We start from the raw sequence: 72,089 nt of genomic DNA, 5'->3' as shown, positions 1-72,089 counted from the left end.
CAACCCTACCACTAAATTAAGTTAAAAGTTTTTCTCAATCTCTACAATTGACTATTACTTTGGGTGGTTTATAAATGCAAACGATTGCCAATTTGATTGGTTCTATGAAAACTGCAAACGTTTCAATACCTTTATTTAATAAGTTTTTCGTTACATTAATTTAAGTAAAACAACGGTTATTGGATGGCTACACCACCGTATCCATCAGGTCTATCGTTTCTGATGACGTTGTAACCTGTTAAACCAAAATTTATATTTTTAGAAAGCCATGTTTCATTAAACAAAATGATATCAACAAAATTGTGCTCGAGATAATTAAGTAAACTAGGTTTATGTTTATTTATAGATTGACAGTTCCACTGAAGTATGTTAAATGTCCTGTCGTTCCCCATCGCTTTCAATATCTGTTAGGTTGATCAACATTTTTTCAATTTCTTCCTTTGAATTTTTGGTAAGTTAGGTAAAAATATTTTAGGGTTAATTTTCTTGATAATATTTTCTATCAAGGCTGGAATTTCATTGATTATTTTACATTGTATTTTTTTATAAGCCATAAACTCGTCCCTGTAGGGGTTAGGGATTATAAGTTGGGATGAGGTGTTTGAAGATGAAAATTTTGGGAAAGTTGGTGGGTTTTTGACCGCAGTAGGAGAGATAGTTTTACGCTTGTTTCGTGTTTTTTTTTAAGTAGGTACATAGGATTGATTTTGATTTGTATCTTCAAGGATGTTAGGGGTTAGGGCAAGGAAATTTTGTATAGTGTTGAGGATATCGAATCTATTACTTGTAGTTACCTTGGCGTATGACGGATTGTTAGCTATGGTTTCTGCCAGTAGTGTTTTCTAAAGCCATGATTGATTTCATTTTGTATTGGTGTTTAAATACAGGACACTGTTTAGAGAGTGAGTTACGTTCAGTGGAGTTGCAATGTATACGGAATAGGGAGTCAGTTCGTGTTTCAATATTATCATGAGTTTGACTACATTTTTTACAGCGATTTGATGTTGATTTGCATTGCCGAGCAGTATGACCGAACCGAAAGCAATTAAAACACTGAACAACTGGTTATATATTGTTTAACATTAAACCGAACCAAGTCTAAATTAACAGTCTTAGGAATGCTATTTCCTTCAAATGTCAAAATTACTATCTGGCGAGAAACAAGAATTGTTTCATTATCCGAATCAATTATTTTCCGTTTTAACCTTTTTACTTCGATATTTTTATCTGAAACAATATTTTCTAAAATGTGCTTTTCATCCAAAAACGTATCGACTTCCCTAATAATTCCCTTCTTTTAAATAAAAAATGATATACGCTACAAGTTTATTACCCTTAATAAGCTTATGTTCAATTAGAAAATTTGCGCAAGTATAGGTTTTAAAAATTACTTTTAACTTATTTCTGCCAACAGGTGATTTAATGTCTAGTACATCGTGTTTAAAATATTGGTTTTTAAATAAATAATGACCGACACGTACTGGTAATAAGCGGTACAAGTTTTTGTCTGTAGATTCTACGAAGACATAATAATACCCTGAATCATTTATTTTATATCTGTTATTTAAATTAATGTTCTTTTTGTCTTCCATATCCATTAATAATGTATTATTCTGGGGTGGCTCAACACCACCCCCGATTCACTCATAATAATAATTAATTAGAGCCTACCTTTTTTGTAGATCAGTTTGTTTATTTTCTCAAATTAAATACCTATTAATTTGATAATTTTTCGACTGTTCTAACAACCATTCAAATTTCGCCATTTTGTGTCATGTGGAACAATTTCACCCAATCATGTCAACATTAGACTGATAATTGCATTCAGTGCAATTTTCAATCCCTATGACAACACGATCGAGTTTGACAACTTCATCCAAATAGATTTCAAAATGTCACGTTTCGGCAATGAGAATGTTCAAAGTATAAATGCGCTAATCAAAGAAAAAATTCCCAGAAATACAACCTACAGTCACAAATATATTTGGGGAATATTCATGGAATTTTGCTGCGGACAAGAATATGAGTTGAATGAACATGAATGAAGATTATAAATATTATGCGTGGTAATAGATCTTCTATAGTAGAGAACAGCAACGAATCTAATGTTAACTTAAATTTTAATAATAATTGTACTTTCACTAACTGTTCTTTTAATAAATAAATGTTCCGTTATGTTGAGTTATGATTTTTTTTTTTCGAAAAATTATCCGCCGAATATTCCTCGGACATTGATGAATGCCTCATAATTTCATGACAAGCTCGTTGCTTGGTAACAGCACTCAGCCTTCGGCTTCGTGCTGTTACCAAGGAACGAGCTTTCGATTGTCATGAAATTATCTCGTCTGTTATCAATGTCCTAGGGATATTACTACTGAAAATTAACCAGCTCGTGCAATTAATGAACAACGGGAACAGCTGAATAGCTGAAACAATTTTCCTTATAACAACACCCTAATTTCAAGACAAACTGGTATTAGTGCTAGAATTGTACGAAATACTTAAAAAAAATAAAATAATTGTTCTACAATTATTTAACAACATTTCAGCATTTATTTTAATTCAGCAACATTTAACAATTTATGTGACTAGATTATTTAAACAATTTATCAATATCAAAATTGTTAAATATACAACATACAAGAAAACATACAACTATTTTCAAAAGTAAAAGACAATACTTTAACTCTTTATAAGACCAAAGTTATCTAGAAATTGCCTTGTTCGGATTGACAGTTGATATGTCGCTCAAACTTCACAATGGCTCAAACACAGAATAACATAATTACAAAAGTGACTGTAAAAAAAGAGAAAAATAGTGTGCGGCAGATGACCATTATTTAAAAATTAAGCACCTTTCTGCATACTTAAATGTTAGGGTTTAGAAGCAAGAAAGTAATTATAAAAAAAAAGATTATTTTTGGAAATGTGTCACGTTAATAAAGAAATAGTAGATACTCTATACCATTCCTGGTGCAATTTGTAGTGGGAGAAACCGGTTAAACCGGTTATTTGACCAACCTTTAACCCTTGACCTTTAACCCTTAATCTTTGACACTTGATCTTTGATCCTTAACCTTTAACACTTGATATTTCACCCTTAATCTTTAACCCTTAACCTTTAACCTTTAAACTTAACATTCTTCCGGTTAGTAACCAGTTTTGGTGAGAGATACCAATTAGACCAGTTATTCCGATTTTTGACGTAATCCTATACCACCAACACCTTAAAATAATCCATAAAAAATAAAATAATCCATAAAACTAATATATTCACCATTATTTTATTAAAGTAATTATTACACGTTACAGGAAAATTATTAAAATCGATAGTACATATTGTTTCTTGTAATAATTTTATAATCTGAAAATAATCTATACTAATTGTACCTTAAATAAATTATAATTACTTACACATTACAAGAAAATTATTAAAATCGGTGATACATATTGTTTCTTGAACCCTCTCCACCCTATATAAACTGAGATTGATTTATGCGTACCTCAAATGCTATATATGTATTTGTCTCTGAATGAAACGCGTATGGTAATATAATTATTACAACTATTCACGCTTCAGCATTTTTACCAACCGAGTTTCTTCTAAACATATACGATTTATTCAATCAATGATTTTAATAATGTTTTGAAACTATTTTCTTGCGACATCTTAATATAGTTAACTATTTTAAATGAAATTCTGACTTATTTTCCATTTAAACAGTTAACTACAATATGATTTTAATAATGTTTTGAAATTATTTTCTTGTGGCATCTTAATATATTTATCTGTTCTAAATGAAATAGTGACTTATTTTCCATTTAAAATAGTTAACTACAGTATGATTTTAACTATTGAAACCAATTTACATTATTCCTACTTAATTAATAAATAAAATAAAGACGTAGTAAGATAAATTTATTTGTGAAACTAATACAAATTATTACTAATCTATACTAATATATACAAAATAACTATTTCCTAAAAGTACTAAAAATCTTGTCCATATTGTTACGATAAATTCTGACCCAAAACCGTAAATATATTTATTACTTATATTTTCATTCATTCACGTATTTTTTAGGTAATGCCTACCTGACACACGATGGGTTCCCCTTTGTAATAAAAACAACAATTCGAACCTTCTGGAGACAAGCCGATTTAACCATACCGGTTCTGAGAATAATTCGCCGCTCTGTCTAGTCGAGAAGGCCGTAGACGCTTCTAGTCTAACAGTAGTGAATATATAACAGGACTTTTTGGAGAATAGAAAACAGTTAATTCTGAAGACGCGCTCGCGATAAAATGTTACGTTCGCTTTTTAATAAATTATGTATATTTAGTGATAAATAAATTAATATCAGTTATTGTGCTTTTTAATGAATTAAGATAAGAACAAGACATTATAAATTAAATAGACATTGAAATAAAATCATCACAGTGGTGTCAGAAGTGGGATCGAACATAAATTAGACTTATAATAATAATACAAGTGAATATAAAATAAATTGTGAAAATGACGACGATTTATGAGCTCACAGTTACGGATTTAAGAAGGCATCTTGAAGATAGGGAATTAGCTTCTACCGGGAAAAAGGCTGATTTAGTCCAACGACTAAAGAACGCTTTAAAAGAAGAAGGTTTGGATTCGGAAACTTATATATTTGAAGACAAGCATGATGCTGTCCTCTCGTCGATTTCGAAAGTTTCTGGTGATGTAGCCAAAGTTTCTGGTGACATCGCATCATTAGAGAACAAAGTTTCTGGTGATATCGCATCATTAGAGAACAAAGTTTCCGGCGACATCGCTTCTTTGGAAGACAAAGTTTCTAACGAGATTTCTTCGCTGGAAAGCAAAGTCTCTGCTAATATCTCTTTGGAAATCTCTAAAGTAACTTCTGAGATGTCTGCCCTCGACGATAGAATGTCTTCGTTAAAACACCAAGTTGCTGCCGATATGTCGGCCTTCGAAGAAAAGATTAAAGAGATGGAAAGGAAGATGGAGAAAACAGGGACAGCAGAGAGAGGAAACAATCCAATTACAGTGGAGATAAAAGAAGACGAGACGAAATGTAAGTTGGAGACGCGGCCGAAATTTGAAGGAAGTGGAGGTTCTATTCATGTTAAAGTCCCAACTTTCGACGGAAAATCATCATGGAACAACTACATGAAACAGTTCGAATCAGCCGCAAGAGCGAATGGATGGTCTGAAAAAGAAAAGGCTGTAAACCTGACTATCGCTCTTCGAGGAGATGTCTTAGATGTGCTTCAGACCATAGCCGTAGAGGAGACCGATGATTTCGAACAACTGAAGAAGAGGTTAAATATGCGATATGGCCACGAACATTTGGAGCATGTATATCAGTCGCAGCTTAAAAATCGTAGACAGAAGAAAGATGAGGCTCTTCAAGAATATGAGGTAGATATTGCCAGATTAGTACGATATGCTTATCCAACAGCTCCCGAAGACATGATGGAAAAATTGGCCGTTCAAACGTTTATTGATGGTCTTCGTGATCATGAAATGCAGAGAACACTGCGATTAGCTCGTCACAAAACGCTGGTTGATGTCTTATCCGCCGCCCTCGAATACGAGTCAGCTACGCAGGCCTCTGGCGGGTACAGTAAAGTTAGAACTGTAAAAGAGGAAAGAGATGAAGATAAACTTGACCAGCTCGTTAATATGATAAAAAGCATGACATACAAGAAAACGAAGACCATCAGATGCTGGAATTGTGGCGAAATAGGACACGTACGAAGCTCCTGTAAGCATCCTAGGTACGATGCAAATCAAGAAACTCACCATCAGGAAAACTAGAACGGGTCAGCCTTAGGGGGGCAGCTTCGACCCAGAACTTTTCCAAAGACCCTCTCATACTAATAGCTTCTTTGAAATGTCGTGAAGATAGTGTATATGTAGATGGAGACATAAATGGTAAAAAGCATACGTTGTTGGTGGATACCGGAGCGACCAGAACCATTATACGCCCGATAGTTATAAACAGCCGAAAGAAACTGTTACCAACGAGGTTGCGACTTCGGACCGCTACAGGTGAAAATGCTAACATTCATGGAGAAATCCAGGTACAATTGGGAATTGGAGCAGAAAAGTTCGTCCATACTGTTATAGTTGCTGACATCGAAGAGGATGTTATATTAGGAATGGACGTAATGAATATGCATGGATTCCAATTGGATTTTAAGAATAAGGTAATCAAAGTTGGCAACGAGGAGGTATTTCTCCATCCACATAATGACAACACTGTGCAAGCAGCCATTACCGAAGATACAGTCGTGCCTGCGAGAAGAGAAACGATCATAGTAGCGCGGCTACAGGGAATTGTGGACGAAGGGAGACCTGTTATGATGGAGCCTTGGAACCACGACGATGAGGTTGGCCGTGGAATCATAATTGGAAAGGAATTGGTGACTTCGGCTAAAGAAATTCCTGTGAGACTTATCAATATCAACGACTACCCAGTGACCATAAAGAAAGAGAAAAAAGTAGGAACTTGTGTACCTGTGACATCCATAATCCGTCAGGCGACAACATCTGATAATTCCAACGACAAATTCGACCAAATGGTTGCAGTTGCAGGACAGTCTCTAAATCAGATGGAGAAAAGGAAATTAAGGGAATTTCTGCGGCAGTATCGTGATATTTTCGTACCGAAAGGAGGAAAGACGGGAAGAACTACCGTTGTTAAGCATAAAATTGATACTGGTAATGCTAAGCCAATTCGTCAAACAGCTCGACGATTACCACAGGCGAAGAGAGAGGAAGCTGAAACGATTGTTCAGGAAATGAAGAAAGACGGGGTGATAGAACCTTCTACGAGCCCATGGGTCTCTCCGGTGGTCCTGGTTAACAAGAAAGACGGAACGACGAGGTTCTGTGTGGATTACCGTTTGCTGAACAACGTTACCAAGAAAGATAGTTATCCTCTGCCTCGGATCGATGACACATTGGACACATTGGCTGGAAGTAAATTGTTTTCTACTTTAGATTTGAAGTCTGGATACTGGCAGGTAGAAATGGACCCAGTCGATAAAGAAAAGACAGCCTTCACCACAGGATCTGGATTGTGGCAATTCAACGTTATGCCATTTGGACTTTGTAATGCTCCTGCGACATTTGAGAGGCTTATGAAAAATGTGTTGAGAGGGTTATCTTGGAAAACATGCCTGGTTTATTTAGATGACATAATCGTCTTGGGGGAGACATTCGAAGATCATTTGAGGAATTTAGAAAACGTTTTTAATCGACTTAAAGCTGCCCAATTGATGCTAAACCCCAAGAAGTGCCAGCTATTTCAAGGTAAAGTCAATTATCTGGGTCATATAGTCAGTAAAGAAGGAGTGGCCGTGGATAAGGGAAAAATCGATTCAATTAAGGAATGGCCAAAACCAACTGACAAACATCAAGTGAAAAGTTTTCTTGGACTATGTACTTACTACCGGAGGTTTATTAAGAAGTTTGCAGATATCGCTAAGCCATTAACGCGACTTACAGAGGAAGCAAGAGAATACCGCTGGGATACAGACTGCCAAAATGCCTTTGAGACCTTAAAAAAACATCTAATAACAGCACCAATTTTAGGGTATCCACTGCCAGAAGGAGAGTTCATCTTAGATACGGATGCAAGTAATGTGGGAATTGGAGGAGTGCTGTCTCAGATTCAAGGAGGACAGGAACGAGTCCTCGGATATTTTAGTAAAGTTCTTTCAAAACCTGAGCGGAATTATTGCGTCACGAGAAGAGAACTTCTAGCAGTAGTTAAATCAGTAGAGCACTTCTATCAATACCTCTATGGCAGAAAGTTTCTAATCCGAACCGACCATGCTGCCCTTAAGTGGTTGATGCAGTTTAAGAATCCAGAGGGTCAGATAGCCAGGTGGATCGAACGACTCCAAGAATACGATTTTAAGATTGAGCACCGGGCCGGAGTTAGCCACAGAAACGCTGATTCTCTTTCCAGAAGACCATGCCCAGCAGAGTGTTCCCACTGCAACAAAACGGAATCCAAGGAAGCAGCAGTGCTAAGAACGACGATTGTCAACGACGACTGGACGCCTACTAAGATAAGGGCAGAACAAGAGAGAGATCCAGTTATACAGAAAATCCGAAAATGGAAAGAGGAAAACCGTCGACCACCTTGGCAGGAAATATCAAACCTATGCTCAGTAGTTAAGACGTATTGGGCCCAGTGGGACTCATTTATCATCGAAGATAGCTTGCTCAAACGAGTCCTGGAAAATGATGACGGTTCAGAGAAGAGAAGACAGTTGGTGATCCCAAAGAGCAGAATAGCCGAAGTACTTCGTCAGTTACACGACAGTCCATCGGGAGGGCATTTTGGTGTAAGGAAAACCCTTCAGCGAATTCGGGAACGGTTTTATTGGATGAACAGTTCCGACGATGTAAAAGACTGGTGTAAGAAATGTACTATTTGTGCCACGAGTAACGGGCCTTACCGAAAAAGGAGAGCTCCTATGAGACAATATAATGTTGGAAGCCCATTTGAAAGAATAGCTTTGGACATCGCTGGGCCATTTCCAGAAAGTGAAAATGGAGGCAAGTACATGCTGGTAGTAATGGATTACTTTACTAAGTGGGTCGAGATTTACGCACTTCCCGACCAGAAGGCCGCCACCGTTGCAGATAAGTTGATCCAAGAATATATCAGCCGATTTGGAGTGCCTTTGGAGATACATAGTGATCAAGGCAGGAACTTCGAAAGCGATCTATTCCAAGGAATATGTGATAGACTAGGCATGAAGAAAACAAGAACTACCGCGTATCATCCGCAATCGGATGGTATGGTAGAACGAATGAATAGGACAGTTGGCAAGTATTTGACAAAGATGGTGTCCGATCATCAGCGAGACTGGGACCAATACCTTCCGTTCTTCACAATGGCCTACAGATCTGCTGTTAACGAATCAACAGGCCAGACACCAGCCAAAGTCCTATTCGGACGCGAAATGCGACTACCTTGTGATCTCGAGTTTGGATGTAAACCTGGAGAAGATGTAGCAGGTGAAGATTATGTGATCGAATTACGAAGAAGAATGGACGATTTACATGAGTTGGTCCGTTCCCACCTTCAGATCGCTAGCGACAGAATGAAGAAACGGTACGATACACAAGCCGAAAAGGGTTGCTTTAAGAAGAACGACAAAGTATGGCTGTATAATCCCAAGAATCGAAAAGGTTGTTCTCCCAAATTGCAGCAGTTTTGGGAAGGTCCATACTCATTATGGAGAAGATCAACGATGTCATCTACCGAATAAGCAAGATTCCGAGGGGAAAGCCGATGATAGTACACCATAACCGGTTGGCGTCTTTCGAAGGTGACCACAACGTAGATGAAGAAGTGGAAGTAAACCAAGTCCACGATGTGTCTGACCTCACGCTTGAGGAATTCATGGGTGCCTATGGAGGTACCGGTAAAGCGAGACATGGTGTTACCACTGAAGAAAAGCAAGATCTACTCGCGCTCCCCGATGACTACTCGCCGGCCCTGACCATCCCGGCCAGTATCAAAGACGCACCAGGGTTGGCATCCGTCTTTCGAAGGAAGTTTGGTCGAGTTGCAGAACTTCAATGCCAAGTGCCAGCTCCCGGTAAAACCTTGAAACTCCAAGATGCATCACGTTACCTTTTCTACCTGGTAACAAAAGACACTGCCCGTGACCAACCTACCTACCGAGATGTATGGGAAGCCTTACTTCAATTGAGAGAGCACGTACTGGAGTCCGACGTGCAAAAGTTAGCCATGCCAAAGTTGGAGTGCCGCCAATTAGATTGGAGGGTTATCCGAAATATGGTGGAAGAGATCTTTAAAGACACCGAAGTCCAGGTGTTAGTCTGTTGCAATCCGCATAGTTACTGGTGCGGAGAGAAAACCGTCCCTTGTCATTTTTATACAACTGGAAGTTGTAAAAGAGGGTCCAGTTGCCGATACCAGCATACCGTTCCGGTTCCAGTCCCGACAAGGTTCCAGGAGGAACAATCTTTTAAGAGGGGGGCAATGTTACGATAAATTCTGACCCAAAACCGTAAATATATTTATTACTAATATTTTCATTCATTCACGTATTTTTTAGGTAATGCCTACCTGACACACGATGGGTCCCCCTTTGTAATAAAAACAACAATTCGAACCTTCTGGAGACAAGCCGATTTAACCATACCGGTTCTGAGAATAATTCGCCGCTCTGTCTAGTCGAGAAGGCCGTAGACGCTTCTAGTCTAACAGTAGTGAATATATAACAGGACTTTTTGAAGAATAGAAAACAGTTAATTCTGAAGACGCGCTCGCGATAAAATGTTACGTTCGCTTTTTAATAAATTATGTATATTTAGTGATAAATAAATTAATATCAGTTATTGTGCTTTTTAATGAATTAAGATAAGAACAAGACATTATAAATTAAATAGACATTGAAATAAAATCATCACAATATCCTTTTTAATAACTTCACTTTTCTTTTTTTTTCCCCAAAGCACTTAAATCACTAATAAGTTTTTTTATTTCATTTTCAATACGAGTTTCACTTTTTAAAAACTCTTCTTGTTCTTTTTCGACTTGGCTTAACTTGTCTTTCAAAAGACAAAAAGACTGAAATTGTCCATAAATGATGGCGTACCTTTCTTCTAGTGTGCTGTAAAAACTCTGAACTTTTTTTGGAGTCCAGTTTTCCTCCTTGGTCGAAAAAGAAGAAGAAGAAGAGGTTGAAGCTTCTGAGGGATGCTTCAACTCATCGAAGTCGTTAAATAATTCTGATAATATATCGAGTCTCATGGTCAAATCAATCTAAAACAAAGAAGTATATTAGAATAATAATTTATTAAAAAATACAGAATGTTTCCAAACAATTTAAGCTTTTGAACAGATTTTAAGCAAGATAATGGGTTAGCAAATAGTATCGAAAGTTAGAATGTTTAAAACAATTTAATATAGCGCCTAAATAATATTACATAGATTTTAAGTGAGATATTAAAATAATAAGTTTTTAAACAGATTTTAAGCAAGATAATTAGTTAGAAAATAACATCGAAGGTTAGAATGTTTAAAACAATTTAATATAGCACCTAAGTAATAATATATAGATTTTAAGTGAGACATTAAACGATAAATCCAAAATATAGAAAACAATTTAAGCTTCTAAACATATGTTAAGCGAGTTAGAAAATAATATCCAAACAATAAATATAAAATAAAAAAGTACTTACACATTTTTTCGGTTCTTGTTCAAGTGGTTTTAATTCGGGCATAACTTTATCCAACTTAGGTTTTTTAAGTTGGATATTTTGTTGAATTTTTATTTGTTTCGGCATTTTGTCACTTTGGTAATATTCTTCAAAGACTGATAGTATGAAGGCGCATCTCCAATATATACAACAAGCTATAAACTAGTTTTCAAATAAAAAAAACTGCAAACAAGATCTGCTCAATCTAAAAATAGAATAACATATAAAGGACAAGTACCTAGGTCTAGAAATTAAGTTGAATAAACTTTTAGAAAACATTGACTGCAAAAGGAAATAAACTTTGGTTTGAAGAAAATTATCAACTGCAAAGAGCAACAAACTTTAACCAGAATAACAGTTAGATTCAAAGGAACGTTGACTGCAAAGTGCAACCAACTTTAGCGAAACCACAACTGGAAAACGTTGATTTCAAGTTAAACGAACTCCATGTAAATTAAGAAAACACAACATATGTAAAGACTCAAGTCCAAAAACCTTTAGAGCATTGACATCGAAGTGAACTCAATGCAATTAGAAAAATAGGTTAAGGACTGTTTAAATTTTATTAGAGGTTCAAGTTTATATCCAAAAATCATGTAGAACATTCACATCGAAGGAAAATGAACCCAATGCAGTTAAAAGATACGATAGGTGAATAACTAATCAAATTCTCGCACATTTAGAGCATTAACATCGAAGTGAAATGAACTCAATGCAATTAAAAAAATACTGTTGGTTAAGGAATGTTTAAATTTTTATTAAAGGTTCAAGTTTGTACCTAAAGATCATTTAGAACATTGACATCAAAGTTAAATGAACTCAATGCAGTTAAAAAATACGATACTTAAATGACAAATCAAATAAATTTTCATTTGTCAAAAAAATGTGAAGGTTTTATCAAAAACCATTATGAACCTTACAGTGGATCCATACATATTTTTTGGCAATATTTTAAAGAATATACTTCTCTTTTATTATTAGGAAAACAGAATAGAGAAAAGATGCGTTAAACTCAGCCCAAGATGAATGCAAATAACTATTTATTTTAAAGCATTATTTTTCAATGTGTAGCACGACGTTCTAAAAACTAGAAATAAATTTAAACTCGGAAAAAAATTAGCTTTTTATAGACACCCAACAGTATATATGTCTTATACTAATATGAATTTTTTAGTTTCTGATCAATGACCCCATCGTTACGGTCGCTTACCGGTAAGATCTTCCTTTACGCAATCGATGAAGTTCGATCAACGACCGCATCTTTTACATCTTGCAATGCGGACAAGAAAATCTTTATGCATCCAAGGCAGACTATACTGAGAAGAAATTAAATTATAGAAATATAGGGCGATTTAAATAGAAGATGTGTAAAAAGATGAAAAATCTATTTTTTTAAATTTAAAGAATTTAATACCGCAAATATTAATTTTTAAAATATACAAGGCGACAGGAGTTATCTATAAGTTATATCTTGACTAATATAGGGTGATTCACATTGAAGAATCAAAAAGAATAAAATTTAGCTTAGTAATTAATGTGCTGTTAATTATTAACCGAAGAAATATAGGGTCATTAAAATCAAGTCTAATAAAAAAGAAGAAACAATTTACTTATCCAAATAATAATTTTCAAAATATACAAGGTGACAAGAGTTATCCAAAAGTAATTATCTTGAGGAATATGTGTAATCAAAGAGATAAGAAAAATTTATACAAAAGGTAAATAGACTGAACAGATCTTAGTGTAAATGTGTATAACTTATGGAAATACATGGCGATTCAAATCGAAGATGTGAAAAAAGATGAAAAATCTATTTTTGTTAACTTTAAAGCATTTATTAGCACAAATATAAATTTTTAAAATATACAAAGCGACATGAGTTATCTATAAGTTATATCTTGATTAATACAGGGTGATTCACATCGAAGAATCAAAAAGAATGAATAAAATCTTGTTTAGCAATTAATGTACTGTTAATGAGTAACCGAAGAAATATAGGGTAATTCTAATCAAGTCTAATAAAAAAGAAGAAGATTATTTAGCACTTTACTTATTCAAATAGTAATTTTTAAAATATACAAGGTGACAAGAGCTATCCAAAAGTTATTATCTTGAAAAATATGTGTAATCAAAGAAATAAGAAAAATTTATACAAAAGACAAATAGACTAAACAGATTTTAGTGTATATGTGTATAACTTATGGAAATACAGGGCGATTCAAATCGAAGATGTGTAAAAAGACGAAAAATTTATTTTTTTAAATTTAAAGCATTTAATACCCCAAATAATATTTTTTTAAATATACAAGGCGACAGGAGTTATCTATAAGTCATATCTTGATTAATATAGGGTGATTCACATTAAAGAATCAAAAAGAATAAAATCTAGTTTAGCAATTAATATATTGTTAATTATTAACCGAAGAAATATAGGGTGATTCAAATCTAGTATAATAAAAAAGATGGAGATTATTTAGCACTTTACTTATCCAAATAATAATTTTTAAAAAATACAAGGTGACAAGAGTTATTCAAAAGTTATTATCTTGAGGAATATGTGTAATCAAAGAGATAAGAAAAATTTATACAAAAAGCAAATAGACTGAACAGATCTTAGTGTAAATGTATATAACTTATGGAAATACAGAGCGATTCAAATCGAAAATGTGTAAAAAGATGAAAAATAAATTTTTCAATTTAAAGCATTGAATATCACAAATAACAATTTTTAAAATATACAAGGCGACAGGAATTATCTATAAGTTATATCTTGAATAATATAGGGTGATTTACATTGAAAAATCAAAAGAATTTAAGCTAATTTATTAATTAGTACATTGTATAAGCTAATAGACTATAGTAAGGCAAATATTATAAATGTTAAATGGTGGGGGTTCAAATGTCAAGTTTAAGGTCAAGGTTAAGGTCAAGGTCAAGTGGAAGGTCAAGGTCAAGGCCAAGGTCAAGGTCGGGTTAAGGTCTATGTCCAAGGTCAAAGGTTAAAGGTCGAGGTAAATGTCAAAGGTCAAGGTCAATGTTTAAAGGTAAAGGTTGATGTCTATGTCGATGTCAGGGTCAATACCAAGGTTAACACCGGATATCCTTGAAATGTGTTGTGAGATTTGCTATAAAAGGATGAAGCAAACAGCGTTTTAGAGTAAGTTGAAACTCTTCACTGAAAGCATTACGTTACGTTAAGTATCTCAGTCAGTGATATTCAGATTTAACTCGGTGTGTTATTTAACAGTTCGGTGTGTTATTTACCGGTAAGTTAAGTGTTTTAAGTGTTAACAGTTTAGTAATTTGTGATACGTTTTCAGAAAAAAATGGATTTAGAAGCACTAAATGAGTTTCTTCTTTTAGAAGGACAACGAAAACCTATTATAAAGTTAAATAAACTTCAAGTAAATGTTCCATTCAAAATTTCTGAAGTCAAGGTGACTGCATCGAAATTCGGAGATTCTGTTGTTTTGGAACTGGGAAAGGTTGTGTTTTTACCACCTAGATCTACCGAGGTGCTTAAAAATCATATTTTGGAATTGGGAAATGGAAGGTATTCGCTAGTATTCATTGGAGAAAAGGACACAGGCAAAGGCAATCCGGCAACTTTATTTAAATTTATAAAATCTTAAGGTGAGTGTTAGTTTAAAATGTCAGAAAGGCTTGCTAATGATGTAAACAAACTAGTTAAAAAGTTTTATGAAAAAAATTATGATTTTAATGTTGAGGAAATTGAATCATGGCTTAAACATGTTGATATTGCAATTAGTTTATGGGTTAAAGCATTAAAAACAAAAAAATTTGAAATCGGAAATATCCGCATGTGGCAAACAAAATTAAGTCATTTAACAGTTGTTTATAATAAGCTTAAAGAATTAAAAGATAATAATTATACAATTAAATGGGAAGATTTAGCCACAGTTTATCATGGAAGGGTTCAAAGTGGTGTAATAGTAAATTTAAAACATAAAGATGTTTTAAAGTTTTTAAATGATGCTATGTCTTTATTTAAAACTAAAATTTTGTTAATTTTATCAAGATTTAACATAATTAAGGTTAACAGTACGTTTTGTGGCAAGTTTATAAAAAAACAGTAGATGATGAAGAAACGATAGATTTTAAATATTTTCACACACCATATGCAACCATTGATAAATCTACTAATTTAAATGAATGGTTTTATGAACATATAGTTGATTTTATTTTAAACAAATTATCAGAGTTTCAAGAACGTGATTCAGGTTAGGCATTAAGTAAAGTAGTTTCTTTAGAGATTAACATTAATAAATATGAAATTGGAAATGGTTCGAGCTATATTCAATTACCTCAACAAATTATTAATAAAAAAGCTTGTGTAAACGTTAGAAATTTTGATGAAGCTTGTTTTTACTGGAGCATAGTAAGTGCATTACATCCAGCAAATCAATCCGTCAATCGGATTACTTCGTACCCACATTATAGTCAAGTTTTAAATTTGGAAGGACTTGAAATTCCAATTAAATTTAATAAAATAGCAGTTTTTGAAAAATTAAATAATATTTCAATAAATGTTTATGGTTTGGAACTAATTGGAAAAAAATTTAATATTTTATATTAAATTATAATAATTTATTAATTATATTATATATATACGTCTATCTAAAAGTAAATTACAGCAACACGTTAATTTGCTAATGATTCAAAATTTATATTTTCAAAAGTTAAACGATTATGATGCGCCTGATCCACTTTACAATGAAGTTAGTATTACTTATCATTATTGTTGGATTAAAAATTTATCTAAATTATTAAATAGTCAACTAAATAAAGATGGTCATAAAAAAATTATATGTGATAGATGTTTAAATTATTTTACTAATCAAGAACGGCTTAACAAACATTTAATTTTATGTGAAAAAATGAATGACTACAAAATTGTAATTCCCGAAAATAAAATAATTAAATTTAAAAATTTTATTTATAAACAACGAACACCATTTATTATATATGCTGATTTTGAATCAATGCTTGAACCTCTTGACATATCTGTAGAAAGTAAAAAGTATCAAAAACATACTGCATTTAGTTGTGAATATTTTGTAAAATGTGAATATGATAATAATATCTCATTTTTTAAAAGTTATCGTGGAGTTGATTGCATGGATTGGTTTGCAAATGAAATGTCAAACGTTGCTCAAATAATTCATTTAAAAATAAAAAATATAGTTCCTATGAAAATAAAACCTTAATATGCTCAAAAATGTCATATTTGTGAAAATAATTTTAAATGTAAAGATATCATTGTAAGAGATGATAATCATTTTACTGGTGATTTTAGAGGTTTTGCACATGAAATTTGTAATTTGAATTTTAAAAAACTATTTGTAGTACCAGTCTGTTTTCATAATTTGTCGGGATACGATTCGCACTTCATAATAAAAGATCTTGCAAAAAGAGGCAAAATTACATTACTATATTATATTCGCCTAACAGAAAAGTAGAATATAAACACTAGGGAGACGTGATATATTCATTCCCAAAATCTAGAGATGCTGAAGAGGTATCTACTTGTTACAAAATCACTTATACTGTAACTGATTATATACAAAAGCGTATCAAAAGTAACAAGTAGAAACTCACAAGTAACGACAATCTACACCTCTTAACAAAGACGCATAATTTGCAGTTTTAACAGATATGGATTCAGTAATCATTACGAATCACATTTATGTCTGTTGAATTTAATTATATAAATATAATTTTTACTTTTAATAGAGCTCTATATGTGTGTGTGTGTGTGTTGGTATAATTATAGTGTTGGTTTATAATTATAGTGTTATTTAAATAAACTTAGAACTGTGAACATTTTTAAGGTGTTTGCTGTTTTCTCTCAACTGAAGTAAGTAAATTTAATATTATTTTGACTCAATTATAATAATTATTATGATGATAAAAGGGTTGCAAGTGTCAGTCCATAATTGAAAAGATATATTAAAAAGGTCAATAGTCACAATCTAATATTTACTTTCAAAGTTTTACAGAAGCGATCGGTTTCGAGGCTTTCAATATTTACCTCATCCTCAGGCCCAGCAAAGAGTTTGTTTTCTTAAAAACCAATAATATAGATATCGCCAATACGAAGTTTTCCGCTTACATCCAGGGTACTGTCTGTCTTCATCTTTTCCTTATGACACTATCATTGTAGTGAGGTGATATGTTGATCATTATATACGTATGTAAATAAAAGGTCTTACTAGGTAAAGAGCTTTAGGTCTTGTTTTAGGTTGTGACAACCTCTTTAGGTTGTGACAAAAACAACAAAAAAAGGACATCATACTGCATAATATGTGATTTTCCATCTTCCACAAGTTTTTAAACTATATAAAGTCCGGATGTGGCAGCTTATACTGTATGTGTATTTGTCTTTAACTACTTTTAATTTTATTACAAACCAGAACATAATCCTACCTTTTTAATAATAAAAAAACTTTGACAACAACAACATATACGAGTATAATGATCAACATATCAGCTCACTAAAATAGATAGAGTCATAAAGGAAAAGATGAAGACAGACAGTACCCTGGACGTAAGAGGAAAACTTCTTATTGCCGATATCTATATTATTGTTTTTTAACAAAACAAACTTTTTGCTTTGCCTGAGGATGAGGCAAATATTGTAAGCCTCGAAATCGGTCGCTTCTGTAACACCTTGAAAATAAAGATTGTGATTGTGAGTATTGACCTTTTTAATATATCTGTTCAATTATCTATTATTTTATTAGAATATTAGCCTGTAAATAATATTTTGCAGGTTTGTATATACAGTCACTAAAACAAATTAATATGTCGGACACGGATTCTGCCGATGAACTCGTAAACATACCTTTAACTCCCCCCAAAAAGAGATCGAAAAAGGCCATTTAAGCATAGACGTTATAGAAATAATTGTAAACGTGTATAAGCACGAGTTACAAGAAAATCTGGCGTTAATATTGTCAGCTGTTGAGAAAAGAGTAGCCGATAAAGTTGGAGTATCGAATAGTTCTGTGTTTAAAGTTATTAGAGAATATAAAACTACACACACATTAGCTGTACCAAAAAAATTTACCACTCGTAAAGACAAACTCGAATCTGTAGATGATTTTGACAAGGTAGCGATAAGAAGAATAGTGCATCAATTCTTTTTTAGAAATGAAATTCCAACGATAGATAGAGTTCTACAACAGGTCAACGACGATCCAATCTACCTAATTTCAAACGTACTACTTTTTACAAGCTTTTGCAAAAACTTCAATTCAAATTTGAAAAACGTGGCAGGAACAGTATGCTTACAGACAGAGATGACCTTGTAATCTGGAGAAGAGAATTTTTAAGGCAGATAAAAGATCATAGGAATGGCAATCGTAAAATATATTATTTAGATGAGAGTTGGATTACCGCCGGTCATACTAAATGAAAAACATGGATTGATAAGTCAGTCACCTCATCAAGACAAGCATTTTTGGATGAACTCTCGACAGGTCTGAAAAATCCATCAGGTAATATTTTTTGTTGAAAAATGAAATTGATAAATAATATTTCAATTTTTAGGTAAAGGAAAGCGACTGATTATTTGTCACATAGGCAGCGAAGACGGATTTGTTCCTGACGCTCTATGGAGTTTTGAATCAAAGAATAGTGGAGATTACCATGAGGAAATAGATGAAAAAGGTTTTGAGAGTTGGTTTGAAAAAACGTTATCCAAATTGGAAGCAAATTCTGTGATTGTAATGGACAAAGCGTCGTATCATTCCAGAAAATCTGAAAAGATCCCCACCACATCTTCTAGAAAAGCGGATATCCAAGAATGGCTACATCTAAAAAGCATCCCCTTTGATGACTCACTTCTCAAAGTGTAACTTTTAGCACTTGTTAATCAACATAAAAATCAGTATAATAAAATTATGTAGCAGCTAAAAATACAACTTTTAAGTTTGCCGACATGAAAAATAAGTTCTCTTCTTCTTGATGTGCCTATCGGTGACGAATGTTGGCGATCATCATGGAAGTCTTCACCTTATCTCCCACAGCGCAGAAAAGCTGCATAGATGTTGTGTTGAACCAGGTTCTGAGGTTCTTCAACCAGGACGTTCTTCTTCCTGGACCCCGTTGTCCAAATATTTTTCCTAGCAGGATGGCTTGTAGAAGGGAATATCTGGATTCATTTCACATAATGTGTCCAAAATACTGTAACTTTCGAGATTTGATGGTGGTCAGTACCTCTCGGTTCTTCTTGATTCTTCTGAGGACCTCCTCATTGGTGACTCGGTCAGTCCACGGGATTTTAAGTATTCTCCGATACAGCCACATCTCAAATGCTTCCAATTTTCTGCACATATCTTCGTTCAAGGTCCACGATTCAACACCATAAAAAAGAACAGATTAGACGTAGCATCGCAGCATTCTTACTTTTATAGCAAGAGAGAGGTTGTGGCTCTTGAAGAAGGCCCCCATCCGGTTGAAGATGGATCTAGCTTTTGATGTGAAAATGAGTAGCAATGATAAATAAAAGATACGAAATTATTCGAAATTACACAAACAAAATGGAATATTTTAAAAATGAAAAACTGAAAGCCATTTTACTCATTGTACCTATGTAGTTTTCCAGTACTTATTTTTCGTAATTCGATATTACTTATATGTAATAGTAAAAAGTTTTTTTCATCATTTTCAAAGAAAATCTTTCGTTTTACATCCGCAAAGTATGTTCGTTTGTGCGTTGTCGCCTATGCAATACTTGGGGACGATCTATCAATGGATTCATATATAGTTTTGTCTCCTGAATCAAAATCTGAAAACGGCATTTTGATATGTCGAACCATCTTCGACATAACCGGCATCAAAGTCAAAAATAGTGACGTCACAATTCTTCTAAATATACATTCGTTTCTGCTGACACAAATAAATGTTAAATCGAAATCGAAACGTCGACTTAATAAATTTTATTTATTAATGTTAATGTAATGTTAAATGTATAAGTCTATCTACCCAATAATATATGTATAAGTATTTTCCCTAACTTTTATACAAGAAGAGGTCGCTTTTTATATCATTAATGATAGATAATATTATTACTTATTTCCAAATATTGGTCTTAAAGCGTAAAATGTATAAAAATAACTTTATATTTTTTGCCTTTTGATTAATACCACAATTATCTAATGATGTGTGAATGACAGTTTACAAAAACTAATATTAAAGTATACTTCTTTGGAAGATTAATCATTGATTACTATTATTTTAACAGTAATCCTAAAAAGTATAAATTAATTCATTACAAAGCAGTCTATAACATTCAGATGTTATAGACTGCTAGAATCTTAACCCTTTCGGTACGGCACCGGTTTGCTAGAGTGTGGCCGGCTGGACGGACGCGGACAGCGCTTCCCACTCGAGTCGTTTCCCGTCTCGTTTGTCTGTCCATTTTAGAGCGAGTAAATGCTTAGTCGAAAAAAATTGTACAGTTCCTTTGTCTGCTTTTTTTTTCAAATGGCGGCATATATTTTCTATTAGCTTTGACAGTGCCACAACAATTAGTTTTTTTACTAAATAGTACTTCATACAAAAGTGGGCTTGTATACCAATTATCTGTATACAAGCGATGGCCTCTGTTCCAATATGGTTCGGTCATTGTTAGAAATATATTGTCAGTTTTTCCTAACCTATTGTCAAATTCTGTGATTTTAGAGTTTGCTCCTGTATAAATCAAGAAATCCAATATATATCCACTTTCACAATCCACTAAAACGAAAAACTTTATACCAAATCGGTGTCTTTTTGATGAAATGTACTGTCTAAATGATAATCTTCCTTTGAATAGCAACAAACTTTCATCTATAACTATATTTTGAAAAGGATAAAATGAAGTTTTGAACATGTTTTTGAAGTGGTCAACTATGCACCGTACTTTGGATAACCTGTCATCTGTATTAATTTTTTTATTATCACTAAAATGAAGAAATCTCAGTAAGAATAGGTATCGGTCACGCGGCATAACTTGTCCGAAAATCGGCGTTTCAATAATACTGTCTTTGGACCAATAGTCTTTTATTTTATTCTTTTTGACTAAAGGCATAAGTAAGGAAAGCCCCAGAAACACATACATTTCATCGACGTCTACAGGTCTGTGATTTTTCGTAGTTCTTTGTGGATTATTTTCAATAAACAAGTCATAGAATAGGTTTGTTTCGGTTACTATTTCGAGTATAATGTTATTATTTAAAAAATTTTCAAAAATTTCTAAAGGAGAACAATCCTCACTGAGATTTTCAATTTTGCAGCCTGATTCCCTGTTTCAAAGTCATACAACTTTGGGACTAGATCAGATCTTTTCCATTCAAATTTTGGATCGTCGAAGGCTGTCTTCTGTTTTTTACTTGGTATACCATTCAACGGATCATTCGCATCGTCAGATATGTCGTCCTCAATTTCTTGCTCATCCGTGAAAACACTATCTGAGACCTAGCCATCATCGCTTTCAGAAGCCTCAAAACAATCGTCCTCACTATCACTATTCATTAAAATTTCATACAATTCTTGTTCTGTATAATACCGTTTGCGGGAAGTCATTGTGGTATCTAAACTAAACAATAATAGGCGTCGATTTTTTGTCGTAAAACTAAAGCAAAACTCAAATAAACATACAAAAGTGATGAAATTACGTAACGGGAGATCGTTGACATATTAGAAAGGCTGTAAAATTATCACCCATAAAAAACTTGCTGTAGCAAGCAATTTTACTTGTAAATGAATAATGCGTTTGAATTTCCAGTCTAAAAAATTCCTTTATATATTCGACATGAGTCATTTTTCGTTAGAAGACGGTAAAATTATCACCGATAAAAAACCTACTGTAGCAAGCAATTTTACTTGTAAATGAATGATTTGATTTGGATTTACAGGAATTCCCCGTCTAAACAATTCCTCTACGTATTCGACTTGAGTCGTTTCCCGTCCACCGGGCACAGAAATTTTAAGCGACTACAGTCGTTTCCCGCCGCGAAAGGGTTAATACAACCCTGTACAATTATATAAACATCAGGTTTCGCGTGTTCTGTGCATGAATTTGTTGACGGCTACTTTTCTGTTAAATGAATTTAGTATACCCATAAACAAAGAAAAATATATTTCCTTTACGCAACATTTACCAATTGATATTAAATTTCGTTTTATCGATTCACTTAGATTTTTAGGTGCATCTCTTGATGAATTAGTATCTACAGTAGATATTAAAGAGTTAAAGAATTTAAAGTATGAATTTAAACACCTACCTGACTCTAAATTTCAGTTACTTATTGTAAAGGTGTGGAAAAGGTGTATTTTGTTACGATTACATTGATAAATGGGAAAAACTCAATGAAACGCAATTACCATCACCAGAACATTTTTATAATAAACTAAATGATGAAGCTTTACCTAATGACAAATATGAACATGCACTTAATGTTTGGAAACAATTCAATATACAAAATTTGGGAGAATATTCAGATTTATATTTAAAAACAGATATATTTTTATTAGAAGATGTGTTTGAAAATTTTAGAGATATAGGTCACAGGACTAGTGGCTTAGATCCAGCATGGTATTATACCATATCCGGATATTCCTTTGACTGTATGCTTTTGTACACAAAATGTGAATTAGAGCTACTAAGTGATGTAGATATTATTTATCGAAAAAGGAATTCGTGGTGGTATTAGTCAATGTTGTTCAAGATATTCGGAGGCCAATAATAAATATATGACAAACTATGACCCAACCAAACCAAATAAATATCTTTTTTATGTTGATGTTAATAATTTATATGGTTGGGCAATGTCTCAAACACTTCCAATAAGTAATTTCAAGTGGGTTAATACAAATATTGATGTAACTGATATACCTGATGATGCATTTTTTGGATATATACTTGAAGTGGATATAGAATATTTGCAAACACTACATGATTTACATAAAGATTTTCCATTCTGTTCATAACATTAAATACCTTTGGGTTCAAAGTTACCAAAATTAATGACAACACTATCAAATAAAAAAAATTATATTATTTACTACCGCGCTTTAAAACAAGCAATAGTGCACGGATTGATCATTACAAAAATTCATAGAGTTTTACAATTTAAACAATCTGCATGGCTTAAACCTTATATTGATCTTAATACAGAACTTCGAACTAAAGCTAAAACTAAGTTTGAGCAGAATCATTTTAAGCTTAAAGTTAACAGTATTTACGGCAAAAGGATGGAAAATATCCGGAAACATAGAATTGTGAAATTGACGAGACAATGGCAAGGTCGATATGGTGCAAAAAATTTAATAGTTAGTCCAAAATTTCATAACAGAACAATATTTGACGCTGATTTAATGGCAATTGAAATGAAAAAAACTGAGCTAATTTTTAATAAACCTTTATATATTGGAATGTCTATTTTAGATATTTCAAAAACATGTATGTATGAATTTTACTATTATTATATATTACCAAAGCTAGGAAATAATTGCAAAATTATGTATACAGATACTGATAGTTTTATATTTAAAATTAAATGTAACGACTTGTATAAAGAAATTATACGTACTGATATTCATAGATTTGATACAAGTGACTATGCTTCTAACAATCAATATAATATACCCCTACATAATAAAAAAGTTCCAGGTTTAATGAAAGACGAAGCTAGTGGTAGAATTATAACGCATTTTGTTGGTTTAAGATCTAAAATGTATAGTTATAAATGTGAAGATAATACTGTTGTAAAAAAATCAAAAGGAGTTAAATATTGTGTTATTAATAACAAAATTACGTTTAATGATTACATAGAATGTCTTTAACAAAATTCGGAAAAATTTATTTCTCAATGTTTAATTCGTTCAGATGCTCATAATGTTTTTAGTATAGAGCAAACAAAAATTGGTTTAAGTCCTTTTGATGACACAAAGATTTTTAATTAATAATTCATTTGATACCCTTCCTTGGGGTCACTATAGTTTAAATATGACATTTTAAACATTAATGATTTTGTAAAATCTTGAAAATAAATATTAATTTAACTGTTCTTGTTATTGTTGTATTATTCCCACCTCTATAATCCTACATAAAAAGAAATTAAACTGCAAAATCAATGCAGTCATCATGTGTAGTTCAAGAATTTACTTGGGTGAGAGAAGATTTTACTTGAATAGAGCAAATCCTAATGAATATGTTGCTGTAAGTATACTTGGATCATCTTTCGAACCATGCATGAGAATATGTGGAATTACAAATGGCTCCATCATTTTTAATTATGAAGAGTGGAAACAATTTTTATTGAATAAAGAACTAATTGACGTTTATTTTCACTATTCACAAAAATCAGAGAAAATAAAATTTGAAAAGATTTGGTTGCAGTTTGAAAATATTAATAACATGAGGATGTTAAATATATCAAGGGATATAAATACAGTTTGGTTAGGAACAATCTCTATTTCGGAACTCTGGAAAGTATCACCGATATTAAATTGCATTTTGGATGTATATAAAAATATAAATTTCATCATTTCGTTTAAAATTTTGCAGTTGGAAGTTAAAAACTGCAGTAATATTACAGATGCTGGTTTAAACGTACTTAAATATATAAAAGATACAAATCCACTAGTATGCACCATAGCAATAGAAATTATTTATAGATATCCTGAGCTACTTAAATGAAAAAAGTTACATTTAACAAGAATAATGAAATGTATATACTACGCACTTGGAATTTTGCTTATCAAGACGCTAGAAAAGGAAATTGGGGACAATACGTAGTTGATAGGTATCGGTTTCATCGTCGAATCAAAGAAATGGAAAAATGTATTTCTCCAATTTTAAGTAATAGTCATAGAAATAAAATGTATAAAAATTATTATTGTAATGAATAAAACATAATGTAATAATTTATAAGTTTTTTATTTAAAAATATATATGTAAATTATACAACATTATTTTTATTAATCCAAGACTGTTGTTTCAATCCAAGCCATTTTACAAGAATCTTATTTCCTTTTCGTTTTACCACTTTTTCAATTAAATATACATCTGGATATTTAACTTTTTGTAATTCTTCTCGATAGAATGATCCTTGAATTTCTTCATGTTGTTCATCTTCTAAAACGTATGTTACAGGATGAGTTAAATTAATTTTAACAATTTTAAAAATTTCAGTAGTCCAATTAGGAGTATAGCCTTTGTTGAATGCATGACGGACCTTGCTTATACGCACATAATCTCCCTTCTGAAATATTGGTCTCCTAGAATCTACAACTTTTATATGATTAAATGCAGTAATATATTTCGCATTGTGATCGTTTACCTTACTAGGTATAGCGTTAATAGTAGAGTGTTTTGTATTATTATATTTTGATATAATTTCTGGTAATATATCCAACCATTAGTAATTACTTTGCATACTAAATCGTTTCCAAAGTATCGATTTTAAAGTTCGAATTACTCGTTCAGCCATACTTGCTTTAATGTTAGAAAAAGTACTGTAATGATTAATTCCAAATTTTTTCATTAATGTTTGAAATTCTTTATTGTAAAACTCTGTGCCCTTATCAGTCTGCAAGTTTTGAGGAGCTTTTTTCATTTGAGATAATATGTCTTTCATTGCATTTGTAATTTCTTTTCCGGTTTTAGTTTTAACAGGTGCAGCCCATACGTATTTACTAAATACGTTAATAACAACTAAAATGTAATTATAACCTTTATTTTCTTTAGTAAATGAATTCATAATAGCTAAATCTGCTTGTATAAGATCATGCAATCCTTTAACGATTACATGTCTCCGGGGGTAATTAATTCGAGCTGGAGCATGAAGTTCATGAACAACTTGAGCCTTAGACATTTTTTTCTACAGGACACTGTAACAACAACTCTATGCAGATATTATTCGTTTTTCCTATTTTAAATTGTATCACATCAGCTTTTCTAATTGTGATACCGACCAACTCATGAAATTTATATGTTTTTGAACTTATTTCAACATCTCCATCTGCTGCATAATGTGCAACACTTTCAATTTTAGCTGTTAGAGGACTTTTAAATGCTGTTCCACCGTTATCGAGTACGTAATATTTTTTATTTGGACTCGTTTTCTTTTCTCCTCTTAAACGAATTAGACACTTTACATGAAAGTCAAATGAATCACAAATATAAAAAGCTGACTTTAATTGTGGTAAAGGCGTTGACACAATATCATCTGATGAGCAGGTAGGTGACAATGTAAGATAATGTTGATTAAACTTTTTTATATATTTTTTTTTTAAATAATGTTAGCAGTTACTTGACGAAAAACTCGGATTCACGTTAGTTGTTCAATATGTATACAGAAACGATTTCTATAACAGACATTGATACTGGTGTTAACAGTTTAAAACAGATATTTCTAAATCTTGAATGGGATGCTCAACATGAACTAGTATATGGAAGAGGATATTTTGATGACAACTATTGTATACACCTGTCAGCGAAATATAAAAAAGGGTATGAGACTTGCGATTTGTTTTTAGAAAAGCAAATTTGTCTACATGGGTTTGTATCCTTGTTAAGAAAAGTGGAACTGGATACTTATTTAGATCGCTTAAAAGATTATCTTCCGTCTGTGCTATATGAAACTGATGTTGATAATGCTGATAAAGAGTCATCAAAATAATTGTATTTTACAAAAATAAAAAAATTCAAAATATATATTGTTTTTTATTTACGTTTTTACTAACGGACAAGATAGTGTCAATTCAACATAAATTTCATTATATGACTTAAACTGAACAAGTGGAAATGATAACACATCATTTTTTGTAAAAACATTGTTATCAACCAAATCTTCTAAGATGGTTGATGAACTATTATACTTCATTTTAAGCGGTTCTGGGAAACATTTAACATTTTTTACTTTTCCAGTTACAGGCATAGTATATAGAATGTTTTTGCCATCCAATACAAAGTAATCTTTGCTAACATTTAAGTCTTTACGTCCACGAATAGTAATTATACACACACTACAATAATCGGCAGGTTGGCAAATGTAAAATTGATATTGTAGTGGCTCTGAGACAATTTCATCGACATTACAGGTTTGAGATGTTAGGTAGTGTTGGTTGAATCTGTTAAGAGGCATTTTTGCACTGAATGATATTTAACAAAAGTTGCAATATTTATGCACTTTATGCGATAACTCCACTTTCCCGCAATTCCTCAATTATTGAAATAATTTCATTGTTGTGTCCGTTATTACCCGCTGCTTGAGAAGCTACTAGCAATCGTAGTCTATCAATCAACTCATTAAAATCATCAAAATATTTGTATTCAATAGGATTTTTATTATAGGACATTAACGTCATTTTTCCACCATTTTTGGAAGATTTCAATGTTAATTTTCCACCACGTTTGGAAGACATTCCCCGCGTAAGCACACCTGATGGTATTGAACCAGATCTAGGACGTATGGGTTCAATTAAGTTAGGTTTTACTATGTAGAGCCACTTGTCTTTTATATCGTTTGGAAATGTACGAATAGGTAAAGCCCTATTATTATTCCTACGGTAAGCATTAGTCCGTTGTATAATATCAACATAGTAGCTTATGTCTTGCTCAGTATACGTAACAGGTTTTTTTAAAAATAACAACTCATAAATTCCGAGAGTACCAGGGTAACTCACTCCTTTTATTCCAATAGTAGACCCATCAAAGTAAATCTCTGAATCTCCAATGAAAAACTTTTTTTCTTTAGGATCGTAGAATATACCCAAAATATGATTATATTTACCTGTCACATCACGCACCATTCCTTCAATAAAATCTCTTGGAAGTGGTGCTGTAAATTGATCAAAATAATCATGTGATACTTCAGGATCGGTTCGATAAAATTGTGAAATAGTATCATCTATAAATTCATTCAATTGTGTTCTGGATTCATAAGGTGTTTCAATCAAATTAGTGGGTTCTGCAGGGCGAGTGCTGGATCCTATAGTTGAGCCGCTGAAAAGATGGAATGATCACGTGAATGGCACGCACTCTTAAATATTCCTCTCCCTATAATATCACTTTTCCCACGTTTACACCGCTCAACAAAAACGAACTAACACTCTCGCTATAATATATTTAAGCGTTTATTACAGGTTATTGATTTACATTAAATTTAAATATTTTATTGGCTTTTCCGTGTAGATTAAAATTCTAAATTTCAATTTTTATAGGGTGAACAAATAAAAAAGTTTATATAAATATGTCAAAAGTAAACTAAATTCCCTTTATAAATTTAATGGAAGGCGATTCATTTGAATAGAATAGAATATCTTTATTCACAAGAATCAGTTGACAAAGACGTATATGATTTAAATGATTGAAAAACGCGTTTTTGTTTGGATGAATATTATAGTAAAATTTAAATTTAGTAAAGAAATTAATAATTGTAAAAGTAAATGTAAAGAATTTTACAATAATTATAATTAATACATAATAATATATACATATAATATATATATATATATATATATATATATATATATATATATATAGCAAAAAATACGACCGTTGATTAAATTTGGAATATATTCAATGGTTGAATATATATATATATATATATATATATATATATATATATATATATATATATATATATATATATATATATATATATATATATATATATATAAATATATATATATATATATATATATATATATGTATTATATAAATATATATACATATGAAATGTTAATAAAATAATATCAGGAATATTACAATAATTTTAATAACAAATAATATTACCTATTTTCATATTTTTCCTGGAATGATAACTTTTGTAACAATCCCGTATACAGATGGGCACTTTGCATTCTGGACATCCAGTTACTACAGCAGTGAGCTTTTGTTGTCTAAGTTGTGTATTTGCACATACATGGCAATCAGACATTTCACTGCATTGTCTTCCAGTTCGTTCTGTTGTAAGAACTCCAACATGTGAAAAAATAATTTTTTGTACTACTTGATGGGTTTTCTGATTCATTCAATTGCAATTATTTGTATGTCTGCTTTATCTACCATTCGTATATTTTGCGTATAATTCAGGACAGAATCAGGTTTTATCATTGTTCTCCACGATTATTATTTGTTGATGTAAGTTTGTCATCGTCAATTGTTGTCAGCGTATAAAAATCACGTGTGTCTTTCCAGCTCATTGCTAAAATATTTTTTGATCTTTTGATCTTTTTCTTGGAGGTGAAAGATTGTTTATATCCATATTTGATAAACGTAACACACAATTAATAAAATCGTAAATAAACCTAACTCACATAATAATTAATACAAATTAATATACGTACGCGTGAACTCTACAAACAATTTTTAACACTGCCAACAAAATTCACCAGCCAGCGGAAGTGAAACAGAAATTGTGGTACATAAAACTTTTAAGTTATAGTATCATGACACAAATAATGACGGTGTAAACAGTTTCTCAGAAGGTCTAGTTTTGACCGCCTGTCGATGCTTTCATTGAGTGATCACGCGACCTTGGATTCCATCTTTTAAGCGGCCATAGTATAATTGTGTACTGCTTAGTTGAGGTGGTGGTGTCAAAAATGCTATTTTTCTAAAGGTGGATGGATCTCTCTTAATAGGACTTAAGTTTTTACTTCCAAGAAGTTCTTTTTCTGATTGTGGTGTAATAGTTTCTTGTTTAACAGATGGTTGTTTTGTTTCCAATGCGGTAAGCAATTCTTTAATCGGTTTAGTAATGGGTGTATAGTTTTTTTCCAACTGTATTTGTGAATCAGTTATACCACTTTTTAAACGTTTATATTTTTGCTTCAAAGCTCGCCTACCTTTAATTAGTTGTTTAGCAAGCTGAGGATCCATTATAACTGAGGAAATATAAGTAAATTATAAAGCTTATATACTAATATACGCATCAAAGCCTTTTCTATATCGACCAGATGATAATTGACAATCTTTGTCAATGGTTAGAAAACCAAATTTATCTTTCCAACAGTGAGAACACACATTTTTAAAATCTTGAAAGGACATATCAATATTCACATGATCATCATATATATGTTTTAAATTTGTCACATCTTGTTTAAAAATTATTAGAAAATTTGCATTATCTCTAATGAGTTGTTTAGGTATTGCTGAATAGGTTTGACATAAATAAAAAGCATCTGTGGATCTATGACGACCAAAGCAGTAGTAACTTTGAATAATTTTTTGATTGCATGAACCTACATCATCAAATATAATAACAGAATTATTTTTTATATCTTCCGGAGCAATGATGTCGTCTACATTACCATATTCCTCATAACCTATTTCTTTAATCGGACTAACTAAAGTTCGCAAATATGCATATTTTGGTTGATGTAAACTTTTAGAATACACATAGATATTTTCAAATCTTAAACCATTAGGATGATCAATTAAAGATAACATAGCATTGGTTTTTCCTGAACCACTAGCCCCAACAATAAGACCTCTTTTAGAATCACCTCCAAACAAACAACCATGTTTTCCCGTTTTAAATGCATCGTTATTATCATGATTTTCAATAGGTAAACGATTCTTTTGTTGAATGATCTTCATAACGTTCAAGTGATAACTGATAGTATAAATAGGTTGTAATATATATACATACATATATACATACATAATATATATATATATATATATATATATATATATATATATATATATATATATATATATATAAGTACCATAATGGTAAAACGTGCGAAAGTGAAAACACATCGACTAGGAAAAGGATTAGTCAACAGTCTCATTAACAAACTTCCATTCGAAGCACATATACCTGGATATCAATTTTGTGGTCCTGGAACTCACTTGCATCAAAGATTAGAGAGAGGGGACGAAGGAATTAACGCATTAGACGCTGCGTGTAAAACACACGACATTGCGTATTCACAACATAAAAATTTAAGTGAAAGACACGAAGCAGATAAAATTTTGGAAAATAAAGCGTGGGAACGGGTAAAATTAAAGGACGCTAAGCTAGGTGAAAAGATTGCAGCTTGGTTTGTAACGACAGCAATGAAAGGTAAACGTAAATTGGGTATGGGATTTTCTAAAAAAACCAAAAAAAGGAGGTGCATTGAAAAAAAAGAAAACGCATTATTCGAGCTCCCAAGAAAGGTGGTTTTTTACCTTTGTTGTTACCATTGCTCGGAGCGTTAGGAGCTGTTGGGGGAGGTGCAGCTGGAATTGCCAAAGCGGTTAATGATGCCAAAGCTGACCGTGAAAAACTTGCTGAACAACAAATGCATAATTTGGTAACGGAACAAACGGCAAAAAAGGAGCGGGGTTTTATTTAAGACCATACAAAGGTTACGGAATAAAACGTCGCGGCAAAGGTTTCCGTTTAAAGCCGTATTCAAGAAACTCCCGGTAAAGCTACCTAAACGAGCAATGACTGATGTAGATCTTGTTAAATATGCTGGTTTGTTACATATTCCTCATTTTCGTGGAGTTTTTATGCGTGATTCTGTACCTCATGTAATACGAAAACATGAATCAGGTATAGTAAACCACGATACGAAAGACGGAAATGGTACACATTGGACTGCATATGCTAAACAAGATACGGTTATTACTTATTTTGATAGTTATGGAAATTTACCTCCTCCTACTGAATTAGTACGATATTTTAAAAGTAATGGCAACGTTACTATAGTATATAACTATGATGTCATTCAAAATTTTAATTCTTTTAATTGTGGTCAAAACTGTTTAAGATTTTTATTTAATTACTATAATTAATCATTGAGCATCATTTATACTTGAACCACCATGTCAGTCACGTTCACCCTTACTGGAGAATCATCAATTCTCAGTAATGATTACAATCCTCCGATTTATCTTGATGAGAATTTCAATTATGAAATTGGTGTTGCAAATTTTGACACTTTTAACAGTATTCCAAATGTCGATATTCATAATAATGTTTTTGTGTGGGGTAAAAACAGCGAATTTACCTTTAAAATTCCTGTAGGTGCCTACGAAGTTGATATTATTAAAATAATTAAAAATGAAATGATTCAAACCGCTAGCATAATTAGTATGAAACCCGATATAAATACAAATAGAATTAGTATTAAAAGTAGTGATTGGATTAATTTTGATGTTGATAATTCTATAGGAAGTTTACTAGGTTTCGAAAGAGTTAAACTAACACCAAATAAACTTCATATATCCACGAATGTGTTAAATATTTTAAAAGTTAATACTATCTGTATTGATTGTAATATTGCTGTTGGATCTTTCTTAAATGGAAAGGCTGTGCATATTATTCATCAATTTTTTCCTCAAGTTCCTAATGGGTATAAAATAGTCGAGCAACCGTTAACCATCTTGTATTATCCTGTAAGCAACAAGACGATAAGCAACATAACTGTTCGAGTTTTAGATCAACAAGGAAATTTAGTTAATTTTAATAAAGAGACAATTACTGTTCGGCTACATCTTAGAAAAATTGAGTAAAATGGTTCTGCAGTTTCATCAAAGTAATTATCCCAAACATTCCTATAAAAGACGTCATGTCATTAAAACAATTAGTAGAAGGATAACATCTAAGCTGTTAACATCTAAAAATCGTAAATTTTTGAAATCACTTGGTTATCAAGTTTTAATGTAATGGAAATGTTACATGTGTTGAGTCAACCTTTTAGCGATACAACTATTGAAGATTATCAGTATCACACTTATCAACCATATACATCAAATTTAAACTATAATGATGAAATTAGAATTCCTATCCAAGATCTAGACGCCTATACTTTACCATAATAACGGTATATCATATTTATTTAGAGAATTAAGGTATAAGTTAAACGGTGTTATAATTGATTCTGTACGAAATATTGGTTTAATTTCGACTTTGAAAAATTATTTGTCTCTTAATGAAAATCAGAGTAAACTCTTACAAAATGCTGGATGGTTTCCAAAAGGTGATAAACTGGTAATTGATAACCATGGGAATTTTAACGTATGCATACCGTTAAAAATTTGGTCCGGTTTTTTCGAACATTTTCAAAAAATTATAATAAACATGAGACAAGAATTAGTCTTAATACGAGATAAAGATGATATTGATGCTATTATTGCTACAGATGAAACAGAAAAACCAAAAATTGCAATTAATAAACTATATTGGAATGTACCTCATATTTTACCCAATATTAGCGAACAATTGCGATTAAACAAAATAGTTCGTAGTAACATAGAACTACCTATTAAATTTAGAAGTTGGGAATTGGGTGAGTATCCCACTTTAAATAATTCAACACGTCATACTTGGCCAGTAAAAACAACTACAAAGCTAGAAAGTCCTCGACACATTGTAGTAGCTTTCCATGATGGTCGAAAAGGAAAAATGCTGAAAGATATGAGTAAATTTGATCACTGCAATCTAACAAATATCCGTATGTTTCTTAATTCGGAGCGATATCCTTATCAAGATCTCAACTTAGATTTTGACACCAACCGTTTTGCAACGTTGTTTGAGATGTTTGCCAATTTCCAAGAATCTTATTATCATATTCAAACTAATCAACCAATATTCAGTCCAGAAGAATTTAAAAAGAATGCTCCTATAGTGCATACTGATTGTTCAAGACAAAAAGAAATAATTCAAAGTGGCTCTGTTGTTTTGAGAATAGAATTTGAAACTAGTAAATCTGTAGGAAACAATGTTTCCGCTTATTGCTTAATATTGCATGAAAAAGAATTCTCTTACAATCCTTTAATTAAAATTGTGAGACAGCAATAAAAGGTCTGTATCATAGTCAAAATGTTAGTTGTTAAAATGAATCTGGTAATAGACGTTCAAGGGTTTAAAATAGAAAATAATAAATTTGTAGTGAAAGAACTTGCTGCTTTTAATGGAACACAAATTTGTCATTATGTATTCAAGTCTCCGTTTCCTATTAGAATGTTGTCTTCCGATTTACACAGACAGGCAACTTGGTTAACAAGAAATCATCACTGCATTGATTGGAATTTTGGTTTTACACCCCTTTATCATTTTGCAAATATTTTAAAGGATATTACACAAAACGCTGATGCAGTTTACGTTAAAGGGTTGGAAAAGAAATATTATTTAAAAAAATACATTGCTGTTCCTTTATACGAATTGGATGAACAACCATAATTAGAAGTTAAGGAACCTGCTTGTTTTTATCATAATAGTAAAAAATGTATTTGTGCTTTATCTAATGTATTTTGGTTGTATAATACTTTTTTAATGCAAAAATAAAAATATATATTACATTATTTTTGTTTTATTTCTTAGTTATAAATATTGTAAAACAAACAACCAATTAGCATTAAAATCATTTATTAATACAAAAATTACATAGTATACGGTTTAATTTTTCTGCGAAATTTACTTAAGTGTAGTTTACTAAATGATTTAAACATTACTTGCTTGTCTTCGAATTGTTTTATTTTTTCTTTTAGTTCTTTAATTTTTTCCATAAATTCCTCCAATTCTTGTTTAAACGCTTTGTTGTGTTGAAATGAAAACTACAAAATAAAATATATTATTTATTTATTGTATTTACATGTATTTACAGTATCTACCCCTTCATCTTCAAAACAATGTTTAGGTAGAACATCTTTGAGTTGATGTAAAAAATCAGTCAGCCCTAGATTTTTAATTTTTTTTAAAAAGCAACACATGCATATTTTATCAGATAAATAATCTTCGCAGATTCTCGCTCCCGTATGATATGTTGCTGATTTTTTATTACACTCTTCTACCGTATATCTTCTCATTCTTATGGTAGCTCGTTCGGCTTCGTATTCAAAATCGTATGCCTTTTCATTCAAAACCCATTGCAAATTTCGGACAGCTTCAGCTACGTTGAGAGTTTTGTACCATCTAAACATGCATCCATGACTAAATTCTAAAAATTAATAATGTAAGCAACAATATTGATTGAAAAATATTTATTACCTTTCTAATCTCACGACGAACAAAATTTTACTAAATTTCTGAAAATTATTTACTGTTTAACTTATATTACGACGAACTAAATGTTACTAAGGATCGCTTTTAAAATCCTCAATTTATGTAGTTTACATTTTAAACAGTGCGCATGCCTTAGTTGCTGAGTAGAGGTGACCTTGATTTACATAAATAAAAAGTAAGTACATTTGATGTTTAAGAACATTAACAGGTTAATATCAATGGAGTGTTGTCACAAAGCAAAATTAATGGTTCAACATCCGCAAAAACCTTTGTACAAGTTTACTGAAGCAGAATTAGAAAACTTTACCCTACCATACTTTAGAAAATGTGTGGAACCGTTGGAATTACTTCGATCTTGGTATAAATTACCCACAAAAGCAGTTCAAGATTTTGAAGTTCAGACTCGTCTGCCACGTTTTGTACATTTTAATCGTCCCGAGTGGAGAACAGAGCTTGAAGGTACAGCACCGGCGCAATCCAATTGTCATTTATGTAAGTCTGCGCTTGAAAATTTAAGAGATGTATAACAGTGTAATAAATAGTTAATAAATAATTATTTTTTTAATAATAGTTTTTATTAAACCAATATCCTATCCTAACCTTGACTGTCACTGTGACCTTGAACTTGACCATTACACGACCTTTAATCTCATTTACGTGACCTTGAACTTGACCTTTGGGTGATCTTGAACTTGACCTCCACGTGACCTTGAACTTGACCTTTTGCGTGGCCTTTACCTTCACGTGACCTTGGATTTGACCTTTGTGTAACCTTTACCTCCACGTGACCTTGAACGTAACCTTCGCGTGACCTTGGACTTGACCTTTTGCGTAACCTTTACCTCCACATGACCTTGAACGTAACCTTCGCGTGACCTTGTACTTGATTGACCTTGATTAAAACCGGTTTCCCCCACCACATTTTGCACCAGGAATGGTATAGAGTATCTACTGCGGCAATTAATTACAAAGCAGACACAGGGCAGGTAAACAATATATACTGTCATATTCTAAATATTTTAAATTAATTTTCCTGTATAAACAATAAAATTTTAACCATCCGGTATATTTTTAACGTAGTTGGCTCTATACCATCACAAAAGATTTATTTAAGAATTCCTTTATAGGACTCGCAGACAACAAGAGTTGCTATCAATAAGTCCTCACAGACACTTCGTCTAAATACTAGCAACCTCAGTGGAGTCTTACGTCCTGAAAATCACGTAGGTACTCTTGTTAAATGTGGATTTACTTCGCTCCAGTAATGCGAATTGTGCCTATTAAACATTCTGTTTTTTGTAAATTTTGATTCAATATAATATATAATATTCTTCAAAAATTTATTATCTTCTTAACATTACATCGTTGCAAATTATATTCTTTTACTATCTCTGTTTTCCTAAAACTTTGAAGTGTGATGTTAGAATAGGGATGAAATTTTTGTTCTTTTTTAATTCAGCGTAATGACGCTTCGGGATAAGTAGTATAGTAACGAAGAACATTAATTGTATGATCACGAATCTCTTTACAGTGACACAGGTAGTTCGTGGTCGATCTGGATATTTTTTTAGCAAATAAAGTACATGTTCGAGTAATAGCTATGTCTTATTCTCTATGTATTAAAAGTAAACTTACGTATTCTTCATTATTTAATTTTAAACGAGCCATTTGTATTCATTTGCAAAAGTGCCAATAACCACAATTATGACATATTCATACACGGCCTCCTAGAATAAAACAATAAAAATCTTATCTTAAACATTAAACCACAAGTATCTCCAAAAATATTAACTTTAGGTATAATACGGAATCCTAATACTATTTGAAAGACAACTGAGTCGTTTTTTATTAAAATTATAAAATACAGGGTGTTTCATTTAAAATTATTGACTTACTGTGGTGTAAAATTTAAAGAAATGACGTATCATTTGGGAATATCCTATATTTAGAAATTTAATTTTGTAACAAATTCCTGAAAGAACGTTATCTATTCCTTGTGTACAAAAGTTTTTAAGATAAAGGTATTTGTAAATGGATAAGTTATTAACTTTGAAAAGTCTGTCTCTATCTATCATTTTACCATAACCGGAAGTGGCATGTCTGTCACAATATTTTATTCCTCATAACATGCTTGTTATCCTTATGACAGACCACTAATATACTCCATTCGCTTAGCTCGGGCATATTTTGACAGATTCATTGTCGGAAACCTACAACACAACAATTCCTACTTCTCAGTATTAATAGCTCAAGTATCCTACTATTGCAGACCTCTTTCTTTAAAGAAAGGAGAATTATTTTAAATAGTGGAAGTGGATACTAAACCCATCAAATTTTGGGTAGTATATATTTAAATAATATATTTTAGTTGTTATAATTTAACATAACTATTTATTATATGGTGCAGATAAATAAATATTGATTGTCGGTAATTCGCAAAGTTGTGATGTGGGTATTAGTTAAAATAGTTAGGTAATGACTGTGAATATTGATTTACACGATTTTATTAAAAGGAAAACCATGTGTTACAATTTAACCTACATCTTACAACAACAAACATATATATCTGTCTCTTGTCACCGTTCACTCTCGGTGGACACTGTCATGGTAACTTCGGTGGTATTCAGCCACGGAGCGGAGTGGCTGTTACATCCTCCCCCTTTGCACCACCCTGGCGACTCGCGGGTGGGGCAACAGAGTCTAAGCAGGAATAGAGCTCTACAGGACAGCAATGACAACGTTTTGGTCGGGGTTGTCTACGTCTGGCAATAGGGTCAGGTTCAGGTTCAGCTTCAATTTGAGCAAGGTCATCTCCAACAGGGGGGCCCATTTCGCTATCGTCTAACCCAAGGGTCAAAGACTCTGGGCAGGAGACCAGTGGAGCAGGAGGGTCGGCTTCTGAGGATTTCACTGGACGACCTCTTCTACGGAGAGGTTGAACTGGAGCAGGGCACGGATCTTCTGGATCGGCATGGAAAGGCGTCAAGGCTGCAACATGATATTTTCCAGCAGGAACATCCGGAGTGTCGATGTGTGAAACTTCATAGGTTGTAGGGGACAGCATTTTGGTCATCTTGTAGGGTCCGTCACGACGCGGCGCGAACTTCGAAGTTATGGACTTAGACGCGTCACTTAGTGTATGCGAATCGACTAGCACAATATCACCTACTTCGAACGAAACCGAGCGGCGGTGGCAGTCTTTATACTTCTTACGTCTATCTTGGGATTGTTCATGTGTCTCGCGGGCTTCACTAAGAGCTTTACTTAAAGTTATTAGATAGGGCGTAATTTGTGGCACGAAGTTGTCCTTGGCTATGATGCTTCGAAAATCACGATTTGCATCATCAGGAGTTCGTAACTCGCGACCGAACGTGAGGTACGCGGGAGTGAAACCGGTTGAGTCGCACTTCACAGTGTTCATCGCGAACCGTATAGCGGGTAACTTTTCAGACCAAGACGAATGGTCATTATTTGTTAGAATAGCTAACTGAGTTTTAATGTCTCTATTTTTTCGTTCGACGGGGTTAGCTTCCGGGTGGTATACAGGTATAAGGTTCTGTTGGTACCCAAAACAATGCGCCACTTGCTGCATTACCGCACTCACGAACTGAGTACCGTTGTCACTGACGACTCGACGAGTGATTCCGTATCGTAAGATTATGTTGTCTATGAAACACTTGGCGCAGGCAGCGGCAGTAGCAGATTCTAACGGGAATAATTCTACCCAACGACTAGCAGTGTCTTCCACTACCAGAATCCATGTATAACCTTGAGGAGAGAGGGGCAAAGGCCCAAATAAATCAATAGATAGCACTTCAAACCTCTGGGACTGAACAGGGGTTTGTAGGAGACCAGCGGGTTTGAGGTTAGAGACTTTATAGCGTTGGCACTCAAGACATTTACTTACATGGTCAGAGATAATTTTCTTCATTCCAGGCCAATAGTAGCGTTTTATTATTCTTTGATATGTCTTCTCCACTCCATAATGACCAGCAGTAGCGGAATCATGGTACTCATGCAGTATGTGAGGAATACGTGTACTAGCCGCTACCAATTGGGGCTCTTCTTCATCTACTTCAGGAGTATAACGGTATAATATCCCATTGTTCATGATATATCCTCTTTCTGCCCACCTCTTGAAATCTACACTTGTGTCAGAAGAGGGATCTTCTAAACATCTAATAATCTTGGCAACATCTGGATCATTAAGCTGCTCTTCTCGAACATCAGCAACACTAAGAGTTGGAAAATCTACTCTTACTAGATGAACTTCAGCTATGATGGGAACTTCTGTCATGGGAGGCCTTGATAGAGTATCTGCGATTACATTTTTTCTTCCTGTGATATATTCTATTTTTAGGTCATATGGCATGAGCTCTAAAGCCCATCGAGCTAACCGTCCAGTAGGGGACTTTAAGGTCATTAGCCATTTTAAGGCTTGGTGATCACTTTGCACTATTGTAGTAGCGCCTTCTAAGTATCCTCGAAATTTCTTCACTGCCCAAACCACAGCGAGAGCTTCTCGTTCTGTAGTGCTATAGTTTTGTTCAGCAGGAGTCAGAAGTCTCGAAGCATACTCTACAGGTCGTTCGTTCTCTTTCTCCCCCTGGAGAAGACATGCCCCCAAAGCATAATTGCTAGCATCTGTACGAAGTATATAAGGTAAATTGCAGTCAGCTTGTCGTAGGATTGGGGCGGAACACAATAATTGTTTCAGACATTCAAAGGCCTCTTGTTGTTCTGCTCCCCAGGTCCATTTCACATTTTTCTTGGTTAAATTCGACAAAGGTTTAGCAACATGGGAGAAATTTTCGATGAATCTACGGAACCATGAGCATGTTTGCAGGAATTTTAGCAGTTGAGTAACATTTAGGGGTGGTGTCATGTTTAATATGGCAGATACTTTATTTTCACTTGGCCGGATACCCAAAGGTGAAAGGATGTGTCCGAGATATAGGACTTCCTCACAGGCGAATGAACATTTTGCTCTATTTAGACATAATTTAAATAGGCGCATCCGGTTGAATACTTGTTTCAAATCGTCTATGTGATCAGAGAAGGATGGGGATAATATTATCAGATCATCTAAATAAGCTAGGATATTCAGATTTTGAAGACCAGCACGAAATTTATCAATCATCCTTTGGAAACTAGCGGGACTGTTACACATACCAAAGGGCATGCGTGTGTAACGAAAGGTGCCAAATGGACACACGAAGGCTGTTTTGTCACGATCAGCTGTTCGTACAGAGATTTGATGATAACCATATTTTAAGTCGAGGGTAGTCATAAATCGGGTTTCCTTTGCTGCATGCAAAATATCTTCAATACGTGGCAGAGGGTACTTATCTGCACGTGTTATTGCGTTTAAGCGTCGATAGTCTACTGTTAATCTGATACCTCCATCTCTCTTAGGCACAAGTACCACGGGTGAAGCATATGGGGACTCACACTCTTCGATTATGCCTTGAGCCAAAAGTTTATCTAATTCCTGACGCAGTAATTGCCTTTTGGGCTCTGACATACGGTAAGGTGGAACAGATATTGGTACATCATCAACCAATACAATGGAGTGTTCAGCATATGGAGTAGGGTCTATATTATATACGAATAAATCAGAATTTTCCTTAACAATGTTGTTAAGATTGGATCTTCCTTCTAAGGATAGAGAAATTCCTTCATCTACTCGTAGTTCTAAATGAGCAAGAGTAACGCTATTGACCTGGCAAGGAGAGCTGACCTGAGCTGGATCTGGAGCAAATGAGTAGGGGATATTAGGGACATCACCATAAAACCATGAGTCATTAGGAATGTCTAGAATGATGTTAGCTTTTCTTAAGAAGTCTGCCCCCAGTAAGGTACGACTATTTGTGTGTGTGGGCACAGAAATTAAGGAAATGCTATGAGAGCGGTTTTGTAAGATAACAACTAAATCAAAGACCAAAACAGTAGTAGAAGTAGTCCTACCATCCGCTAGGGTCATGTCTACACTTTTTGTGGAAAAGGGTACCTCATCCTTCAAGAGAATATCTCTTAACTGAGAGCCAGCAATACTGCACTGTGCTCCCGAATCAAGATAAAAATGACCTACATGACCTTCAATAGTGACCTGAACAATGGGTTTAGTTGATAGGTTTGTGGCAAACTGTTGGTCGACATTAACTGTTTCAGCAAGCATAAATTCAGATACTGCTGAGGATTTACTGGATGATTTGCATTTTGGACAATTACTCTTAATGAATCCAGGAGTCTTACATCCATAACACGAAATCTGATTCGAAGTGGAAAAGGTTGGTTTAGGGCTAGTACGAGAAGTTACTAGAGGAGGATTAGGTTTGGGCTCAACCGAAGATTTTCGAGAATCTGCTTCCCTGGTTCTGGCTGCGGCCAATTTTCGACATTCATCCTTCACGTGACCTGGATTTTTGCAAAAGCTACACCGTACCCGTTTTGATTCGTTTTCGTTTTTAATGTTTATTTCCGGATTTTCATACGATTCTTCAGTTTGCCTCGATTCTTTTAAGAGTTCGCTAAATGTATTGATCTTATCACGTGCTACTTTTTCACGTATTCTCCTATGCAACAAACCGTATACCATATCTAATTGAGTGGCTTCGGTTAATGTATCTGCCGGTAACTGAGCTATTATAGCGCGCGCTTTGCATACAAAAATGTCACACGGAGTTTTAGCATCTTGTTCCGTCGAAAACAGTTCCCGATACACTCTGTAGGCTGGTTTTTGAGGTCCAAAAGTCGATCGTAATAAATTAATGGCGCTGGCCCACGTGTTTACCGTATTTTTAACACCTTGAAACCACGTGGCGGCGAAACCGTCTAGCAGCATGGGTATACCCTTTAATGCGTTCGCGTCAGATACGTGGGTGCACTCTTTATAGATCTCGACCGCATCTATAAAAGCTTTTACATCAGCCCCCTTTGATCCATCGAAGCGAGAAGCGCATTTTGCTAAACTACCTGAGTCCGAAATAGGCCTTGCTATTGTATTTAATAAGGCTTGAAACTGTTCGCTTGTTAAATTTACCGAAGACATTTCTGCTGATGTTGATTCGCTTGAACTAAAAACCGTCGTCGACCTAAGCGAATAACTGTGTTTATCGTTTGTTGCCGTGATTGCAAGTTTAACACAAAAATAGTAATAAAATTAAAGGCTTACAGTTTCTGTTGCTTATTTCTTGTAAATACCCTTGAATGGAAGCTTGATATTCCCACAGGATGTTTCTGAATGGCCTAGTGGAAGATTGATATTCCCACAGGATGTTTTGAATGGTCTGTAGTGGAAGATTGATATTCCCACAGGATGTTTTTGGATGGTCTGTGCGGAGTTTCCACAGCAGTCACATACACAGTAGATTTATTGTTGTGAAGCACTAAACTAAGTGAAAATGTCCACTAATCACCTTACAATGGCGGGAGCAAAAACACTTTTTTTCTGTTCACAATGAAACTTTACGATTTTCACAGTACGAACTACACTTTAAACTATTTTGCCCCACGTTGGGCGCCAGTTGTGATGTGGGTATTAGTTAAAATAGTTAGGTAATGACTGTGAATATTGATTTACACGATTTTATTAAAAGGAAAACCATGTGTTACAATTTAACCTACATCTTACAACAACAAACATATATATCTGTCTCTTGTCACCGTTCACTCTCGGTGGACACTGTCATGGTAACTTCGGTGGTATTCAGCCACGGAGCGGAGTGGCTGTTACAAAGTTCTATTTTATTTACTATTTAGTTTGTTTACTATTAATATTGGCTATGAGTACGTGTGCTTAGTTGTATAGTAATTTCCAGCCACTTTTAGTCTGTCAAAAAGTAACTAACTTCGCAAAAAAATAATTACTAAATTCACTAGACAGTTCGGACTGGGAATGGACTACCTAAGTCCTGACGTCACAATGGGTGGGGATTTTGAAAACCTTTCCAAACAAATCTCGTTTGCATGTGTTTCTCCCGTAAGACTTTGGAAACGTTGATTTTTTTGATATTTAAAAAAATAAATAAGGATTTTCGCTCCCAAATATCTATTCTGTGCGATTGGTTTTATAGGTTGTTCGTGAATTTGTGAGGTAAGAGTATCAAAGTATTAAGATATTTACTGTCAAAGTTCATATTTTGAGGTTATATTCTGTGGGATTAAAACTTTAATTATTTTTTCTTTATTTCAAGGTATTTTGTTGTTGTTTTTATCCGATTATTTCAAAATTAATCAATAAATCTTTGAATTTGTTTACAAAGTTAAAAAAATTTAAATTTATTTTTTATTTTTTTTAGGTGGATTTTATCCCAAAAGTCTTGAGATATTCGTTTTTATAAGGATAGGACTGTTATTTTATTATTACATCTATCCCATTATTAGTAAAATGGTTATGTGCTTCGTTCCAAACTGTAAACATTACAGTGAGCAAAAAAGATGCAAATTTTTTGTATTCCCTTCGAAAATTTCAGAGAAGCAGAAGTGGATCAATCTCATTAGGTAAAAGTACTTATTAGTTTGTTTTAATATTGCTTATATTTTAGATATTCTGTGATTGTCTTTTCAGATTTATACTAAGTCTCTGTCATGATTTTTAAAGATAATTTAAAATGTAATTGTGCTATTTGTATGTTAGGCTAAAATTAATAACTTTATTTTGGTCTGTTTTCAGGAGGCAAGATAGAGAACCATCTAAGTACTCGTTAGTTTGTAGTTGTCATTTTGTGGATCAAGATAGGAAAAATGGACCTACAATTTTTGAGCATAATATAAAGAGAAAATTTGTGTTCTCTACTCCAGAAAATGGTAAGCTTAAATCTGATTTAAATGAATATCTTAATATAATAGGAATATTTTTTTTAGCAAAAGACAGGCTCAGCAAATAAATTCCTCATTAGATGAAGGGGCAACTTCATCTTCAGTTGATATTGTAGATGAAGCAGCTGGACCATCAACAAATAGTCCTGAACCAGGTCCATCCACATCAATTCACACAGAAAAAGTGGCTGTATCTCTACCAGAAAGAAGTAATGCATCTGTAGGGGCGGAAAATTACTTTCTTAAAGAAGAAGTAAATCAATTAAGTGAAAAATTAAAAAATCTTTCATGTCGGTTTAGTTTTGAACAAATTAAAAATAATGATGCTCATATTTTAATGTACACAGGAATACCAACCAGTGCTCTGTACTTAACATTATTTGAAACTATGGAAGGTTTTGAGCTAAATTATTACGCAAACTGGCAAGTAAAAATTTTACCCAAAATTGACCAAATGCTAATGACACTGATGAAATTAAGGTTAAATTTACCACATGAAGATTTGGCAATTAGGTTTAATTGCAGTACAGCGACTGTCACTAATATTGTGATGACATGGATATATGCCTTGCATGAAATTTTATTTAAACAACTAATGGAAAAGATTCCCTCAAGAAAAAAAAATCAAGCATGCCTTCCAACTGCATTTTCATCATTTAGAAATTGTAGAATCATCATAGATTGTACAGAAGTGTACTCAGTTACTCCCACTAGCATGGAAAAACAAAAATTAACATATAGTTCTTATAAGCATCATAACACCTGGAAGGTTCTTGTAGGAGTAGCACCAAATGGTGTCATCACATATGTCAGCAGTGCCTATCCTGGATCCACTTCTGATAAACAAATTGTTAAAAACTGTGGCATTCTAGACCAAATGACCTATGGTGATGTTATTCTAGCGGATAAAGGTTTCTTAATTAAAGATTTATTGCCTGAGGGGGTACACTTAAATATTCCTCCTTTTCTAAGTACCCCTCAGTTTACAGAGGAACAGGTGTATGAAACAGAAACCATAGCAAAAGCTAGGATACATGTTGAGAGGGCGATCCGAAGAATAAAGTGTTACAATATATTGCAGCAAATTCCAAATTTTTACATGTCTCAAATAACCGTGATATTTCAGTTATGTGCTGCTTTAACGAATTTTCAATACCCTCTTATTAAAGAAGTTGAGGAATATTACTCATAAAGTACTTTATTGGTGTTAGTAAGAGGGTGTAACATTTATTCTTGTGAAAATAAAAAGTGAATGTAGATGGTGAAAGATAAATTTGGATCTGTGACATCAATTAAATTTTGTACTTGGGCCTTTTGAAGTGTAAACTTTTAAAGAAATATTTATGTGTTGATGTATTAACTCCAAGTAACATTATGTTTATAGAGTATAAAAAATACAATAATAATGTTTATACAATTCTAACAAATAAAAATTATTAAACTGTGTCTTTTAAAAATTGCTTTATATTTAACAACAAATGTTTTTTTAACTTGGTTTTGAATCTTCAATGTTTCTTATAGCTTTAACTCTTGAAGGTATAAATATATCTTTACAAATCAACTGTTAAACAAATTTATGACATGCTAGCTTTGTTGTAATACAAAAATTATTTGATGATCAATTCCTAATGTTTTATTAAATTTTACCATTTGATCTCTTTTAACATGAAATATATTGTCACTTATTCCAAATTGTCTTCAAACCACAGATATAATTTTAAAATCTACCTACTGCTATGCTACTGCAGTTGCTTCTTGTGTAGAGAAGATAATTACATTGTTTACAACAATAATGAATTATTTAAATTTTTGGTATATTAAATATATTTTTTTAAATTCATCCTGAGTTTTTTTTTCACAGTGCAAACCCTTGTATTGTATATACTTAATGAAACACTATTTACTCTTTGAAAAGTTTATTAATGTTATAAAATTTATATATAAAAATAAATTGATTTTCTCACAATTTATCAATAAAAATTAATATAAGCAACAAAAGAAATAATGTTACAGCAGTAATGTCCACACAACTATACATTTATTGTTAAATAAAAAAAAATTGAAATACAATGGAACAGCCAGTTGATTCTGTTGATCAAAATTTACATTTAGTAATATAGAAAAAATAACCAACTTTTGCTATTAAAATTTATCGTAATAATAAATAGAAAATGCAACAATACAATAGTTTGATTAATGGTGGGTAATTTGGAAAGGTTTGATAAGCTTGGTTTGCCTAAAAGGGACATGGAGGATAACAATTGTGAACTGAAACTATGTGAGTGTAATAAATAAGGACAGCATAGTTAGACCCCTGTGCATGCATCTGACCTGAAGAGTTGTGATGTTAAGAGAAGTTTCAATGTTAGAGTAATTGATTTCGTCAGCTGTATGGTGACCCTTAAATGAAATAAATCTTAGGAATTTATGTTGAACCCCCTCAATAGCCTGAATATAAACATTATGGCATATTAGGTTTGCTATTATTTTTATTACCAACAACAACATTGTTATTTTAAGCATTTACATTTAGAGATACAGAAAACTCATTAAAGAGAGTGGGGTATTGAGTTCTAAGATATTCTTTGTGAACTTTCTGTTTCTGAATAATTTTAACTTTGAGATCTGGAGAAAACCAAACCGGAAATTTCTTTGTTGGATACTTTTTAACAGGGACATAAAGATCGATTGTTAAGCATATAAGATGGTAAAAAATATTGAACATATCATCAAGAGACAAATTATCGCAATTAAATTGAGAAAGAAAACATAACTTCTAGGATGTTCATCACATGGAAATCTCTATAAAAACATACAGTACATGATTCACACTGAAATTCAAAAGAGATAGGTGAATGATGAATATTCAACGAAAGTAGGATTATTTCTGCTGTAAATCTCTATTAGCAAAAGCTGCTGTCACTTTGTTGAATTAAATGGCCAAATATATGGTCAAGGAAGACAAATTCATTAACTTCCTGTACTCTAATCAGTATCAATAGAGTGTTATTATATAATAGAAATATGCTTTATTGTCACTGAAAATTGTACAACTTTATGAACAAAGCTTACAAAAAGCCAAAAAATAACAATTAACATTTACTAAAATTACATAAATTGTCAATATCACAAAATATAAGATAATAGAATATACAATCCATTACTAAATTGCATAATAAAACCTTATGAACTAGTTTATGAATAAGTTTAAGTTGCAGCAACACATACCCAAATAGATATATAAAAATACATTAGTTGCTTGTACCTAAACATACTGTAATTTCTTAGTTATTCGTTAAGAAACTCTTCCACTGAATAATATGGTCTTTCAGATAGATAGGCTTTTGTCAATTTACGGAACTTAAGGAAAGAAGTTGGAGTTTGAGAGAGAGAGAGAGACGGTTGTATATTTTTGGAGAATATAATATAGATTTCTTAACTAGCTCAGTGGACAAGATACGTAAATACACATCAAAGCTTGAATTTCTGGTGGAGTAGTCATGATTAGGTCTTGCTGGAAAAACATGTAGGTGTTTACGAATTAAGCAAACAGTTTACAGAATATATAAACAGGGAAGAGTTTAAATCTCGTGATTTTTGAAGTAGTTTCTGCAATATATTGTTCTTCTGAAGCCAAACAGATGTTATTACTCTTTTTTGTAATTTAAAAACAACATTAGATTGGGTAGCTGTACTAGAACCCTAAAAAGAAAGGCCATATCGAAGAACCAAAACAGATCTTATTGCATAAGGCCGAGGCTAATTTCCTACTTAACAAATCAATATAAATTTAAGGTTGCTGTCTATAAAAATACCAAGAAATTTTGCAGAATTAACGATACTGCTCTGGCTGTTATTAAGAAGCAACAGTTGAAGAGCTCTTTTATAGGATAAGGCTATTGTCTTATCCATGTTAACAGAGAGTAAATTAGTCTGCCAGGTTTTTATTTTAAGTAGATCAGAAGTTATAATTGCATGAAGAGTTGCAATATTAGAGTTCCTCCTGGTAATACTGGTATCATCAGCAAAAAGAAAAATGTTTCCATCGATTTTTAAGTTAGTGATGTCATTTATAAAGATAAGGAAAAGTAGACAACCCAGTACTGAACCTTGTGGTACTCCTCCACATACAATGCTTTTGTGACTAGAGTCAGTATCATTTGCTCTAACTAGTTACAAACATAACATAACAAGTAGTATATATATATATATATATATATATATATATATATATATATATATATATTATGTAAAACATAATGTACAGTTAAAAATAACCAGTCATTCATTCAACAATTTTGGCAAATATTGAGCCAAATAAAAATTTTCTAACAGATCAATGTTTGGGGCCCAGGTCAAATCTTTTTCTATTATAACTGTAATTATCTCCTTCAACGTCCATATACATAAATAACAATTTTGTCGTCCTAAAATATGCAGGCAGCCCTGAATTTGGTGGTAGTAGTTATGTTCAGTATTAATTAATACTTCATCCTGATCATTATATGATATTATATATTTATCTGAATTTTTCAACTTTTCAGATAATTTTTCATTCCGAAATGTATATGGACACTTAACTTCTACAATGCCATCATCACCAATTAAACCATCTGGACTAGCTCCTAATAAGCCTGACTTTGTCAGCCAAATACCTACCTGTAGGCTGCACATCCAAATTCAGTGTATTTCTGAGATACTCTATACCACTCTTTTCGTGTGTTCTTCCCCACTGAATTGATTTGATGCCATCCAAATTATAAGCCCCTAAAAATGATAAAAAAATATTTTACTTTAGCTAGATATGAAAGCAAACAAAATGTGTTTATTATAAATAATAGTGTACATTCTTAAAACATATCAACAGTTCAGTTAATCTCCATTACCATTTTTAGACATATGCAAACAATTAATTGAAATAGAATCTGATGGAAAACCTTCAGAATTTAAGCATTGTATTTGATTGCAAATAATAAAATAATAGAAATGTAACAGTACATACCAATAAGTGTTTTAAATAAACTTTCTGGATACTTATTTCTCTTGCAACAAGAAATAATGGAGCCAAAGTTGCTAGAAGTAATTCTATATTTTCTGGCAAGAAACCATTTTTCATTGAGTACCTGGCCTGTTGTCTCATGTACTATTTTCTTTATCGTTGCATCATTTATTCGACAACATTTTAGAAAATGAGAATTTTTATCTGTTGAAATTTTCATTTCCTCTGAATAAATGATATCTTCAATTAATGAAATATCAATACTTTCGGCCTCTTGCTTTTCTTCCTGTAAAAGCCAAGTGAATCCCACAGTATTACCAAAACTACTTAATTTGATCTTTAATTGTTCTAATTCATTGGATGACATTTTTCTATTAAGGGCTTTATATGGCCTGGGAGGATATAGTGCTTCTGCAGTTTTAGTTTCTGTCTTACTTTGGACAGGAATGTTCCACGTACATGTTTTATCAGTAATTGATATATTGTAATGTCCAAAGAGAGCTATAGTGGCTATATGATGGCATTTAATACCCCTAGGACAGGAACAATTTGCAGCAGTAATTTGCCATGATTTATTCAACATAATCTGCAATGGTAAAATTAAGTACTTAGATTCCCACATCTAAACTTAAAAATCGTTAACTTACCTCAACATTATAAGTTTTGTCTTTCATACTTGCAAATACTTCTCCCTTAATGATTAATAAATCAGGGTCAAACAACATTTTTTTCACATGATTTGATTCAAGGGCATTTTCACCCTTTCGTATAATTTTGTTGTCATTACTGAAAAATTCAGTAATACTGGATATCTTCAACACATGTTTACTAGCCATTATATGCTCAAATCTAAAAAATAAACTTGAAAAACTATTGCAATTTTCAACATTCATTACAACATTCAAAAAACATTTTTTAAGTACTCACTATAGCAATTAATAGAAAGATTTCCACAGAATATTATATTAAAACTAAAAGTCCTTATTCACTACTTAAACTAGGAGAAAACGAATATCTTTAGTCTTTTAGGGGATGGAATCACTGACACCTAAAAAGAATAAAACATTAATTTAAATATTTTTCAACTTCATAAATAAATTCAATGATTTATTGATTTACAATATAAAATAACCCTGATAAAATGACAACAAAATACCTTGAAATAAAGAAAAAAATAATTAAAGTTTTAATCCCACACAATATAACTTCAAAATATGAACTTTGACAGTAAATATCTTAATACTTTGATACACTTACCTCACAAATTCAAGAACAACCTATAAAACCAATCGTACAAAATAGATATTTGGGAGCGAAAATCCTTATTTATTTTTTTAAATATAAAAAAATTAACGTTTCCAAAGTCTTATGGGAGAAACACATGCAAACGAGATTTGTTTGGAAAGGTCTTCTAAGCCCCGCCCATTGTGACGTCAGACTTAGGTAGTCCATAGCGAACCGAGTATAACTAGACATTTCACGCAGGTAGCTCAAGGTCAAACTCAATGACGTATAATATATAGACTAAGCGGTCCCGTATTCTCCCTATATAATCGGGTGTCCTAAAGATCTCCGCTGAAGGTATGTTTACCAGAACAGCGGCGTGCTCATTTCAATTTTAATGACAATAATTATTTTTTTAATTAAAATTAAATATTTGTGATTTTTTTTTGTGTTCTCGTCTATAAAAGAAAAAATTATTTTTATAATGTTTGTAAGTACATTACCTGAATTTTAATCATTTTACCAATATGAAATATTGAAGTTTCGCCTAAAGATTAAAAATTCTCATTTTTTAAATTGTATTAAGGACTATTGATTATTATTTAGTGTGAAGGAAATTTTGATAAATAAATCTAATCAGGTTTTCATTTTTATTAAGTGTTGCGAGTCTATTTAGAGAGTCGAAAGATTGCTAGAAGTCTATAAATAGTAAGTGAAAATTTATATCACGTTCATATCACTTTTCAATCAGCTGTGTTGGCATCTATGGTTGATTTTCATTTTCTGAAGCCTGGCGGATATTACCCTAGTGTATTTTCGGTAATTTATCTATTTCCCAATATGCTTAACAATATTTTGTATGTGGTGTTCAGTAACATGATTTCTCTGTAGTTACTGATATCCTTCGATCTCCTTTTTTAATATCGTTATTAGATAACCCTTTCTCCACTACATCAGTATACTTTCTGAGTTCCCTGTATTTTTTATTAGTTTAAGAATCCAGTGCATCAAATTGTCTTCTTAATTTTTGATTAATTCATTTTTTATCATTTCCTGGTGGTTTTCACTGTTGCAATAATTTTCTTGTATAAAGCAACTTTTGAAGTTTATATTAAGGAATTAGGAAGAAAATTAATAGGTTACTTGAGTGCAAACAAACAACAAACTTTTGAATTCTAATTTCGTGTTTTGTTGTAATGAATTAAAAACAAACAAAAAAAACATCAAATCAATTATACATTTTTAACAAAAAACATACAAAAGAAATAAATCATAAAACATTTTGCAACATAATTAGTAATTTAATTAACGCATTAATGCACACAACTTAATAAATACAGTTTCAATTATTTTCTAAGACATACAATATGTTGTATATAAAGATACAATATGTTATAATAATAAATAAGTTGTATACCAAAGACTTCTATAATTGTAATGGTGGTGTGAATATACAAAATAGGACAAGATAATGCCCTGCCTAGATCGCACAGGCCGATCAGTCTTACATCATTTTTATTGAAGGCAACAGAAAAAGACTTTTGAGGGATCATTCTCTCAATGGCAACCAGCATGCATATCAAGAACGAAATCAACAGAAACAGCAGTGGACAAAGTAGTTCAGAAAATCAGTCACTCAATTAATAATGGAGAGAATATTTAGAAGGCACATTTAATATTGCCCTATCAAATAGATATCAATGTGTGTTACTATGTGTAACTGGATCAAAGCAATGCTGGAAAATATATTGTTGAGTGAATAGAAGATTGTCACAAAGGTGCAAGGAGAGATTTTGGCCAAAACTGCTAAGGGTGTCCACAGGGGGGAGTGTTTTCTCCCCTCCTCTGGTCACTCCTGGTGGATCACTTGATGTCACTTCTTGACGCACACGGGGGAAGAAGTACATGCCTATAGGGATGATCTAGTAATTATGGTAAGAGGAAAATATGGTAATTTTCATTCCAGCACACTCCAAAGAACATTAAATATCCTTAGTAGGTAGTATGACATAGAAAAATTCTCTAGCAATCTTAGTAAAACATGTAGGAGTAATATTAGATAAGCAGCTTACATGTAACGCCCAGTTGGAAAGAATAATCTACAAAGCAAAGGTTTCCCTTTCTACATGTCAAAGAGTATGTGGGAAAATTTGGGGTTTGAAACCCAAACCGATGCGATGTACTGGCTATATATGACTAGTCAGATCTATGATTACATATGGCGCACTTATATGGTAGTTTAAATAACAACAAAAGACCACTTAATGGAAGCTGAATAAGCTTCAAAGACAAGCATGCTTAATCATAACATGAGCAATGTTGACTACCCTAACTGCCTCATGGAGGTCATGCTTGATCTCTCTTCATTGCATATATGGATGGAGAAGGATGTGAAGGATAGGAGCATACAGAAGGTGGATAAGATGTCAGGAAGCAAGGTAAAAGGATACCTGGATCAAATCTGGAGAGATAATTATAAATTACCTAGATTTGGAAATAGTACCAGATGCAATGCAACCTAAATATAATTTTGAAAAGTCGTTTACCATCATCTTTATAGGAAGGTACAAATAGGAGTTAAATAAAATCAATGCATTGGCCATTGATAAATTGTTGGCAGCACCATCAAAAGTTAATGAATAGACTTTTATGCCTGAATCATAAATAAAATTTAAGCAAAGATTTACTAAGGATGCTTTTTCTTATCCACAAAAACTCTCAAAATAAAAAATATGCAACTGGCACTTTAAAATTGTCATTTAAGGCTACTAACATAAACACCAGTGCCTCTCATGCTTCTGGTATATTATCAGATTCTATATCTCTACCAAAATCTACAGAGCCAATAAATTTTTTCCCATCCCATTTTACTACCTTACGAATAGACATTTCATTCAGAATTAAATTACACACAAGTGTTTTATTTTGCTTGCCTGCTTCTTCAACTTTGTTTTTCAAAGCATTTAAAGCTTCTTTGGAAAATCCGGGTGCGCCATCAACAGTTTGGTACCATTTTGTTATGGTTGATGGGTGTGGTAATGCATTATTAAAAGCTCTTCTTACAAAATCATAGGCTTTTGCTGAATACAATTTAAAGCCAGTGAAAATGACCTTAATTCTGGAGAATATTTGGCACATTTGGCACCCTTTAAAAATCGTTGAAACAAAGCTTTGGCTGATTCTGGTAAAGAGGCCTAAAACAATAAAAAAATACAAAAATAAAAGAATATAATAATAATTTAATTTTGTTCCTTATAGAATATGTGAAAGAAAACTTACCAACAACACAGATTCAGCATTTTCTGTAACATACAGTTTTTCTTTTAATGATTGTACCAATGCGTTTAATGTTGTTGCTTGTCGTTTTCATCTTTTAGTAGATTTTCTTAGGGTGTCAATTTGTTTCTTTTTTTTTGCTATATACATGTTTACTGATTCCATGTATCTTTTTCTTTTTCTTAGGCAGTCTAAGTCCGACATGGAAAAATCCCCCACATAATGCTTCCTAAAAATAAAAAGATTTAATGAAAGAAAAATTGCTTATTCAAGGATATAATAATGCAAATGAAAAATTAAATGAATATTGCCTCTTGTTATTTTTTTTTAGCTATTAATTCTCTGTCTGCAGCATGCCCTTCAATATTTTTCTTGCCTAAGAGTTCCTCAGTTTCTGAGGCAGACAAAGTTAGTTCACTGCTAGCAGTTCGAAATTTAAATTGTGGGTGTCTGATGGACTAGGGAGAGCTTTAGTTCCTACCACCTCTTTAACGTCTTTAGAAGACCTGTATGCAAAGAAAAAACAATATAGAAGAAACAATACACAGAAAATTTATACAAATATTAAATATCAATGTAAAAATTTAATAAAAACATTACCCACCTTGGTATAGCTAATGGTTTTGCATTTTCTTTTAGACGAACAAAGCTAGATTTCATGATAACATCATTTGGATCAAAATGATCACAACAAATACGTGACCATCTGGAAAGCTTGTTCTTATTTAATTGCAAAATGTATATCCAAATTTCCTGTTTTTCTTCGTCAAAAGGAAATCTATGAAAAAAAATTAGTAAGAAAAATTATATTTAAATGATTTTAATAAAAAAAAAGACAAAAAATTTAATGGAAATTGTTATTATTCATTATAATGCATAATAATTTATTTATTTATTAAATAAATAACAACTAAACGCCTCCACTGGCTATCAAAACATAACCTAAACATACATATAAAAAATAACTTACTTGAAAAGTGATAACGTTTCGCTCTTCGAACTTCGGCGACCACAAACAAGATACCTAAATGACATTTTACTAAAATAGTAGGTAAATGAATCTCAAAAATTTTAAATAAAATTTGCTTGTCACAAAAAATATGTAAACACACAACTTCATATCAAAATAATAAACAATAACAAAGGTATTCATGTTGCGGACACTTTTTAAAGCATTCACTGAGTCTATATATTATACGTCATTGGTCAAACTAAACTAAATGTCATTGTAGTACCGATACAAATCTTAAAATGTCGCTATAGTCTGTCTATAGTCTATACTCTGCAGTTTAGGTTTAGAGCCAAACTAAAAATTATAATTGTCAATCTCCAATTGTCAGTAATTGATTAGCATCTATAATATAATCAGATTTCAGATGATTATTATTCGTCTAAATTGTTTGATTTGATGGTTACTATTGCAAAGAAATCAAACTAAACTTGGTTTAATATCTCTGGGTCATTGTTAGCACAAACTTCAAATTAGTTTGTAAATTACAAATCACCTACCTCAGTGGTCTCCTGTGTTTTAAATGTTCCTGGACTTCAAATAGTATTTTGCAGATAAATAATAATTAGTTAAATATGGCTTTTCACAATAAATGTTGTGTCCTACAATGTACCAATTCGTCAACAATTAGACATGCCTTTCCAAATCCTGATAAAGACATTATACGATTTAGGAAGTGGCTTAGTGTTATAAAAAATCCTAATTTAGATATGATGAATTCCACAATTCCACTACAGTTTTTAAAACAAAACTAATATGACACAGGCACTTTAAAGATAAGTTTGCTTCTACATGGAGTCATAGCTTGTACCAAAATGCAATTCCCGAGAACAAATAGCTGATTGATTTTAGATTCCTGTTCTAATCTACATCACAGAAGTATTTCAATGTTGTGTGCGGAAGCAAATGTAACAGAAAGTAAGTAACCCTGATTTGTAATTAATAAAAATTATTTTACTTGAAGTGGATCATGGTATAAATTATTATATATAACTTTTTTTGTTAGTTGAAAGTTCTTCAATAAGTAGAGATGCACAATCTACACACATGTTTTAATCATTTGAGATACCTCATTGTAGTTAGTATTGGGAAGATAACAAATTAATAATTTTCCAATTGGTTACTTTTTGATGAAACTTTTTAGTTGCAGAACACAATTATGCACACTTACCAAACGAAGAGATTTTAACTGTAAAAACTGATGAGAGTAAGGATTTAAAAGGTAATTGTAGTTAAAATTTTATATTTTGTATTGTCATCAGCAGATTTGTAAACATTCTCTAATATAATTAAATATATAATCAACAGTTTGCTTAACCTTCGGATAGTGATACTATAAGTTTAGTTGCCTCCGTGTCATAGACCAGCTGGGGTTAAAAACTGGAAATAGGAACTTGCCTGTGTTCATAATCTCCTATTGTTAAAATCTAACAAAGATATATGAAGCTACTGAAACATTCTAGTACTTAAACTTCATTCACAATTATAAGAACTGACTTATGCAGAATTTAAAAGTATCCCGCTGATAAAGTCGACGCCATAAAGAGATTTGCCTCTTCAGGTAAATAGTAAAAAGGGGCTGGCTTAACGAATTTTATATTTTATTTGGCATTTACATTACATATTTAATTTAAATAAATATATAGATAATTAAGGGAAAAAATACATAAACTGATATCTTATTCAATATACAAAATAAACAAATACAAAAGTATTTTTTATTTACTTTTTACTTTAAATGTATTATTTAATTATTAGAAGGCCATAAATCTAAACTTGGACATAATTTTTAATACCTACAAACATTTTAAAATAACATTTTCTTGTTTATCTAAATTTAAAATCACTTTCTTCTTCAGTATTAATTAATAATTATGATTTTCCCTATCTACCACTTAATATTTTATAAGATTATTGATTAATAATTTTATGTGATGGACAACCTTTAGTGAAGAATAATTTTTTATACAATAAATTGTTTAATACTTACATCAAAAAACAGTCAACTAAGTCTCTCACGCAGTAATGCCACTACACGAAGGTTAATATAATGAATAAATTTTGCCTTACGAGTATTGAATAAAGAAATTAAAATCACATTTACTTTTAGGTGTTTCCCTTAAGAATATCACACCGCTGAAAATATTGCAGCATTGTAAGATATTAAGAAGTACAATTACCTCTAAAAAGAAAAAGTATATGAAGCATTAAAACAACTACACCATAAATATTCTTTGGAAAGAAATAGTAAAAATTCTTTTAAACGCAGACTTTTTGAAGCTAAAGAGTTTTATAAAGAAAATAAATTGGTTGATCTTCAGAACATTATTAGAATGGGAGCTATGCTAATTCAAATTCAGTACAGAGAGCTGTAAAGCAAAAAAGCTAAGAAGATTTACTCTTAAGGAGAAATGTTTAACTTTGTCTTTATAAAAACAAAGTGCTCGTTTATATAGTATTCTTTCCAATATATATATCTTACTCAGTAAGTCATCATTAAACAAACTTCTGACTCAAACTATTGGGGGCCCAGGAATTAATAAGTTAATGTGTAATGAGTCACTAAAAGCAACAATATCAAAAATGGAAGGAATTGATAAGCATATAGCTATAATATTTGATGAAATGGCGATTATGTCAAGTCTTCGTTACAATGAGCATACTAGGTGTATAGATGGTTTTGAAGAAATGGGAGATGACAGAGATTCATATAGAGTAGATCATGTTCTAGTTTTTATGGTAAAAGGTCTAAGAAAACATTGGAAGTCATCTATTGCATACCAGTTTTGTAGCAGAAGTGGTGTAGAAACCCCTTAAATTAAAAACAGGTTGGTGGAAGTAATTTTTAATTTCTTAGAAGCCTCAGCCTGCTATGCTATCTGCTTCGAAGGAAATCAATTTAGCATATTCCAAAATAACATATTTTTCTTTGTTCGAGTCTCATCTTCGATACGGTCTTTTTTTTGGGGTTCTAGAACAGCTGCACCAATCTGATGTTGTTTTTAAATTTCAAAAAAGATTGTAAATTTCAAAAGTATTATTCTAGAATAAAGGGGTAGAAAGGGGTAGAATGCGAATACATGGAGTTGATTCCAGTTTACTCCAACTAGCCTCTTCTACTCAAATCCGACTCTCACCTTCACGCTGGTGTCCCCTGTTAACCGAGCAACCCAGCTGCAGATCTGGTATCCAACCCGGGTGGAAAGTTGGGTCGGGAACTGACGAGAGCGGGTGAAATGGCCCTCCGAAAAAGGGGGTTTAGCGTTGGGTTAACTACCCAACCCGGTAAAACCCCATAGTTACGAAATCGAAAGTCAAAAATGCCGGACGGAAATTTCGACGACGACCTATGCAACGAAATAATGAGATGAATAATAGAAATAATGATATTAATGTATTTACCTGGAACGTTCGCACACTTAACGAACCTGGAAACATCCGCAAACTGTGTGACATATTAGCACAATATAATGCTGATATTACTGCAATACAAGAAGTACGATGGACAGGTCATGGCAAAATCCAAAAAGCAAACTATAATATATACTATAGCTGCCATAGAACCAGACATGAATTTGGGTCAGCCTTTATAGTCAATAATAAAGTCAAGCACTTGATTATAGATTTTAAGCCGATAAATCCGCGAATGAGCTGCTTAAGGATCAGGGGCAAGTTTTTTAATACTAGTCTTATTAATGTACATGCCCCAACAGAGGACAAGGAAGACGAAGAAAAAGACAATTTCTATGATGAATTAGAAAGAACATATGACAATTTGTTCCAGAAATGACATTAAAATAGTAATCGGTGATCTGAACGCAAAAATCGAAAGAGAAGAAATATATCTACCGCACATTGGTAAATATAGTCTCCATAATAATACTAATTCGAATGGATACCGAGCAGTAACCTTCGCAGCCTCAAAGTACATGATCATAAGAAGCACATGTTTTCTACACACAAAAATACATATGGGGACTTGGACCTCGCCTGATGGATTAACGAACAACCAAATTGATCATGTGATCATAGATGCTAGACACTTCTCCAACCTTATGCATGTTCGTACCTATCGAGGCGCCAATATTGATTCAGATCATTTTCTAGTTGGCACAAGAATTTGGGCTAGAATCTCAAATTCGAAGAAGGAGAGAAGTACCAAAACAAGGCGCCTTAATATTGAACCTCTCTAAAACCCGCAAACGGTAGAAAGGTTTCAAAACTATATCGAAACTAAATACATAACTAAAGAGAATCTAACAATTAAATGAACAATGGGAAGTGTGTAAAAATTACATTAAAGACGCAGCAAATAACATTCTAGGGCCGCAAAGACCACCACCACGCAATGAGTGGTTCGATGCTGAGTGCGAGGACGTTACAAGAAGAAAGAACAATGCATATAAACTGATGCAGCAAAGAATAACCCGAGAAAAAGAACAAAAATATAAAGATCTCAGAAGAGAAGTACATCCATCAAAGAAAAAAGCGAACGTATGAAAATAGAATATTGGAAGAACTTGAAGCATTAAAAAAAGAAAATCAAACAAGAAAATTCTATAAAAATCTAAATAAAGCAAGAAAAGAATTTAAACCAAGGATCGGACTATGTAAGGATAAGGAGGACCATATACTCAATACAAAAAAAGAAGTATTAAAAAGGTGGGTGGAACACTATAAAGAACTACTTATTATCGAAGTAGAAGATCCAAATCAACCACCCCCAGGAGCAAACAACAATACACCGTTGGAGCCTCCATCAATTCAGGAAGTACGGGATGCAATAAAACACCTAAAAAATAATAAATCTCCAGGAAGTGATGGAATACCCGCGGAACTTATTAAATGTGGAGGTGCTACTCTGACTAATCATATATATAAAATCATACTGAGAGCCTGGAATGGGGAACAAATCCCATAAGAGTGGTGTATTGGGATCGTTTGCCCGCTACACAAAAAGGGCGATGAAATAGAATGCAGAAACTTTAGGGGAATAACCCTTCTTAATACAGCATACAAAATATTTTCGAGTATTTTATATGGTCGCCAGAGTGCATATTCAGAGGAGCTTCTTGGCGAATATCAAGGTGGTTTTAGGCCTGGTCGATCAACAACAGACCAGATCTTTGTGCTAAGGCAAATACTGGAAAAAACCAATGAATTCAATATCGACACATACCATCTTTTCGTAGACTTCAAATCGGCCTATGATAGTGTCCTAAGAAATAAATTGTATGAAGCCATGGATGAATTCTACATCCCCGATAAACTAATAAGATTGGTTAAGGCTACAATGCGTAAAGTTGTTTGCAAAGTTGAAATACAGGGCGAACAATCACAGGCATTTGAAACGCATGTTGGGCTGCGACAGGAAGATGCGCTGGCGTGTCTCCTTTTCAACATAGCTCTGGAAAAGGCGGTCAGGGATGCCCAAATAGACAACAGAGGAAACATTTTTAATAAATCATCCTAAATTTTGGCATATGCAGATGATGTCGACCTAGTTGCCCGCACAACATGCAAGCTAGAAGAAATGTATACCACCTTATCAAACGCCTCAAAAAATATGGACCTGCAAGTAAATGAAGATAAAACTAAGATAATGGCATCAACACCCAACAATAGAGCCAGAAACATCGGCCACCAATTCACGGTTGATAATTCTACCTTTGAAGTGGTGGACAAATTCACATACCTAGGCTCCCTGATCACCAAGGAGAACGTCATGACGGAAAAAATCAAGCGAAGAATAATCCTAGCAAACAAATGCTATTTTGGACCGAGTAGACATAATGAGAAGCAGAAACTTAAGCCAAAAAACAAAAATAACCATATACAAAACCCTTATACAACCAGTGTTGACATATGGGTCGGAGACATGGACCATTTCCAAGGGAGATGAAAACCTCCTGCTTATATTTGAGCGAAGGATCCTGAGAAGAATATTCGGTGGCATCTGTGAAAATGGTGTTTAGAGAAGGAGGTACAACTACGAGATATATCACAGATATAAACATATATTTGGTGGTAAAGACATAGTATCCTTTATAAAAATAGGAAGACTAAGATGGGCAGAACATCTGGCAAGATCACAGCAGAACAAACCTCCTAGAAGAATCCTTATGTCGCAACCTTTGGGAAGTAGAAGTAGGGGTAGGCCAAAACTCAGATGGAGGGATGGTGTAGATGAGGATGGTAGACAAAAAGGCACAGCAAACTGGCAACAGTTGGCAATGGATAGAACTGACTGGCGTAATAGACTTGGGAAGGTCGAGGCTGATGATTATTGATTATGATGATGATGATTATTATTCTAGAATAATTCAAAGTAGTCCCACCTCTAATTCGCCTACGTGACCGGTTGTTCTCTCTCGCACTCGATACATCGCGAAGGTTCTCGAAGCGTTTTAGAGATGCAACCGTTACATGGACCATGCCGAAAACATGTTCGTAACACTGCTCCCCTCTCAAATCTGAGCGTCTTTGAAGGATACGATCTCTTCGGATTAATACAACATACAGTCATTCTTACGCCGGTTTCTCGGAAGATCACTTCAAGCATGCTTCTGACAATCTTCCAATCCAGATTATCTAGTGCATGGCCTATCTTGGGTAAGGCCAAATTCTTGATGTCATAATTGCACACGATTTTCTTCAAATTAGTTATAGCACGCCATATGTCCTCGTAGCTTGCCCTGTCTGTATACGACTTCCTGGTTACCATATACAGCAAAGATCGAGAGCATCTTATATTCTCAGTACTCTTCCAACTTTAGGCTGCTGATTTTTTAACTCGTCTAAATGACCGAAGTTCTTATAAAATACAGATGAGATTCCTTTAGTCATTTAGATCTTGGGCAACACAGTGGGCTAGAGAGACGTTATGCGGAACACTAAAAAGATCTTGCTGAACTTCTGTCGTCACGCCGAATCTAGCACTATTTCTCTCTGCGTAATTTGACATAAATTCATTAAAGCTTGGTCGCCGGTAATCTTTGATCTCATGTTGAAGGGATCGGGCTTCTTCTGTTTCATTTGAGCCAGCATAAGGTGCAAGACAATTTATGTGAACTACTTTTGGTTTACCTTTCGGCAACTTCTTAATTCGGTATATTACGTCATTTATTCTCTTTTTAATTTCATACGGACCCTTCCATTCTCTTTGCAGTTTAGGAGACAAGCCACGACGACGTTGTGGATTATAAAGCCAAACAAGATCACCTACTTCATAGCTTTCATTCTTACATCGAGAATCGTATTGATCTTTCATTCTGTCACTGGCTAACTGGATGTGTTGTCGGGCAAGTTCATTAATGTTCTTCGGAAGGTCTGCAGCCAAACTCTAGGTCGCAGAGCAAACGAACTTCACGACCTAACATCAGGCAGGTTGGAGTCTGGCCTGTAGTTTCATTCACGGCCGAGCTGTAGGCCATTAGGAATAAATGAATGTGCTGGTCCCAATCTCTTTGATGTTCTGATATAACTTTGTACAGGTGTTTACTCATTGTTCGGTTCATCCTCTCAACCATTTCATCTGATTGAGGATGTAGGGGTGTCGTTCTGGTCTTATTGACACCAATCAATTTACAAACGTTTTGAAAAAAGGTTGACTCGAAGTTTCGTCCTTGGTCGGGGTGGATCTCCAAAGAAACGCCAAATCGGCTGAAGAATACCTCTGCAACGGTAGCAACATCTTGATTTGGTAACGCGTAGGCCTCAGTCCATTCCGTAAAATAATCCATAGCTACCAGGATATATTTATTTCCATCATTCGTCTCTGGAAGTGGACCTGCAATGTCGATTGCTACTCTTTCCATAGGACTGCCAACATTGTACTGTTTCATGGGTGCTCTCTTTTTACCAACTGGACCATTACTGGCTGCACACAGTTCACATTTCCGGCACCAACTTCTTACATCATCTTTACAGTTCACCCAATAGAACCGTTCTCGAAACTTTTGCAGAGTCTTCGTAATACCAAAGTGTCCACCTGATACACCGTCATGTAACTGACGCAATACTTTTGACAATTTACTCTTAGGTACAATCAACTGAAGCTTAAATTCTGTACCATCATCGTTCTCAAAGGTTCTATAAAGAAGATCATCTTTTAGCACTAGGCAATTCCATTGGCTCCAGTAACACTTGACTTCAGGATTACATGCATTAATGTCTTGCCAAGAAGGCCTTTCACTTCGACGCATCCAATCCAATACTATTTTTATACATGGATCATCTGCTTAAGCGTCTTGTAGCTGTTGTGGCTGCCATTGATCATTAATGATGGTGTTTCGTCTTACGGGGCTAAGTCGTTCTTCTAATTTAAGACAGTGATTATAATTTGCACTGCATGGCCGTCTCGAAAGGGCATCACCATTTGAATGATCTCTGCTAGCCCTGTGTTCGATCTCGTAATCATATTCTTGTAATCGTTCTAACCATCTTCTCATCTGGCCCTCCGGATTACGAAATTGCAGGAAGCCCTGTTAGAGCAGCGTAATCCGTGCGAAGAAACTTTCTGCCATCAAAGTATTTATTGAAATGCTCGCAAGCCTTCACTATGCCTAGCAATTCTCTCCTGGTAACGCAACAGTGTCTTTCTGGTTTTGACAAGACTTTGCTAAAGTAAGCGATGCCTGTCTAGGTAAATTTTCGTGCCTGTCTATGGTAGCTTAAAATCGGTGCGCTGATCAGAGTCATTTGTAAGTTTTCGAAAGCTCTTTGACACTCTTCGCTCCATGTATATTCTTTGCCTTCTTCTGTCAACTGTGTTATCGGCTTGGAGATGTTGGCAATTCCTTTGACAAAACGTCGGTAATATGTACATAGGCCAAAAAAACTTCATGTTTATCACTTGGTACTGGCCAATCCTTAATTGCTGCAAGTTTTTCAGAATCAGCTGTTACACCATTACTTGCTACAATATGTCCCAAGTACTTCACTTCTCGTCGAAACAAGTGTTATTTCTTCGGACTCAACTTCAAATTCGCTGCCCGCAATCCTTGAAAGACTTCTGTCAGATTATTGGTATGTTCATCGAAGGATCTACCAACTACAATTACATCATCCAAATAAACCAGGCATGTTTTCCATGTTAGACCTCTTAAAACTGCCTCCATTAATCTTTCAAATGTGGCCAGGGCATTACATAAACCAAAGGGCATAACTGTGAACTGCCAAAGCCCTGATCCTATCGAGAATGCGGTCTTTTCACGACCAGCTGGCTCCATGTCTACTTGCCAATATCCACTCTTCAGATCAAGTGTGGAGAACCAACGAGAACCAGAAAGTGTATCTAAAGTATCGTCTATTCTGGGCAAAGGATAACTATCTTTTTTAGTTACCACATTGAGCTGTCGGTAGTCAATACAAAAACGTGTTGAACCATCTTTCTTCTTTACTAGCAGTACTGGTGATGTCCATGGACTGTTTGATGGTTAAATTACCCCTTGTTTGGTCATATCTTTGATGATGTCTTCGGCTTCAACTCTTTTTGCAAATGGAAGTCGTCTAGGTTGTTGTCTGATTGGCTGAGCGTCTCCGGTAATAATTTTATGCTTTACTATGCTTGTTTTGCCATTATCCTTCTTATCAATGGCAAAAACATCTTGAAATTCTATCAGCATAGACTTCACTTTTTTAGTTCGTTCATTATCAATATCTTCATTTGAATGAACTCTGCCAGCCCTGTGTTCGATCTCGTAATCATATTCTTGTAATCGTTCTAACCATCTTGCCATCTGGCCCTCTGGATTACGGAATTGTAGGAGCCATTTTAGAGCAGCGTGATTCGTGCGAAGAAGAAACTTTCTGCCATACAAGTATTTATGGAAATGCTCGCAAGCCTTTACCACGCCTAGCAATTCTCTCCTGGTAACGCAATAGTTTCTTTCTGGTTTCGACAAGACTTTGCTAAAGTAAGCGATGACTTTCTCCTGTCCATCTTGGATTTGGGAGAGAACAGCTCCTATTGCATTGTTGCTTGCATCGGTGTCCAACACAAATTTTCCTGCCTGCCTAGGGTAGCTTAAAATCGGTGCGCTGGTCAGAGCCATTTGTAAGTGTTCGAAAGCTCTTTGACACTCTTCGCTCCATGTATATTCTTTGCCTTCTTCTGTCAACTGTGTTAATGGCTTGGAGATGTTGGCAAATCCTTTGACAAAACGTTGGTAATATGTACATAGACCAAGAAAACTTCTAATTTCGTGTTTATCTCTTGGTATAGGCCAATCCTTAATTGCTGCAAGTTTTTCAGGATCAGCTGTTACACTATTACTTGCTACAATATGTCCCAAGTACTTCACTTCTCGTCGAAACAAGTGACATTTCTTTGGACTTAACTTCAAATTCGCTACCCGCAATCGTTGAAAGACTTCTGTTAGATTATTGGCATGTTCATCGAAGGATCTTCCAACTACAATTACATCATCCAAATAAACCAGGCATGTTTTCCATAGACCTCTTAAAACTGCCTCCATTAATCTTTCAAATGTAGCCGGGGCATTACATAAACCAAAGAGCATAACTGTGAACTGCCAAAGTCCTGATCCTATCGAGATTGCGGTTTTTTCACGATCAGCTGGCTCCATGTCTACTTGCCAATATCCAATTTTCAGATCGAGTGTGGAGAACCAACGAGAACCAGAAAGTGTATCCAAGGTATCGTCTATTCTGGGCAAAGGATAACTATCTTTTTTAGTTACCGCATTGAGCTGTCGGTAGTCAATACAAAAACGTGTTGAACCATCTTTCTTCTTTACTAGCACTACTGGTGATGTCCATGGACTGTTTGATGGTTCAATTACCCCTTGTTTGTTCATATCTTTGATGATGTCTTCGGCCTCATCCCTTTTCGCAAATGGAAGTCGTCTAGGTTGTTGTCTGATCGGCTGAGCGTCTCCGGTATTAATTTTATGCTTTACTATGCTTGTTTTGCCATTATCCTTCTTATCAATGGCAAAAACATCTTGAAATTCTATCAGCATAGATTTCACTTTTTTAGTTCGTTCATCATTAAGATCTTGGCACGTTTTAATCATCGCCTCAACAAGCTCCTTTGGATACTTAGATTTCGACGGTTTCTCATTAGTATTCATGGAACAAATCGAAGCCACGGGAACACACTGTCCGATCAAAGTTCTTTTACTTAACTTAATAGCATGTCTCTTTAAATTCATAACTCTTACAGGAACGACATCTCGAATTCTCACCAAAGCTTTTGCCGTTAGGAACTCGGCATTATTCATATCTTCGACCATCCTTAAACTTCCCTCTCGGCAGTAACCATCAGGTCTGGTCATCAAAATTTTCTCACTATTACCAGGTATCGTTACGTCACAAGTAGTTATTAAGCTGATAACATCTTCTTTGTCTTGGAACGGCAACTCTTCATCACTGATCTCGAGAACTCCATCTTTGACATTCAATACAGCCCAAACTTTCCGTAGTAAATCCATCCCCAATATGAACTTGTCGAAGATCTCTGCAATTAATACTCTATCTTTCACTGTAGTCTGGCCAATGGGTACTGACATATTAGCCTCGCCATATGTATTAATTATCTCACCAGTTGCTGTTCTAAGCTTTACTGTTGCAGGCAAAAATTTAAGATGGCCTCGTACTACTTCTAGGCGTGCAATAGTTCTTGTTGCACCTGTATCTACCAAAAATGATCTACATTTATTATTGATACGACCCTCAATGTACAAGCTATGAATTCCACCGGAGGACGTAATGTTTACAGTTACTATGGGGGCTGTGTTTCTCGAGGTCGGCAGTAGCTCCTTGGTGTCGACCCGTTCTAGTTTTCCGACTGTTGTATCATCTTCTTGCAATTACGGCGAATGTGACCTATGTCACCACAATTCCAACATCTGGGCTCGCGTCTCTTCGGCATCGTGTTACGAACTACTTTTCGTACCATTTCTACCAGACGTTCATCGTTTGGTTCGTCGCCTTCTTCAATGGTTCTTACTCGATGGGTTCGTGAAGTTTGACTAGCTGTTTCATGTTCCAAGGCAACAGCGAGCGCTTCATCTAGAACTTTCGGCCTTGATAGTCGTAAAGCTTTCTATAATTCATTGTCTTTTAACCCATTACTATACTAATATACTATACGACCAACGAATAATTAATATACTATACGACCAACATCTGCTTCAAACTCTTGCAAATTTTCACTTGCTCGTTGAATTCTACTTCTTAGTTGCGCTTTGTAGACTTGTTGTAGATGGACATCTCCGTAACGTTTGTCTAGTCGAGTGAACAAGGTCTAATAACATTTTTCTTGACCCTTAGGAATTGATCTTAGGATATCCGCAGCATCACCTCGTAAACCAGCAGTTAAGGAAACAGCTTTTTCTTGTTCTGTCCAATGATTTGCTGTTGCAATAGCTTCAAATTGTCGTCTAAGGTATATGGACCAAGAAGACTTTCCATCGAATGGTGGCAATTTGAATCACACATGATGTGTCGTTTCGTCTCTAGGTGATTCTTCTTTCACTACCGGATCTAAGGCTACTATATCTACTGGTGGTATTACTTTTGTATTGGTTATCATGGCCTCTAACTATTTGATTTTGTCTTCGACTTTATCGAATATTTTAGAGACTTCTTCAAACTTCTTACTGTTCTGAATACATACTTCGTCGAATCTTCTAGACATATTTTCGAATTTCTCGTCGTTTTGTCTAGCTGTTTGTTTAATAATTTGAGAAGTTTCTTCAATCATTTGCGACGTTTCATCGAATCTTTTGGAAACATTCTCGAATTTTCCATCAATTATTTTAGTTAAAACGGCTTCTTCTGCTGATTAAAACTGGAATGTCTCTGGATCCTCTCCATTCTTGTTAAGAACAGTCTTCAGTCGTTCTTGGAGTATCTTCTTGGATCCGCTGCAGTCTTCATCGCGTTCTTCTAGTTGCTCACGCACCTGTTTTACTGAAAGTTCTACTAGCAGCATCTTTGATCAGGCACACACGGACTTTTTAACTGTTCTTTCGTACAAAGATCACTACCGAACTACGCGGATGTTCCCGACGAATAATACTTTTCAAAAGTTCAAAAGTCTTTTTCAAAAATCACTGCTGAATTTATTTTTTTTAATCTCATACCGTGACACCAACTGTAGCGAGATGAAATAAAACGAGCGGTTCGAATTTATATAAATACATTTACTCATAACATCGTTACATATATATACCAAAAGTATTATTCTAGAATAATCCAAAGTAGTCCCACCTCTAATTCGCCTACGTGACCGTCTCTCGCACTCGATACATCGCGAAGATTTTCAAAGTATTTTAGAGATGCAACCGTTACATGGGTCATGCCGCAGGCATGTTCGTAACAATATGAAAAAAGCTACTTCAAAAATAACAGGATTTTAACTCTTTCTTCTTTATATATTTTAGAAAGTGTTTCTTAATTCGTAAACACCTACATGTTTTTCCAGCAAGACCTAATCATGACTACTCCACCAGAAATTTAAAGAAATCTATTATATTCAGCAAAAAAATTGTACAACCATCTCCCTTTGCAATCTTCAACTTCTTTCCTTAAGTTCCGTAAAAGGACAAAAACCTATCTATCTGAAAGACCATGTTATTCAGTAGAAGAGTTTCTGAACGAATAGCTTTATGTACAAGTAACTAAAGTATTTGTATAAATATATATTTCAGTATCACATGCAGCAACTTAAACTATGCAATTTGCAATTTATTTAAATTTTGCAATATATTGTGTATTTTATTATCTTTTATTTCGTGATATTGACGATTTATGTAATTTCAGTAAATTTTAAATTGTTGTTGTTTTTCTGACTTTTTGTAAGCTTTGTCCATAAAATTGTACAATTTTCAGTGGTAATAAAGCATATTTCATTTCTATTCTAAATTTATATACAAAGTTGTTTTACATGTGACAAAATTACATTTTGTCTTATTTTTTTGTAAATGGTTTCGTGTATATTTTAATTTAAAAATAATTTGCATATTTTAAAATTTCAAATGCATTTTTTTTTCAAGTACCAAATTATATTTTAAGCTTTATTTAAATTATCTCACCAAAATTAAATTTTGAAATTCCCGCTTGAATCAGTTACACAAATCAAATGAAGCGCTGAATTTCATATCTAACTAAAGTATTGTCGTGAAGCATCTAGAGGTACGTGATTTGTGATCCTTATAAACATGTGTAAGTAGCAAGCAGTTTCCAATATATAGACAGTGTAACCTCGTCGTGAAACACCCTATAGAGAGGTAATGACATAGTTATGAATAACAGTAGATAGATTTATTAAACAATTATGTAACAAAACTTTAGCTTTAAAAATAAAAATTACATGCAATAATTTAATATAGTTAAAAAAACCGATTAGTAGTTATATTATTTGGACTGCCGAACATTTTAACGTTGCATATCATACATAATTTTGACGCCAATTCAAAGCGATCTTTTGGTTAAAGATCGTGGCATATTATGGTGCACGTTGCGTTTCCAGCACATAGCGTTTAGTTTCCGAAAAATATAATTTAAATGGTTTTAAATATAAACAACGCACACTGTTCGGAACATAGCGTTTCAGACACTTAACGTTTCCGTTCAGTATATTTGAAAACAATATTTTACTGATGCCGACGGCTACGTAACGAGTCGTAACCGGTTGGTAAGGATAATGTGAATTAGATGTCCGTCGTTTTCCCCTTGTTTATTTAGGTATTTGTTTGATTTTGATAGAGTATTTAAAAAAATAATTTTCGAGGCTATTTTGTAATTTATGCATGTGTTTTTATTGCTTTGTGACGATTAATCACGGAAGTGATAAAAAATTAGGACTTTTGTACGGAAATGATACCTCTTCTTTTTAAAAATACTTTTTGGTTTGATATGTATGGCTTCGTTAAATGTAGTATTTTTTATTTTAACTGAAGGTGAAATTAAATTTAAAACATATTTAAACTGAATCCTATTCATTTTAAAATAATTGTTAAACCTATTAATTATTATTAAATTCCTAATTGTTTATTACTTCCGTGATTAATTGTCACAAAGTAATAAAAACACATGCATAAATGACAAAATAGCCTCGAAAATTATTTTTTTAAATACTCTGTATCAAAATCAAACAAAGACCTAAATAAACAACTAGGGAAAAACGACCGACATCTAATTAACATTATCCTTACAAACCGGTTACGACTCGTTACGTAGCCGTCGGCATCAGTAAAATATTGTTTTCGAATATACTGAACGGAAACGTTAAGTGTCTGAAACGCTATGTTCCGGACAGTGTGCGTTGTTCATATTTAAAACCATTTAAATTATATTTTTCGGAAACGCAATGAGCCGGAAACGCAACGTGCACGATAATATGCCACGACCTTAAGTGTTACGAAATGTTAAGATAAAAAACATCATCAAATTTAAAAAAACTATACTTTAACGACTCTCCCAAAGTAAATAGGTTATTAAATGACAACAATAAATGGTTTAAAACTGTATCTTCTGTTAATATTTCACAAAATATACCTGACTTTATGTCTCTGGGTCTAAAATTTGGGATTTCTGTCGTAAATCAGATTGTAAGTTGAATATTTATTTGGCACATGTAGAAAATATAATGATGGACTAAGGTACAATATACCACGTTTAAAGCCGTCCAAAAATAAAATTATTTTGAATGGTAAATTATCTTTCAAAAATTTTATTTCATCTGTGCAAAAAGTTATAGTGCTACACTAGTGCTCACCAATATAGACTGACGTGAGTACTCGAAATTACATTATTATAAACAATATTATCAGAAATATAACCTGCAAAATACACAAAGATAAAACAAGTTTGAGTCTGCATCCGAAACGACCACCAGTTTTCGAACTGGCGGCAGGGCCGGACTTATGGCATCTTAAAATATCATGACTTCTAACAATATTATTTTAAATAACACTACCTCAATCAACACGAATCAACCACAAAGCTCATTTTTAAACTCCTATTCCAGTGTAGTAAATTGTTTTAAACACCCAACAAAAGAACAGGCTATTGTCCTGTCTAGTATGGAAGATACCAAAATTCACGACTACATCATAGCAGTAGGACCACGTAATGTCATCTTCGCATCAAGAATTTCTAACAACCGAATTTGTATTTATCTTTCCTCAAAAAGCACGGTCGACTCACTTCTCCACTCCTACAAGTTTGTAAACATAAAAGAATCACAAATAGAAATAAGAAGATTGATCACTCCAACCGATAGACTCATAGTATCTAATGCATGTCCTACAATTCCTAACAACATTATAGAAGCAGAACTACCTCCCGATACATCATCAGACTCAAACAATTTAACCAAAAATTTAACAGAGAACACATCTTCACCTTCTTTAAAAATTTCCAGTAAAACCAATCAAGTTAAAAGACAAATATCGTCTTCTCCAGACATTATTGAAAACATTGCTCAAACTAACACAGAACTTTTAATGCCTCCTACTCTAAACAAACCCAAGAAAAAATCCAAAAAATCAAATAAAACTTCTCGCGATGAACTCACTGTTTCTCTTGAGTCAATAAAAGACAAAATAGAGAACAGATCACCGGCATTTATTCTAAATTATAATGAGATTTGCGATTTCCTAGAAAACACACTACATTCCCAACATCCCGAATTAATCTCCAAAAATTATTCCAATGAACCTACTGAACTAATCGATATTCTTAACTTCGTTCATTGTTACATATATCTAATTCAAAACTAACAAACAATATTACCCGTTTAAAGAAGAAAATAAACCCCAATAAAACATATTCAATTGAAGAGTCCGATGAACCGCATTCCCATTCGGAAATCTAATGTCAGATTCTTTTATTGTACAGTGGAACCTTAATGGGTTTTACACCCATAGGTATTGAACAATTAAAACTTTTATTAAATGAACTATCTCCTAAAATACTTTGTCTTCAAGAGACCCATTTTAAAAATACCAATATAAATCTCCGAAATTATCAATGTTTTCTAAAAAATAGAAACGAACACCAAGCCAGTGGCGGAGTAGCTATTTTCACTAGAACAGATATACAAGCTAAACCAATTGCATAACGTACTAGTCTTAAAGCTGTAGCTGTAACAGTTACTTACCAAAAACATATTAACATTTGCAATATATATCTGCCTTATCCGAACGATCTCGATTTACAAGAATTTAGAAATCTTATTTCCCCATTCATGTAACACTTAGTAAATCTCAATCTCCTAAATTCCCAATATATCAATCTTGGAAAATAAAGAATGCAAACTCGAACTCATATCGGCATCCAAATGAAAATTGAAAATTTCCAATTCAGCAGTGACATAAACTCTGACATTAGGTCCTTAAATAATATCATAACAGAAGCTGCCTTAACTAATATCGGTAAAACTAACCTCTGTAATAGACAACCAGTGCCTTGGTGGACCAGCGAAATCGCATTAGCTCTATCTATAACAA

General features: G+C 33.3%; 3 protein-coding genes and 1 long non-coding RNA gene across 5 annotated transcripts; 2 read left to right on the top strand and 2 right to left on the bottom strand.

The window, feature by feature from the left end:
* The first annotated feature begins 33,355 nt into the window (after positions 1-33,355).
* Positions 33,356-34,075, top strand: LOC140433995 (uncharacterized). The gene has a single exon (XM_072521965.1). It carries the CDS (start codon positions 33,356-33,358, stop codon positions 34,073-34,075), a length of 720 nt encoding a protein of 239 aa, XP_072378066.1.
* Positions 34,076-43,180: 9,105 nt separating this feature from the next.
* LOC140451690 (uncharacterized) lies at positions 43,181-45,938 on the top strand. Its single transcript, XR_011952095.1, has 3 exons — positions 43,181-43,373; positions 43,579-43,780; positions 43,953-45,938. It is a non-coding gene; the product is annotated as an uncharacterized lncRNA (long non-coding RNA).
* Positions 45,939-45,977: 39 nt separating this feature from the next.
* LOC140451687 (uncharacterized) lies at positions 45,978-49,985 on the bottom strand. Its single transcript, XM_072545532.1, has 3 exons — positions 49,745-49,985; positions 49,101-49,683; positions 45,978-48,865 (listed from the first exon to the last, which is right to left on the bottom strand). The coding sequence occupies exons 1-3, from the start codon at positions 49,931-49,933 to the stop codon at positions 48,717-48,719; spliced, it is 921 nt and encodes a 306-aa protein (XP_072401633.1). The 5' UTR covers positions 49,934-49,985; the 3' UTR covers positions 45,978-48,716.
* Positions 49,986-50,622: 637 nt separating this feature from the next.
* Positions 50,623-54,795, bottom strand: LOC140451681 (uncharacterized). Of its 2 annotated transcripts, XM_072545526.1 has the most exons (4): positions 54,568-54,795; positions 54,202-54,375; positions 53,601-54,103; positions 50,623-53,515 (listed from the first exon to the last, which is right to left on the bottom strand). In XM_072545526.1, exons 1-3 carry the CDS (start codon positions 54,630-54,632, stop codon positions 54,007-54,009), a joined length of 336 nt encoding a protein of 111 aa, XP_072401627.1. In that variant the 5' UTR covers positions 54,633-54,795; the 3' UTR covers positions 50,623-53,515; positions 53,601-54,006. The 2 variants fall into 2 exon arrangements, 1 of the variants encoding a protein (XP_072401627.1); XR_011952094.1 differs by having other exon boundaries at positions 53,601-53,826; positions 54,202-54,795.
* Between the last annotated feature and the right edge of the window lie 17,294 nt (positions 54,796-72,089).

Source organism: Diabrotica undecimpunctata, chromosome 1 (genome assembly GCF_040954645.1).
Source record: "Diabrotica undecimpunctata isolate CICGRU chromosome 1, icDiaUnde3, whole genome shotgun sequence".
Classification (NCBI taxonomy): domain Eukaryota; kingdom Metazoa; phylum Arthropoda; class Insecta; order Coleoptera; family Chrysomelidae; genus Diabrotica; species Diabrotica undecimpunctata.
Note: the sequence above shows the minus strand (reverse complement) of the source record. Positions and strands in the feature narration are given on the sequence as shown.

Excerpts from the sequence above, each read along its gene's own strand:
- LOC140433995 (XM_072521965.1), top strand. The coding sequence starts at position 33,356 with ATGAGACAAGAATTAGTCTTAATACGAGATAAAGATGATATTGATGCT.
- LOC140451687 (XM_072545532.1), bottom strand. The coding sequence starts at position 49,933 with ATGGCTAGTAAACATGTGTTGAAGATATCCAGTATTACTGAATTTTTC. Across the intron at positions 49,684-49,744 it reads ACAAAACTTATAATGTTGAG|ATTATGTTGAATAAATCATG; the intron begins GTAAGTTAACGA and ends TTACCATTGCAG. Across the intron at positions 48,866-49,100 it reads TTTATTTAAAACACTTATTG|GGGCTTATAATTTGGATGGC; the intron begins GTATGTACTGTT and ends TATCATTTTTAG.
- LOC140451681 (XM_072545526.1), bottom strand. The coding sequence starts at position 54,632 with ATGTCATTTAGGTATCTTGTTTGTGGTCGCCGAAGTTCGAAGAGCGAA. Across the intron at positions 54,376-54,567 it reads GAAACGTTATCACTTTTCAA|ATTTCCTTTTGACGAAGAAA; the intron begins GTAAGTTATTTT and ends TTTTTTTCATAG. Across the intron at positions 54,104-54,201 it reads AAACCATTAGCTATACCAAG|GTCTTCTAAAGACGTTAAAG; the intron begins GTGGGTAATGTT and ends CTTTGCATACAG.